Source organism: Phoenix dactylifera, chromosome 1, assembly GCF_051530095.1.
Source record: "Phoenix dactylifera cultivar Ajwa chromosome 1, Ajwa_hap1_PhDact_Kaust_v1.1, whole genome shotgun sequence".
Taxonomy (NCBI): Eukaryota; Viridiplantae; Streptophyta; class Magnoliopsida; order Arecales; family Arecaceae; genus Phoenix; species Phoenix dactylifera.
The window spans coordinates 48,641,915-48,713,416 of NC_143190.1; the positions used below are offsets into that span (position 1 = coordinate 48,641,915).

At 45.4% G+C, this 71,502-nt stretch overlaps 2 protein-coding genes, 1 long non-coding RNA gene and 1 pseudogene across 4 annotated transcripts; 3 read left to right on the forward strand and 1 right to left on the reverse strand.

Annotated features, from left to right (window-relative positions):
* The first annotated feature begins 6,451 nt into the window (after positions 1-6,451).
* On the forward strand, positions 6,452-13,159 carry LOC103715829 (cinnamoyl-CoA reductase-like SNL6). Its single transcript, XM_008803587.6, has 5 exons — positions 6,452-6,832; positions 7,635-7,810; positions 11,612-11,812; positions 12,248-12,401; positions 12,534-13,159. The coding sequence occupies exons 1-5, from the start codon at positions 6,571-6,573 to the stop codon at positions 12,842-12,844; spliced, it is 1,104 nt and encodes a 367-aa protein (XP_008801809.4). The 5' UTR covers positions 6,452-6,570; the 3' UTR covers positions 12,845-13,159.
* A 2,065-nt stretch (positions 13,160-15,224) lies between these two features.
* LOC103715828 (uncharacterized) lies at positions 15,225-18,679 on the reverse strand. Its single transcript, XM_026807998.4, has 2 exons — positions 18,501-18,679; positions 15,225-16,005 (listed from the first exon to the last, which is right to left on the reverse strand). The coding sequence occupies exon 2, from the start codon at positions 15,987-15,989 to the stop codon at positions 15,516-15,518; it is 474 nt and encodes a 157-aa protein (XP_026663799.3). The 5' UTR covers positions 15,990-16,005; positions 18,501-18,679; the 3' UTR covers positions 15,225-15,515.
* Positions 18,680-49,185: 30,506 nt separating this feature from the next.
* LOC103698647 (uncharacterized) lies at positions 49,186-51,387 on the forward strand. Of its 2 annotated transcripts, XR_602742.6 has the most exons (3): positions 49,790-50,353; positions 50,434-50,495; positions 50,982-51,387. It is a non-coding gene; the product is annotated as an uncharacterized LOC103698647 (long non-coding RNA). The 2 variants fall into 2 exon arrangements; XR_016396232.1 differs by lacking the exons at positions 49,790-50,353; positions 50,434-50,495 and adding an exon at positions 49,186-49,778.
* Positions 51,388-66,062: 14,675 nt separating this feature from the next.
* On the forward strand, positions 66,063-70,133 carry LOC149768714 (scopoletin glucosyltransferase-like; annotated as a pseudogene).
* The last annotated feature ends 1,369 nt before the right edge of the window (positions 70,134-71,502 follow it).

The window sequence follows — 71,502 nt, forward strand, 5'->3', positions numbered from 1 at the left end:
GTCACGTGCATTAATTGTTGAGTGAGCCGGAGATCCACATTTATTGTGGAGTAAGCCGGAGATCCGCATTTATTGTGGAGTAAGCCGGAGATCCGCATTCATTGTGGAGTAAGCCGGAGATCCATATTTATTGTGGAGTAAGCTGGAGATCCATATTTATTGTGGAGTGTGCCGGAGGATCACAGCGGTCATGCGCAATAAATGCCGGAGGGGCGTCATAGTACGGTCTCTGGCCGGACCTCGGAGACGTATAGCCGTAGTAGGTGGCTGACAAAAGTAGGCCTCGGGCATTGGGGTTTCTCTTAGGTCGGAGGTTCCGAGTTCGGGTGCCGACTTCGGCCTTCCAGGGTCGACGATTGTGCGGCTTCTTTGGGGCATTCGTGTCATTTGGGGGAAAAATCTTATTCCCCCAACATATCTCATCCTATCAACTTAAGTTTTTGGAATAAGTGGTGATTTCAACATAGGCCTTGAGTTCGAATCCTGTCTCCGTACTTTTTAACCCTATTTTTAAAAATTTCACATATTGGGCTCTTCTAAAAAAGTCCAGCCTACATATGGGAGAAAATATAAAAAAATATAAAATATATAAATAAATCTATCTCATTCTATCAGCTTCAGTTTTTGAGATAAGTGGTGAAAGTGGCATGTACTCCTACCCAGAGCCAGTTGCCACCTGATGCCGACTTCGGTGTTTAGCGCTCTGCTACGCTTGTGGTAATATTACGTCTGAGTTGGCGCCTAATATTATATAATAAGATTTGGGTTCTCTGAAGGGATATATCATAACATTTTCCCCTTGTTAAAGCGGTTGCTTTCGTGAAATGCGTTTATTAATTTTTAGCTGCATGATGGCTGACAATGAGTGGACCGTTTGTCGGTGAACACAACTAGGTCTTTGTCTCTGCTGAAGAGACCCACATACAATAATTTATTACAGAATGGGATGGATCTCCCCAGGATATCCTCAGCCTCTCAAACGCTCGAGTGGAGATGGAATAGGCTTCAGCGGCAGAAATATTGTCTCCAAGGCTGCCATTACCTTGGCAGCACTCAAGTTCCTGAATTTTCACATATTATTCAAGCACATATTTAACCATCCCAGCATGTTAAACTTATTCTTTTGACGCAAAGAGTACAGAAAATGCCTAAAAAAAACATTTTAGTTACTGGTTAAAAAAAGAAAACCTCAATTTTATATCATCGGAAGCTGCATCACGCCATTTAATATGAGAATGGATAAAGCACCAAACTCTAATTATTCCGATTGTTGTTTTAACGAATAAATGGGGCATTAGACAAGCTGGCAAACTTCTTTTCAGTTCAACAAGGTTAATTTAGTGGCTTAACAAGGTGTGTTGAAAGGAAATTGTTTCATCTCTCTCAAAAATTTGTGTGAAAGGAAATTGTTTCATCTCTCTCAAAAATTTGTGTGAAAGGAAATTGCTTCAAACCTTTCCCCTGTGCTCATGGAGGTAATCTTAGAAGGTAATTATTTAAGTTTATACATCACTTGTGATCAGAAGACTGGTTTTAGTTTATAATTTTCCACTCATTATTTTTTATCACAATGGCTAATCCTGTTGGCCAGGTCTCCAGTTGTATCCCGTGAACGATGGGAATCTAGACGGCCCTGATTCCAACCCAGCTTTCATTCTTGTGATCTAATCGGACGGCTGATTCTATGCCAAAGAAGGATCGATGGCTCATGTTCGGCGTGCCTTCCGAGAAGGATGGATCACACAAAAGCTGGAGCTTGGAGAAGGGGAAGCTTGGAAATAAAAGCTTGGAGCCAAGGCGGGTTGGCCGGAAGTGGCTAAAAATAGAGAGACGAGTCCAAACTACCTCAAACCGGGGGGCACGAGGGAATCCCCTACCAACCCACGGGAGTCCCAAGCCCCACGTTTCAACTTGGATAGGTAGGTAAGAGTCACCCCCGGTCATCCGTTGGACCCAGAGACAGCGTTGCGGCACGTAGAGAAGTCTGACCGGACGATTTTCTCTACCACCGCCGACGAGAAGCACCAGCTCGCGAAATATTAGATGGATCAGAAGGACTCGGCATTTGATCCGGAGAGGGGGAAAAAAAAACAGGTATTTGACATAAATATCCAAATGGAAACTGAGGAAGATGGAACCATAAATAGCATTATGGGGATGCCTCTGATAACACCAAACATCCCACTTTAATTTAGATATTTAGTCTTGGATTTAATCAATTTCGAGATGTTTAATTTAATTCTTCTTCACCTTTATTTATTTGACTATCTATCAGTCTATTTGTTACTTAAAGGGAGTCTCGTCAAAAAAGTTTTTAGTAGTATAAAGTTGCATTATAAGAGGTTGGGAAACTAAGAACGGATCCTTGATTTGGATGATGGAAAGACTTCGACACCTACAAACTCCAAGGACTACTGTTCGAAGTCTATGGATCGCAAATTCTAGGAAGCCAACTTCACATGAGATCCTCGTAGAAGAACGGTCAAGTCAGATCAGATATACCACTACCACATTTGAATCCAAGGCTGGATTTTGGGCCGTCAATGCGCGATTGCGTCCACGTATGGTAATGGTGGATGGTCTTCTTTTGCCACGTCGACCCTGGCCTTTTGGGGCTTCGAAAAGTAGCCAGGGATTTGATGCACGAAGGGAACAAACGCATGGTGCCTTAGTGGGTGGTGGGGTTTTATTTCCCTTAATTGAAGATGATGGAAGGACCAAAGAATGGGATCTTGGAGTCCCATTGGCTAGCTTTCCATGAGCCATCCCGGCAGCATTACGGTTTGGACCGCATGGCAAAAACAATGAGCCGAGAATGCCATGTAAACATCTCTTGGGTGTTCGAAGGTTAAAGGATTATATTATGTTATGGTTTTGTAATTTTTTTTATTATTATCATGAAAGTGACTCATAGCCACCTTGTCTTCTCTATTATTTATCTTCCAGATAATTTAATTCTTTAAAATTTAATTTTGTTTAGAGAAAGACAGGCAATACCCCTTAATAATGCTAAGAGATTTTGCCAACTAAACCAAAAAGGATACTCAAGATTTAAAAGCTGATCTTGTATTTCCAAATATCAGAAAAGTTTTTAACTCTTAGTTTCTTGTAACATTAACTAATTTTTTTTTAAAAAAAAATATTTGAATTATATACTTAGAAAATATTATAATAATATGCTTGTGTATCAGAGAAATCATGTCCACTTAATCCAGTGTTTTTTCTATACTTGTCTTTAATCGGTCTTATCATTTTCTAAGTTCTATCAATGTATCCATCGCACCTAGAGAAGCCAAAAGTTTGGGCCATGTTCCAACCCGTGGCTTTAGAAAAATGGGAATCTGACAACAGCTAAATAATTTGATATGGCAAAGGCGATGCATCATTATTTGACAAACAACGGGTGGGACAGAAGTCTCAGTCGATTGGATGTCTCATATCATTGTCCTCTCACGTAATTGTGATTTACAAAAGATTTTTTATCACTTCTTTCCAAAACACGTATCTGCGTGCCCTTTGTGAGTCAGTGTACAAAAAATGTTGCATATGTGGCTAATATAATTGTGGGGTCTATAGTTACATGGGCTAGCAATTGGAGCATAATTATTAATAACCCATGATATATATCTCCTCAAAATTCACAACATTTTTTTGCTATGTCCTTAATCCTTCTAGTGCCTTTGTTCTTTGGGCCATAGTCACAAGTCTACCAGTAAGGAACAGTTCAGGTAAAGTTAAAAAAATAAAAATGTAAATGTTTTATATATTTATAATGACTAGTTATAAAACGTGTTCTCAGATGCATGCAGCTGCTAAAAAAATTATATTTTATATAATTTAACTAAAATCTAAATAATAAAATAGTTGAAAATAATTCTATATCTTCATTCAGATATATTTCTTTCTTCTCTCTTGGGAATTCTTAAGTTCGAATATACTAAAATATCTTCTTTAGAATTTCTCGGGCGTCTCTATATTTTATAGAAGTCTAGCATGTCTTGAGCTTTTTAAAAGAACCCAAACCATTTCTAAGTGTTGTTAGTATGTTGCATATTACCTTATTTTATATGCATACATAAATTTCTTGGCATTGCACTTCATAAAAACTTAGTTATAAAAATTAAATTGGATTCATAATTGATAATGATATTTTAGTAGTTATTTATACTTTTTTAAATATTGTTTTTGTATAAATGAAAGTGGTATACATTCAAATAAATGAATCATTCTTAGTAAAATGATTGTTACATACACTCCTTAGATATTGTCTTAATATTTTTGGCATATCTCGAGATGTACCAACTAAATCGCTACAAAATTTGATTATGTTATACTCTACTCATATATCTATATGCTTGTGGTCTATTCACCCCTTCCCTCGGAGTCGCTAGCCCCTCCTAACTCTCGACATTTCGTAGTTAACTGTCCCATTAGCGATGTTTTGCTAACGTTTTAGATCTAAACTTTAGTAGGTGAAATAATAGCTGCAAATGGAGTAATTGCAACAAACAGCTTTTCAGAACAAGCTTTGGTATTTGGACTACATCTCTCAAACCGCATATAGAAAAAATCTAAAAAATATATGGCAAGTAGACAACTCATATATCTACTTTTCATCCTTTGTGGCCTTTGCAAAAAAATCATTTAAAGGGAGAAACAGAGGCTGCAAATAGAGCAATTATAGCAGATCGCTTTTCAGAACCAGCTTTGGTATTTGGACTACATCTCCCAAACTATATAGAGGAAAAATATGAAAAAAAAGATAGCAAGTAGACAACTCACAGATCTACATTGCATTTGTATCCTATGTAGAAAAAATCATTTGAAGGGAGAAACAGAGGCTGCAAATGGAGTAATTGTAGTAGATCGCTTTTCAGAACTAACTTTGGTATTTGGACTACATCTCCCAAACTACATCGAGGAAAAATCTGAAAAAAATATAGCAAGTAGACAACTCACAGAACTACATTTCATCCTACTATGTCCTATGCAAAAGAAATCATTTAAGGGGTGAATCAGAGGCTCCAATCTATCATATTAAATCAAAAGGTTAAAACTCAGAATTTTTAAATTTGAAATTCATATTTTGGAGCCCAATTCAAGAATATTTTGGTCTTTTCTCAACACCAACGACTATGAACTTTTGAAACCTATAAATAAGGGCATCTTCATCAATATTTGAAGAAGGATTGAAGAGAAATCAAGTGAGTATTGCTCTTACAAGTAAAAAATCTTTCTTATTGAGAAATTGAGTGTAATGCTTTCATTCTTGCTATTTTGATTAATAAGTATTGTAAGAGAGTTGTTGAGCTTTTGTTAGCGTGAGTGATAGAAAAAATTTCTTGGAAGGATCGTACTTTAGATAAATAAGAAAGTGTTTGAGGGAGTAGATTAACCAAGGGTTAGCTCGGTTTGTAAAGCTTTGGATAAGCATAGTGGATTAAATCTCGAAAAGGAGTCCCGAAAAGTGGATGTAGGCTTACAAGGAGACCGAACCACTATAAATCATTGTGTAACACTTTACTTTTCTTTACTCATTACTGTTCCATACTTAATTGTACGTTTGTGATTATTACTTGCTATACTTGTTATATCTAGTTTATTTCATTAGATTTAAAAACTTGAGAGGATTTGATTTTATTTTCATAAAATTTTATAAAATCCAATTCATCCCTTCTCTTGGGTTTGCCACTTTGGGTCAATATTGGCGTCTCTATATTTTATAGAAGTCTAGCATGTCTCGAGCTTTTTAAAAGAGAGGCAAAAAAATAAATGATAACAAAACCTAGAATGATTAATATAACATGATGACATCTTAAATTAGCTGCCAAAAAGTTACAATATTCATATATAATCTGTGAATGGTTGAGCAGTTTTAAAATAATTTATTAAGTCCGGTCGCAGAGCTAAAGTTGAATTTGTTTTAAAATAAATTTTATTAAGTCCGGTCGCAGAGCTATGGTTGAATTTGTTTCGCGTGCGATTGGTATATTGTGCTGACTCATCCATCCGAAGTTAAAAAGTATTCATTCAGTTTTAGTTAATCTTTTTAAATTTAAATCAAAATCAAATCAATTTTTTTATTCCAAAAGATTTTAAACTAAATACAAGAAAAAAATCGAACTAAACTGAACCAAAATAAAATAATCGGTATTACAGTTTGGTGGGTTTTATTGCACACTCGTGACCACGTGCACCTAAACACCAAATCGTCAAATTGATCTCGAAGACCCGCCTCGAAGCCCAAAACGGCTAAAACCTTTCCAAGTAGGTGCATGCCGCGCAACTTGGACTTCACGTTCTACCTAACCGCCAAAATTTTTCAGGCGTTCAAGCCGAGCCGACCCGAGCCGGCAGCCGGAGAAGAGGTCCCCTCTCTCGCCTTGTTTCCCAGGTAAAACGGCAAAAAAGAAACTCTATATTCTCAGCCGACAGTTTCACACTCCTGGGCGTGCACGCGTTTCTCGGGTGAGGATATTGTGACACCACCTTTATATACAGCAAGGAAGGGCTTTGGTTCTTATTCACCAGTCGTAATAAAATCCAGAGAGAGAGAGAGGGAAGGGGGGGATGGGGGTGTTGAGGAGTACGGAGAGTTTGGAGGCGGAGGTGGAGGAATTCCGTGAGATGCTGTTCAGGAGCAGCGGAGGTTTGGAGTTTGGGGCGTGGAAGAGGGGATCGGGGGCCGTCCGGAGGGTGACGGACGGTGAGGAGGGGGAGGGACACGGGAGGATCGTGTGCGTCACCAGCGCCGTCTCCTTTCTCGGATTCGCCATCGTCAATCGCCTCCTCTCCCTCGGCTACTGCGTCCGCCTCGCCCTCGAAACCCAAGGTCGGCCACTCCCCAAATCAGCCATCAAATAAATCCCAACAGAAAAAAAATTTATTAGCCTCTATTACTCTCAAACTCAATTTTTTTTTTTCCCGACCATCTCAACTTCAGAAAAGTAGAGGTTTTCGTCCATTATATTTTTGTACTTTTTAACTTTTTGAAAGGTGTTCTGTGATTTTTTTTTTTTTTTTGGGTAAATGGCTGTGTTGTGATCTTTACGGTGTTTGTTTTCTTTTTTTTGTGCTAGAAATCTTTTTAGTTGTCTTTTTGGTAAAAGAAATTGGGGAGGGATTCGCTTCGATATTCGTGCACGACGTGATTTTGAGGCCGGTAAATAGCCAAGGCGACGTCCTCATTCGTAGCACCGCCTTGGCTTGCGTCCTTCCGGTGACAGGAGGGCCATTGTGATTGGGGCGGTGCACCGCGCGCTGCACCTGGTGTAGGATAAAATTTCTCCACCGAGAGTGGTTCTTGGTGGTCCTGGTGGCTTAATTTAGCAGGGTGGGCCCACAATAATAATGGGTTGCCCGAATCTGGTGACGTCGGCATCTTGCTGGACTGCTGTACTTGGCCCGTTTCGTGGACTAATATGTGACCCTATTTTTAGGTAGGGGAATGCTATGGCTCAGGACTTTAAAAAGTAGCAAAAAATGGGAGTTGCAAGCTTAAGGAAACAAATGCTGGCTATTTTTTTAGCATGTGAATTTGTGATACCTGTATGTCACAACTTTATTGTTTTGGTTTTTACTATTTTATTAAATTATTGACGTAATTAATTACTACCATGCAATGGCTTTCTCAGAAGATCTAGACAAGCTGAGGGACATGGAGATGTTTGGTGAGATGGAGAGGGACGGCGTATGGGCGGTGATGGCCAGCGTGATGGACCTTGATAGCTTATGTTGGGCGTTTGATGGATGCACCGGGGTGTTCCACACCTCGGCCTTCGTGGATCCTGGGGGTGCATCCGGCTACTCAGTAAGTTCCATCCAAATGTTCTCTTTCAGCTACTTAGTTAATGTTTTTTTTTATCCATAAATATCTTTCTAAAAATTTAAATTTGCATAAGTATTCTTCCAAAATTAATATTTGCACATATATATATATATATATATATATTCTTAAAATATTTATTTTACTATTCTATCTTTTTTTTTCTTCTTATTTTTGTATATGTATCTATGCCATCTAACGCCGTTAAAAAATTAATGGTTTCAAATTAAAATAACTAAAATATACTTAATGGGTATGCAAAAAGAAACATGGCCATTATATTACAAGTATTTATGCAAAAACAGTGTTTTATGAGGTAAATAAATAAATATAAATTTTAAAAAAGTATTTATACAAATTTGAATTTTTAGAAGGATATTTATGTAAAAAATTTTATATATAAATATAAATGCTAGTTAGATGTGCACTTAAGGCTACGTGCCAACGTGGCCCCAGTTGATTGGTCCTGGCATAGCTAACCATGCCCTGCCGTGTAATCTTATGCGCAACGGCACTAGATCAAAATTATGATCACCCTGTTCTATTGAGCTTTGTGATCTTTATCTATTAAATAGGAACCTTTTATTTAAAAGAATGAAATAGAATATGTGGATGTATGAAGACTGCCAAGCAGCATAGGACGACTTTAGTGCAAAATGAAATATCTAGAAGGGTAGGATGGGAGAGTGAGTAATAAATTAACATTCCAATATTTCTCTATCGTGTTTGTTGTATGATTAAATATATATATTCTTTTGGAGGTCAACAACCAATTAAAGGTGGCCCTTCATTTTGTATTTTAGAATTAAAGTAGATGGTTTTATATAGAGTGGTGAGGACTGGTGCCGCGTTAACCAAGTGATAGAAGATACGAAGCCTCTTTGTTTTTGGGCTTACCTGCCCTTCTTTCTTCCGTATGAGGCTTTGACCTGCCCAAAAAATGGTGGTAGGTATATGAATTCTTGGTACACATGTGCTTTGTATCAACCTCCTTGTAGGCGTGACCGATAATTATTTTCAAATCCAGGCCAAAAATCTCTCTTGTAACATTGAAACATAAGTGGGTCACTTGATCTTATTAGCAAATCTTGTAAGGTCAGCTTAATGGATCCTTCTTTGGGAGTACCGATTCAACTTTTGAGCAGATCAATCGCAAATCTCGTTATTCTAAAACCCCAAGGTGGAAATAGGTACATGTATTTATTGATTTATTATCCAGGTCATTTAACTTGATTAAGAATTAATTATTAAAATAATATTATTGCAAAAACTGTTAATAATAAAACATAATCCTTTTTGAGGGATTTTTTGGCATGTATGAAATCCTGGGTTAATGCGTATTAGGTTGTTATGTAGGACATCCAAGTTTAGTGGTCACATATTTGGATCCTTTTGTGATGTTTTATTTGTTACTCCAATTCCCATGGACCTTCATTTTGTTGAGACTCAAATTTTTTTTAGCAAACTTTGATTTGGAAGTTCAAGAAGAGTAATATCCAGAGGTTGGTGGCTAGTCGATCTCTTTTGGTAGGTGATTAGATATATGGAGACATTTATAGTGCATTAGATTGTACAAATGAAAGCAAGTCAAAACATGATTACGAAGGTAACTTTTGACCTCACACGGCAGAACTCCTTTTCCTTGAAGTCACTGATGAAGTTAGGAGCTTTGGAAGGGAATTCAGGTGTTCTATATGCACACTAGATCGAACCAATTGATCTAGACCAAATCATAAGTTCTTATCTATCAAAAATATGGCAGCACCAATATTCTCTTACTTGGCTTGCATGTACCGGAGCCATTTGGTGTAGTGTGTCTGGCTAAAGGCGTTTGTCACCTTTAATAGCGACACCACAACCATACCAATTTCTATGATTCCTGTGTATGAGAAATTAAGAATGAGCCTGGGTTCTACCACCATCGATCCACTAAACTTGATTCCAAAGTTTTTTGTCTCGATGCCGGATCCCGTACTGATACCACACTAGCACGGAATCGGTACGGTACGGTACAGAGTCTTTTTGATATACGGAGTATCGGTATGCCTTTCGTATCGAGTACTGGTAACGAATTGGTATGGTATGATTTGTACCGTGTATTCGGACTAGTACAACGAACCATGCTTGACTTTTTATGTTTATCATGTACCTTTGCTTTTGGCTCCACTCTGGCCAGCCATCTTATCTCATTGAGCATTTAGGAGCCACCTCTTGTTGTCTTTATAAAATAGACTAGTTCACATGATGAGACTAATGAATGAAGGTTTAGATTGGATGCCACGTGTTATGTCCTTCATCCACCCCCTTAGGGGTGATAATCAGGTGTACCAGATCAGCTCGAAAGGCTAGTTGTTATTTGAGATGGGAGAGATACATACTGCTATAGTAACGCAGAAATGTCATACAAAAAAAGTCCACAGATGATGTGTAAATCTTTTCATTCTTCCTCTCATTAACAAACTGTATTGTGTCATTAATTGGTTGTCAAAGTACAATTTGCGTGAGTTTTTGGTTGCCAAAGAAATGCATCAGCTGAAGTTGCTCATCCAAATTTATTGGACGACCATGAGCATGGCTCGTAGGTGGCTTTCATAGTTATCTGTTGAGATGGTGGGTACTATTTAGTCAAGAAAATGGAGATCTCATGCCAAGTTTGGTGGGCGCTGTCAAGCTAATGTAACTCGAGGAGACATCTTCTTATTACTCTAATTTCCCCATCAAAAGAGAAGAGAAGAGATTCGATTAAGTTTCCAGGTTTACCTGTTGAGATAGTGTAACACGTTGGCGAAGTGTTGATTAATTAATTTTTCCAATTTACATTTCCGGTATGCATATATATAGAAGGACATGATCTTAACTGACATAAAGGAAGCTGTCTCGCATCTAATAGTGGTTGAGCAGCATATATCTGTTTTATTCTTAACCATTCATTCTTGGAGACATTTGTGTTCTTATAGGCACAGTTGTATGTCCATATCTTAACGCATTTACGTGTATACTGTGGGTCTTGCAAACAACCAACAGTCATACTTGACAACTTAGAATGCGAATTGGGTTCAATGGCTTTCCTGTTTGCAGTAGGCCTTCTATCATTAAATGGCATTAAATGGCTTTGTCGTATTTTAGTGGCTCACGTAATGTCTAGGAGAAAAAAAGGAGGAATGCTAAATCTACCCTTACAAGCACTCGCAAACTGTTCGCAATCTATGCACGCTAACACATTGGTGGTGCTCGGATGAGGTAAAAATCATGCGCTTTAAGTTTATAAAGCTTGTGCAGAGTCACCTTGATGTGCAACATGTCCCACCATGATTTTTCAAAGCACAGTTGCTCTTAAAATCTTCTCCTTTCAATTTCATAATTTAAAGTTTCATCTAACTTTTGCCTGCTACATGCCACCAAACATGTTAGAGGTCACAACTACAAACTTTATGAGCATTGTCATCTATTAGCACATAGATCCTTCATCTCTGACAAAATCATGGACACTTGGACATAAATTGACAATTTTCTGATACTTTCATCTTCTCCTTGTAAGGCTAACTAGTTTTGTTTTTCCTTCACACAATGAACTACTCCTTATACCATCTTCTAACTTCCTAACATCTAATTAGTAATGAAATCATATCATAATACTAGCTGCTACTCGAGTACATAATCAAATTCCATTCTTTCAACAATACAACTAAGTAAAAATGGAGATATTAGTTTTTTTTTTTGGTTTATCAGATAATTTTTTTTATTTTATTTAGTTCTTACCTTCCTCCTTGGTCGCAAACTCCACAGAAGCACATGGCGGATATGGAGGCTAGAGCAGCAGAGCGAGTGATCGAAGCCTGTGTGCGTACTCAATCTGTCAGAAAGTGCGTATTTACCTCCTCTCTTCTAGCCTGTGTTTGGCGGCAGAATTCCCCTCGCAATAACCGTCTCCCCACCGTTGTTGACGAGAACTGCTGGAGCGATGAAAGCCTCTGCCGGGATAAAAAGGTGAGGACTGCTCTTGACTCTTGAGGAGGAAGTCCGTAGATCCTGCAATCCCCATATCTTGCATGGATTCTGGTATTCACAAACATGGTATCATGGTTTAAGAAAAGAGACATGAAGAGCGAAAGAAAAATATGAAGCATTTTTCTTCAACAAATAAAAGGAAATGACGAATCCTGGGGGAGGCCATGGCAAGAAATCTCACACTCATAATATCATACACCCGGTAGAAGTTGAAGGGTTGCACAAATTAATATGCCATTATTTCCAATCCCTTGCCAAAGAATTCCCAACAAAAGATAATCTAAATTAGTTCTAGACACTTGTGAGAGCTAATTATATTATAGAAATTTTCTTTATATTTTTTTTACCTTTTCGAGTGGATCATTACAAACATAGTCCAGCTCTGAAAAATGACTTTGTTTCAAATGGTTGCAGCTATGGTTCGCACTGGGCAAGACGATGGCAGAGAAAGCAGCCTGGCGAGCGGCTCGAGGAAGGGACTTGAAGCTAGTCACGGTGTGCCCGGCTCTTGTCACCGGACCGGGATTTCGCCGCCGGAACTCCACAGGATCCATTGCGTACCTAAAAGGTGATTCACCATGGCTTTGCCTCCTCCTAAGTTGAATCGAACAGTATGAAGTCTTATACTCAGATATATCGCTATTCACCAGCAGCAGAGCTGCAACAATTATCCTGAAAGCTTCTCTTAAAACACATGCAGGAGCTCGTGATTTGTTCGCAGAGGGGTTGCTTGCAACGGTTGATGTTTGCAAGGTGGCCGAGGCTCACGTAAGTGTCTACGAGGCAATGGGTAGCACGGCTTGTGGGCGGTATATCTGCTACGATCATATCATCCAAAGAAAGGAAGAGGCTGCGGAATTAGAGCGGCAGCTCGGAATTCCCAACAGGATTTCCAGTGAGACCCCCACTGACCACCCAACCTGGTTCGAGCTTTGTAACAGGAAAATTTCCAGGATAATGTCATCAAGGAGGAGGTGCGCATACGATGTCTACTCAATAGTGTACAATTAGAAGCTCTGGTATTCAAGCACATCACCACAGACTCGGGAGAGTTCGGAGCTGTGGTTGCTGGCATTCACTGCTCACAGCGTGATGGAATCTTGCAAAGCTGTGTTGTTGGCATTGAGGAGCTTCTGAGTGAATGAAATTGAGAAACTGATGTCCACAATATTATGCAATCAGGTTGGAAAAGAGGATTGTTGGAGAGGAGTGGAGGAAAATCATTGTACAAAGTTTCCTGTGTTATCAGTCTTGAGTTGATAACATAGTGGGTATGGACGAAAGCTTCTGAAGCAATCAAATTTGTTCTGTCTTTATTTCTGCGAAGCAACTCTTTCTATCCTATAAGATGGCATTGGGAGTGAAAGGAGTGCATGGCGCAGACAGAATGATAGATTAAAAGACAATCACAGTTAGACAGCGGAGTCGAATTTAGAGGCGATCTAGAACAAATTATTTCTCACATTTTAGGATCCAGATAGATTTTAGTATTACATGATTTTGATTTTGGAGACAACCATCCTCGGCCTATTTAGCAGCTTATGGCCTTTTTTTTATTATTTTTTTTTATTTTGATGCAAAGGGAGGCAAAAGGAGCCACCAGGCTTATAGCCCTCTTTTAATCTGAGATAAAAGGGACTTTGCAGTCCAACCCAAAATCTAATGGTAAGCTGGAGGAAATAGCTAATTTTTAATGTGAGGATGAGAACTGACCCGCCGTCTAATGGAATGCCAGTTGGGTTCTTAGAGTAATGTGAATAGCCGATCCGTTAAAAAAAGCCAACAAGTATAGGGCCATATTGAACATGACGTAGTAAGAAAATATAAAATATATAAATAAATTTACCTCATCCTATAAGCTTAAGCTTGTGGGACAAATAGTGATTCTAATATGGTATCAGAGTAGAGGATTTTAACATGCGTACATTATATAGTCGTGCATGCCTCCAATCACATCCGCTTATTTTTGTGGATGTGCATCGAAATGAGTACTTGATAAATGAGGCTAATAGAAACGAGCAATTGTGATTGGTAGCACATACAACTACATGGTGCATACTATATAGAATATAATTTTTTCTGTCGATGGACCATGCTCTTCGGACCATGCTCTTCTAAAAGCGCCTTACAAGAAGAAATTATACCCCATACACCATGTACAGCACGTTAGTAGTGTTCTCTTACCCTTATAAGGAGAAACTATAAAAGGGTCTTACAATTTTTCCCTTGCAAGAGTGCAACCTGACGTGATTCTGTAGGGTAATTATAAGGTGTAGGGTAATCATAAGGTGTCGTCTTACCCTTTTATCTTTCTCCTCCTTGTATGAAGTTTATAAGCTTACCAAAGCTCTTAAATGTTCTAATGTCACCATGGCAGACTAGCACATGATGTTTCAGCTCAGGTTGGATTAGACTCCTTGCAAAAGCTTAGTTTTTTGGGTCTAGGCTTAAGCCTTAACCAGAAACCCCTTTTTCCCATGAAGTAGAATTCACTCATTTATGATTTTTATTTGCTCTTTTTTTTTTGTTTTATGGAACTATATTTCATGCAAAGCTTATGTTTTTCACTCAAAAACTTCGTGTCATGTAAACTAATTGGGCTTCCTCGTCATTCTTTAAATGTTTGCACTCCTGAAAATGCAGCTTCTGAGGTTTTGGATTTTCAAATCAAAATCATCAGCTATGAATAATACAAAAGTGAGGACTCGGTGCACAGGTTTTGCCAGCTTCCCATTTTCAGAATTCCTAGTGGGTGTTGCCTAATTAGTAATTTCCTTGGTGGGACCCCTTGTATTTTTAGAATCTGAGATACATAGCATTACTAAAGCAAAACATTTTGGGCTCGTTTGGTTCGCGGGAAAAGAAGGAGAGAAAGTGTGGTCAACGGGAAAGTAATGAAATGCCTCTTGTTTGGTTGGAGTTTTCAAAGGAGAGAGAAGGGAAAGTTGTATTCCCATGAGAATGTGATTCCCACATTTTATGGGAAAGTCTTTCCCATGAGAAACATGGGAAAGTTACTTTCCCATGAGGCGGGAATCACTCCATTTTTACTTTTTCCCAAAAAGTCCCATCAACATTAAAGAAGCATTAAAGAGGCATTAAAAACCTAATTTTTATTAGGGGCATAATAGGAATTATATATAACTTTCCTAGGAAAGTGGATGGCCAACCAAACATAAGCACCTTGGAAATTTGTCACTTTCCCATGGTCAACCAAACATGCCAAAAGTACTTTCCTAGGCATCCTCTTCCTAGGAATTTATTTCCCAGGAATCATATTCCTAGGAAGGAAAATGCTTCCCGCGAATCAAACGAGCCCTTTAGATATACTCAACCAAGGTATCATCAAAAGACAAGAATCAAGCAGAACCATCGTCACAACGTACAGTGATGAACATCCAGCTCCAGGGAATACATTTTTTAAAAAAATGATAGACAAGTCGCACAAGTTTCTGAATTGAAAAGGAACAAGACCCATGTGAAGGCATCTTTCGCCTCTCACAAATTCTGAAACTTTGAACAGAAGAGGCAACTAAACCCACAACCCAACACGCCGTTCACGCGCGCGTCCATTGTCAGCGACACTTTCCACGCCCATCATCCCCACGCTAATCGCCTTCCAAGTTTCAGCTACACCTAAAATGGCAGGGGCATTTTGAGCAGCATTTGCCATCTCTCTTCCCTAAATGCCCCTCCCACCCGGCAACCCCGAGAAGGACACCCTCCCAAACCCCCAATGCCCGACCTCATACAGCTCCGCCCACACCCTCTCGTATTCCTCAAACCCAAGATCCGAACTTCCAATATTCCTATCCTCTCCCAACCCTATTCCCATAATACCCATCTCGATACTCTTTCTTCTCATCCCTCCACACTGCTCTCCCCTTCCCTCATCTCTCACCCTTTTTTTCGTGAAACCCCTCCTCTTCTTCAATAATCTCAGGCACCTCCTCCCCACCACCCAAGGGACCTTGAACAAGGCCAAGGCTAACAAGTTCACCACCGCACACGGGCAGCAGCCCAACGCGATGCAGTCGGCGAGAAGGACCGCGGTGCATGACCGGCACGACCGACCGGAGCATTCGATGTCATCGCCGGCCTCGTCGGGTGCTGGAAACCGGTGTCTCGCCGTCGCGCCACCCTTCGATCCTCCCATTGATCGGCCGCAAGACCTGCAACAGAAAAGATTGTTGTTGGGCTGGAGGAAAGATGGTGGATGGCTGCAGCGAGATCCGAACGTACGGAGCCGGTGCTCTTAAACCGACGTCAGGAGGCGCATGCCTTTAAATATTAAGTGTGTTAAAATGAATACAAAATCCCTCTTTTGGGGGAGGGGAGGGGATCTTGACCGTGGTATTTCCTATGGAAGGGAACATAGCTTGTGGCTGAGAGATACATGCACCCAATTCGCCGAGGATCCGAAAGAAACTGCGTCATTGGAAACGTGGGGCCACATGAGGTGTGGACCATAAGTGTCGGTGGGTGGGTGTCGGCTCGGGTGCGCGCAGAGCCATTGAAGAATCTTTTAAGTTTCCGAGGTGGTGGAGCTATCGGTGGGCGTGCAAGAGTGAGATCACTGAGCTAAAAAATGGAGAGCTGTGACTGGGAGAAATATTTGAGCGTGTTCGATCTTTGGGCATTTGATTGCGACACCACACAAAGTCTCCACAACTGGGCAGTGCTCTGGCAGAAGGTGCAGAGACCTCCATCCACATTGTAATGACTCTATTTAGTGGCATTAGAGGGTAGTTCTTCTATAAGTCTTGTCCAATATTTTATAGAGCTTCCAATGAGCATGGTTTGTGTTAGGGTTAAATATATCAAAGTCCGTTCCCTTATATCAAGAAACAAGAAAATGTCTTTTCAAGTCATTCCTCAATAGTTCCCTTCAATCTAACTAAAATGACCCTTTGAATTCCAATGTTTATCTTCTATGGACTCATTGAATCTACTTAAACGGGATTAGAATGTTTTGTTAACACAAATGATCGCTACATCTACCACTCGTGAACCATCAAATCAAGTGTCAAAACCTAGCTACCATTCCAAAGGAAACATGATAAAAGTATGGTTCCCAACATGATTCATTTGTCTGGTTCCAAAGCCTGAAGACCCTCTCGCGCGCCCATCAAGCCTCTATGGACTTGGTATGTGTATGTAATAATTCCGGACCGTCACCCATTCCTTCGAGGGTTACAGATAAACTATATTTCCGCAATTGCCTTCAGAGGGAATAATAAAATTCACCGCAAGGCATCCACTGACCACTGTCACAGCTCACAAGTTTGTTATTTAATCATTCCGACAAGGTAACAGCTGACAACTTTTTAATTAAAAGTCTGGTAATTACATATCCGAAGAATTAAAACGTTTAATTAATGACGATCAACAGATTCTGTTGAAGCTCGAGAGCCATTTTGACCAGAACAAGGCTCCACCATTGGAGGATCGATGCTTTATAACTTCACGGAAGAATGGTTGAGATTGGAAGGATGAATGGCCACCATCGATGCTTTATAACTTCACGGACCCCACGACTCTCTCCAAATTATCAATCTCCTCCTGCCAAACGGTGTGTGTGTTTTTTTCCTCGGTACCATGATTGGGCCACGAGGCATTGCCTAAATCTATATTTGGTTGGGTTATGAGAGGAAGAATGGTTGAGATTGGAAGGATGAATGGCCACCATCAATCATTTGGTTCAAAAAAAATCTTAGAAAGTATAGATAAAAAGAAGGAATTGTCCATCCATCATTTGATTCAAAAAAAATCTTAAGAAGTATAGATGAACAGAAGAAATTGCCCATGCCCATCAATTCGTTTCCTGTTAATAGATGGAGCATGTGAGGAATGGGTTTCTACATTGACAAAATTATCTCTTACTATTTTTTCCGACAAAACTATAATACTTCTTCTATATTTTTATCTATATGTACTATTTTTCAGTTACCTATTTATATATAATTATTTAATATTTAAAATTAAATTATAAATTTATATAATTACTATATATAAATAAGTTAATTCATATATAAGCAAGTTAAAAAATTATTTATTAAAATTAAATTAAAATAAGTTACTATAGTTATAAATTATAAAGTTCATAAATTTATATGTTTTCCTACTTCTTTAGTATAAATAAATATTTTAAATTGATAATAATTTTACTTTTTTTTAATCAAAGAGTAGTTTAGTTAAAATGCCATATAAATATCATTTATCATGCATTTTATTTATCCGCCAAGTAGAGGAGGGATTCATTCCAATCTATTGTTCGATATTTCACCAAACATGGATGAAAAATTCATCTATTCTCTATCTGATCCACCTTTCTTCAATATTCATCCTCCTTCCTATATCCATTCTCCTTCAATCCATCCTTGTGGCCAAACAAATCATGGATCTTTAAGTATATATTTACCAAAATACCCTTAATATGCTCCACGGACTGGGAGTTACATCATGGGTACTTTGGTCGCTCTGAGAAAAAGATCTGTTTACACTGACCCGCAAGTCCGATCTAATCTCAGAAATGAAACCCGGAAAACACAGATCAGAAACCGTCCATCACAGATGCAATGCACGAGCACACAGTAACACTAGGACAGTCCGCAGGCGAACAGAAATTATTAGATAAATGACAACCCTTAATCCCGATTATACTGACCTGGGACGCAATGTCAGCGCTCGGAGCTCCAGCCGTCGGATTCGAATCGGACAGACACGGGTTGAGGGAGAATCCGGAGCCGGTCGCCGGAGCTCATCGCCAGGTTAAGGGAAGGAGGGGGAAATGGCTTCCCTTCCTTTCCCAGAAGTCGAGCTATTTCTGGCACAGCCTCCAGGGTGAAATCTTGGAAATATATAGGAGGGTAAGTGGGCGATGTGATCCTGCGGAGTCCCAGAACGCATCGCTGTCATTGGGATGCATGACGCATTAATAATTTTTTTACAGGAGAGAAATGGGATTAAAAAAAAGCGGAACTCGTTAACGGAGATCCAATTCCCGAGGACAGGGAATACCGGGTCGAGTTGTCTTAAGGAGGTGCGATCAACTGTGTAGTCCGTGACAGCAATGGCCTTTATAGCTGATAGTGAAAAAAAGTAACAGGAACGATATTGGCAGTCTAAGCTGTTTGCTGTATGTTGTTGTTGCTGATCCGTGCCACTTATGGAGTTCTTGGTGTTAAAACTAGGGACGGAGAAAAACGACAACATAGAGTGAGTAGGCGACGACGCGATGGGGTCTGTTGTGGTCGCGTCAAGGGGTAACAGGTACAGTCAAAACTAATTTAAAACAGGATAGGGTTATTAAATTAATGTGTGTGTATATAAGTAAGGTGTCGAGTCCAAGTATAACTTGGATCCAGGTTGCTGAAAGTGAAGGTCCAGTCAGACCTTCACTCGATTGGTTCAGTGCGTGTGAAAGCTGCGTGTAAATTTTGTACTCAACAAATGTTTTCTTGATTACAAACCAGATCATCATTCGGTCCCAAATGGCCGAATCGTAAAGCGATTGATTCCAGACGAATCAACCCTTAAAATATAAATTAATATTATAACTACTTCTTTTTTCCTTCTATACGATGCTGCTCCTGCTGCTGCTGTGTATACCAAACATTAGTCAACCACATTGGATGAACATGTTTCCGGAAGCATATTTGTCCTTCTTTTTTTAGGCTTTCTAAAATATTTAGTCCCACATTAGATATGCAATTAGTTAATCCTAGATACTTATACAAAAATTAAGAACCCAAATAATACATTATGAGTGAGATTATAGGTAGTGATAAATGGTATCAGAGTGGACCTAACCTATGGCCTAGTGACTAGAGAATACTACAATAAGAGCTTAGATTAGATTTGTATGAATTTGGACTTTTAGACTAACGAGAATGTTGGGGCTTAAATGAGAAAAGAATATGTAGATCTATGTAGGCGTATGTTTAGTCCTGTTGACCCTCTAATGGATTTTGATGAATACAAAACACTAGAGCATAATTCCCTTTATCTTAACAAGTTATTTGAGGATTTTAGTTGGTTAATTAAGAGTATTGTTAAGAAATGTCTAGGCAAGTTCCCATATTTTTCAAGAATTTATTGAAGAATTTTTGAGCTGAAGAAAACAGATCAGGGACAGCCGAGACGTCTCCGGGTTGTCTCAGAGACGTCTCTGGCACAAACAGGAAGAACTGGCACGTCCGGAGACGTCCCCTGAAAAAGCGGAGTCGACTCTCTCAGAGAATTCCAGAAGACTTGTTTTTCGGAGATATAACGGCGGAGTCGTCCCCGAAGCAGCGGAGTCGTCCCCATGCAAAAAGCGCAAACAAGCGGAGACGTCCCCGTAAAGCGCGGAGACGTCTCCGGAGCGCGGAGTCGTCCCCGAAGCAGCGGAGTCGTCCCCATGCAAAAAGCGCAAACAAGCGGAGACGTCCCCGTAAAGCGCGGAGACGTCCCCGGAGCGCCTGGGACGCGACTGACAACTTTTTCAGGTAGATTTGAATTTCAAACGGTCATATCTTTGTGTCTAACGGCTATATTTGCTTTTTGGGCTATAAAAGGGACCTCTTAAGTGCTTCTCAACAACTTCTTACCAACCCAACACAAGATCATTCAAGAGAGAAGAAAGAAAAAGAGGTTCAAGGGAGTTAGAGCTTTCAAGAGGAGAAATCAAGTGCATTCAAGCTTTCCCATCTGATTTCGAGCTCATCTACTCACTCCCACTTGGCAATCAAAGCTCGCATTCAAGCCAACGTGATCCACATCAGAAGAACCACCATCATCCACGCTTCCAACGGCAAAAAGGGTTCTTCCGATTTTATTGTTTCTCATTGTTATATTTGCTTCTTAAGAGCTTTCAAATCTTTTGTAAAACGTTTGAATATTGAGCTTGTTTCAGTCAAGGGACTTGGAACAAGGGATAGGCGTCCCAAGCCTAAGTTAAAATTGGGGGATTGTAGGGTTCGTTGTTAGCCCGGGGTAAAACAACGAGTTGGGTAGTTCACTCGAAAAACTACTGGATTGTAGGGTTCGTTGTTAGCCCGGGGTAAAACAACGAGTTGGGTAGTTCACTCGAAAAACTACCGGATTGTAGGGTTCGTTGTTAGCCCGGGGTAAAACAACGAGTTGGGTAGTTCACTCGAAAAACTACCGGATTGTAGGGTTCGTTGTTAGCCCGGTGTAAAACAACGAGTTGGGTAGTGCACTCGCAAAACTACCGGACTGTAATCTGGGGGATTATAGTGAAATTTCCAAGAGGTCTTGGGGAGTGGATGTAGGTGCTGGGGTGCACCGAACCACTATATGTTTGTTGTGTTTGTGATACTTTTTGTCATTGTCTAACTTGCTCACCTACTTACTTAGATAAATTGCTTGCTTAACTCTTATCCGTGCATCCTTTAGTTGCAAGCATATTTAATTTACTTAATCAAGTCTCATTCAATAAATCAAACTGTTGCTAAGTTTAAATTCCACTGTGCATCTATACAACTTAGCATAATTAATTGAAAAGTTTTAGAAGTAGTACAAAAGTTTTAAAAGACCCAATTCACCCCCCCTCTTGGGTTGTATCTACTGGGCAACAAGTGGTATCAGAGCAGGTGCTCTAAGATTAATTATTGATCTCACGATCAAGAGCCAAAGATCATGACAACTCAAATAGATAGTTTTCTAGGAGAAGGACAATTAATTGATACACCTCCACTATTTAATGGCATAAACTATACACATTGGAAAGCACGCATGCGCATTTTCATACAATCACTTGATTATAATTTATGGAGAATTATAGTCAATGGAACACACACAAACACTAGTCATAATGAGAAAATGGTACAACAAAACTCAAAAGCCATGAACCTATTATATTGTGCATTAGATAGGAATGAGTTTAATTGCATATCTTCTTGCATGACTGCTAAAGAAATATGGAATATGCTTGAAGACAAATATGAATGCACTAACAAATCTGAAACATCATGTGTAGAAGAAGAGCAGTATCATATTGCAAATCCATGCTTCGTGGCACAAGAGGTTCATGCTGAAACTGAAAGCAATTTTACATTTGATGAACTCTATGACGCTTTTTCTGATTTGTATTTAGAATATAAGGAACTTATTTGTAAGAACAAGAACTTGAAGAATGAAAATCAAATTCTAATAGATGAAAAACTGAAACTAACTAGTAAAACTGAAATCTTAATTAAAGAGAATCAAGAACTAAATCAAAGAGATCAACTTCTCACTGAAAGTCATGATAAACTTAAGAAAAACAATGAATTACTTTTAGAAGATAACAGAAGATTAACTAAAGAAGTTGACAAATTAAAACCTATTGTTGAAAGATTTACCTTCAGCTCTGAAAAATTGAACCTAATGATAAATAATCAAAGAGCTGAATTTGATAAAGTTGGAGTAGGATATCAACCTTGGTACACCCAAAAATCTTTTAAGAATATGTTTGTTAAAACAGTTTTTAATTATTCTAAAACAGATTCTTATAATACTAATAAACAAAAGCTAAGTAAAATCTCGTCTGTTGTTCCTAAATCTATACATTACAAATTTGATGAACCTAAAAGGCAAAAACAGAAAACTGAAAGTTTATCTACTACTCATATTCGATCTAAGTTTGTTAAATTCAACAAGAGGATACAGAAATACATCCCTTGTAATCCTAAAATCTGTAAATTCATGGACAAAATAGCCACTAAGAAAATATGGGTTACAAAAGGAACAATTATAGCTAACCTACAAGGATCCAAAAGAGCTTGGGTTCCTAAGTTGAAAATATGATTATTTTTCAGCAAGTATGTCTAGCTATCCAAGGTTTTAATGAAAGATGTTATCTAAACAATGGGTGCTCTAGACATGTGCTAAGGAATTGAATTTAAAATGTAATTAAGAAGAATGAGTTAAGTGAAAGAAATAATGATATAAGTTATTATTGCATCCTCTCATATTGAAATTACTTTATTAGTTGATTAAAACATAACTTGCAAGTATTAATCATTTTTGTGATATAAGTGATATTTTTGGTATGAAAAGAAAATATATCCAAATCACTCCATCTTTCTATGTTATACTTTACCTATTGTTGGATAAGTTGCTAAATGATTAATCAATTTATTAAGAATAACTCTATGAATTCTCTATATGCTCGATTGAGAGTTTTTATCCATGGCATTTTTTTTTATCATAGACATAATAATGTGTACTTGGTATGCTTTTGAATATATGCACTGTTGCTGGTGGTCCAAACCGAGAACGATTGGCACAGCGGTGTGAACGGGATTCCGTCTGAGCTGCCCTGGTTGATGTTGATTGTGCTCCACCTTCCACCGGGAAACCTGCAAGCAAGCCTCGCACCACCACTGGGGTAGTGGGGGCCCTCCGACGATCAAGTCAGAGGAGATTGGAGGAGAAGGAGAGATAATTGCAGGTAGTAGGGGAATGCTCTGGAAGTTCTTGCTTACCCCCCCTTCTCTCCCCAGCCGCATATATACCTGGCTGGGGGGTCTCTCAGGGGGGTTTGTCATCGTGGGGCGCGATGGAGTGGCCACTGACATGGCCGTTACAGGGCGTCGTGGAGCAGCGCTGGGTACGGCCATGACAGGGCGTAGTGGAGTTCCGCTTTGTACGGCTGATACAGGAGATCGTGGAACAGCATCGGATACAGCCGTTGCAGGGAGTAGTGGAGCAGGAGGCCTCGGCGTGCCTCTGGGAAGCAGCCTGTCGTTATCAAGAGATCTCCGACTCGGGGTCGGAGTGCTGGATCAGGGGGCAGCCGACTCGGGGTCGGGCTGCGGTGCTGAGGATATCCGACTTGGGGTCGGATTGCTAGATTAAGGGGCAGCCGACTCGGGGTCGGGCTGCGAAGCCGAAGATGTCCGACTCGGGGCCGGACTGCTGGATCGAAGGGCAGCCGACTCGAGGTCGGGCTGTGGAGCCGAAGATGTCCGACTCGGGGTCGGATTGCTGGATCAAAGGACAGCCGTAGTCTTCATGGGCGCGCGTGCCGGTCACGTGGAGCATGGCGGCTTAGTTCCCCCGTAACAGTAGCCCCCCATTTCCGAGCCTGGAACCAGAAGGGGAACGGGTGAAGGGAGTGATGCTTCAAGATTGCCGCCATCCCTCGGAGAGGCGCGCGCGCTTCGAGCTTCCCGCCTTCTTTATGGCGTATGGCGGTTGTTGCTGACCTGGCAGTCTGAGGATTTCGGCGGACATCCTTCCTTAATGGTGTCGATTCGCCTTTGGGGCGCGAGCGACCCTTCGGCGGCCAGACGTTCTCTGGCGTCATCGAGGCATCACCCGCCTTTCCGCCTATTTAACCGGGGGCCCTCCCCCGTCCGTCTTCCTCTTTACAGACATTTTCGAGTTTCCCCTTTGCGCTGCCGTTGTTGCCGTCGGACTGTTCGCTTGCTTCTCCTTTGACGCTCTCGGAGCCGTTCTTCCTTCTCCTCCGGTGAGTTACCCCATTCTTCTACTTAGGGCTCTCCATACTTTCTCCTTTTGTACTAGTGTACCCCAGTCGTCCCGGCCTTTCCCCCCTTCTTGTCCCCGTCCTGACCGTAGGTTTATTGGCCATTAGGAATGGGCGAAGTGAGAGCAGACCACATTAAGTCGGAGCTGGTCGCCGAAGACTTAGACAAACTCGTGGCTCGGTACCACCTTCCCGAGGCCTGCAACGTTACGCTCCCGGGGCCTGAGGAGAGGATGTCCCATCCTCCTCCAGAGAAGATCGTCATCAATGAGGGCATTCTCCAGGCCGGGTTCCGCTTTCCCCCTTCGGACTTAGTCGTGCAGGTACTCCGGGGTTTAAGAGTTGCGCCGACGCAGCTGGTGCCGAACTCGTGGCGTGCCCTGACGGTCTTCCAGGTTCTCTGCCGCATGCACGAGATTCCCGCCACTCTGAATGTTTTTTGGGAGTTCTACAGCCTGAGTGGCCACCCCCAGGACAAAGGGTGGTGGTGCTTTGCGGCGCGGCGAGGGTGCGGCCTCGTCAAAGAGGCTCCTTCCTCCATTCACGGCTGGAAGGAGCGTTTCTTCTTCATCGATGTAGATCCCTCTTGGGAAATCAGGGCGACCTGGGAGACGCCGATGAAGTCCCCGATCGGCCTATCGAGACTGTCGAGGGAGGAATCCGATGGCTTGGCCGCCTTGAAGGGGTTGGTTGCCGAGGGCCAGCTCCCCCCGGTGGCCCGCCTTATTTTCGAGGATACCTTGGTGAATGTCGGTCTGAGCTCGGTCCCCACCGACCGTGAGCCCGCCACCATTTCTTTTTTGACTCTTTTCTCCTCTTCCGTCTCGTTCTTTCCTTCGGTTTCTCAGCCCTCGACCATCTCGTTCTTGTTGCAGAGATTGACGACGTCATGCGGTCGGACAAGGGACCGGCTGTTGGTAGGTCGTCCCTACTGGAAGCGGTCCGGAGGAGGAAACGAGCTCCTCCGAGCGGGGCCCCGCCAGCGAAGAAGTCCCGTAAGGAGGTGCCTCCGACGCCGACCGACGAGTCCGGGCCCACCGATCAGGGAGATGCCGTGGGCACGGACCGGCAGCTGACGCTGTATCAGCCCTCCGGTGGTGAGACTGCCGCTATTCCGGAGGTATCATCCAAGTCCGCTCGAGACGGACGGGTCGGACGTGATCGGTCCCCGGCCCGGCCTTCGACTCAGCCGGCTCCTGATGATTCGAGGAGGGACGCGCCGAGGCCCCGGCCGAGCGGGGCCCTATCAATTCCTGGAGTGACCCCCGCCCCGAGCACAATCAGCAGGACTCTTCCCCAGGCGATGGATAAGGGTAAGGCTGCAGAACCACCATCCGGCTCCGGGGAGAAATCGGGGTCGGCCTTCACTACCGATGGCGCCCGAAACCTCATCGAAACAGTGCTGCTGGAGAAGGACCGTCGGCGGGTCCGGGAGTTGGGGGTCTCTGACGTCGGGGCTGCCAGCTGCGTCTGTCTCATGTCGGTGAGTGTTCTTCTGGCCGCTTTTCACCATTTATTAGCTCTGTTGTTCTCCGCCTGACGCCCTCACTTTTCCTATCTCTTAGCTCGCCCAGTACATGATCCGTCTAGAGGAGTGCTACAAGGAACAGGCGGGGCTTCTGGCGAAGGCCGAGGACCGACTGAAAGCAGTGGAAGAGGGAGGCCAGGCTGTGGCGGGCAGGACGACCGGGGACCTCGAGGCGAGGCTCCGGGAGGCCGAAGAGCGGGCACTCGGCTTCGCCGCCCTCGAGAAGCAACTGTTGGAAGCTCGGGAGCAACTCAAAGTCGCCTCGGGCCTCGAAAGCAGGGTTAAGAAGGCGGAGGAACGAGTTGAAAAGCAGTCCCGGAAGGTCGCGGACTATCGAGAGAGGTGGGAGAAGGCTCAGCGGTCTGCCGACAGCGCCCGCAACCGAACCCGGTCTCTTGAAGCCAAACTGGGCGAATTGGAGTCAGCCTTGGAGAGGTCCCGCGCGAACGACCAAGAGCTCCGTTCGCGCCTGGAGGAAGCTGAGGCCGCTCGCACTGCTGCCGAGGCGAAGCATAAGGAGGCTCAGGCTAATCTGCTGAGGGTCTCCTCCGAGGCTGAAGACCGGATTGTGGCGAAGGTCTTGGAGGCTAAGGCTCAGATTACGGAGCGAGCAGAGGCGGCGCTGGCCGAGAAGAGTGCGGAGATCGGGCGCCAGGCGGTACAGGCTTATCGTCAGTCCGCCGAGTTCACCCGTGATATGTCGGAGGCGGTACGGGCCTATCGTCAGTCTGACGAGTTCGTCCGTGACGCGTCGGACGCGGGGTCCGAATCCTTCATCTTAGGCTTCGAGGAGGGCCTGGCAAGGGTGTCGGCTAAGTACCCCGAAGTTGACCTGAGTGGGATTTCCCTTCTCGACTCCTCTCCGGCGCCATCGCCTGCTGATTCTCCTACCGCCTCCCTACCCCCTGCGGACGAGCCCGACGCTCCCGACCCGGGGGTTCCTCCAAGCTGACCTCTTGTACCTTTCGTTGTCCTTTTTTTTTTTTGTATGTCGGCGTTTTGCCAAATTGTATGGGCCTTGGCCCTGAAACAATGAAAATTAATACAAGTCGAATGTTTCTTCATCTCGCTTTCGTCCTCCTCTTTTTTTTTCTTTTTAACTCTTGGCAGCGTCTTGCCGACTCCTAACTCTCGAAGTTCTTCCGGCGCTAAGCCAGGCATCCGAGGGTTAGGCCTCAGGAAATTCTTCCGGCGCTAAGCCAGGCATCCGAGGGTTAGGCCTCAGGAAATTCTTCCGGCGCTAAGCCAGGCATCCGAGGGTTAGGCGTCAGGAAATTCTTCCGGCGCTAAGCCAGGCATCCGAGGGTTAGGCCTCAGGAAATTCTTCCGGCGCTAAGCCAGGCATCCGAGGGTTAGGCCTCAGGAAATTCTTCCGGCGCTAAGCCAGGCATCCGAGGGTTAGGCCTCAGAAAATTCTTCCGGCGCTAAGCCAGGCATCCGAGGTTTAGGCCTCAGGAAATTCTTCCGGCGCTAAGCCAGGCATCCGAGGGTTAGGCCTCAGAAAATTCTTCCGGCGCTAAGCCAGGCATCCGAGGGTTAGGCTTCAGGAAATTCTTCCGGCGCTAAGCCAGGCATCCGAGGGTTAGGCCTCAGGAAATTCTTCCGGCGCTAAGCCAGGCATCCGAGGGTTAGGCCTCAGGAAATTCTTCCGGCGCTAAGCCAGGCACCCGAGGGTTAGGCCTCAGGAAATTCTTCCGGCGCTAAGCCAGGCATCCGAGGGTTAGGCCTCAGGAAATTCTTCCGGCGCTAAGCCAGGCATCCGAGGGTTAGGCCTCAGGAAATTCTTCCGGCGCTAAGCCAGGCATCCGAGGGTTAGGCCTCAGAAAATTCTTCCGGCGCTAAGCCAGGCATCCGAGGGTTAGGCCTTCACGAAATTCCGCTCGTTGGTCGGCCGAGGCTGGCGCAAGCCGAGGCGACCGGTCGTGGCTTCAGGCTAGTCTGCTCCCGGGATGATCATCGGGTTAGCCTGGCATCCAAGGGCCGAGCCTCGGGAAATTCCGCTCGTTGGTCGGCCAAGGCTGGCGCAAGCCGAGGCGACCGGTCGGGGCTTCAGGCTAGTCTGCTCCCGGGATGATCATCGGGTTAGCCTGGCATCCAAGGGCCGAGCCTCGGGAAATTCCGCTCGTTGGTCGGCCAAGGCTGGCGCAAGCCGAGGCGACCGGTCGGGCTTCAGGCTAGTCTGCTCTCGGGATGATCATCGGGTTAGCCTGGCATCCGAGGGCCGAGCCTCGGGAGATTCCGCTCGTTGGTCGGCCAAGGCTGGCGCAAGCCAAGGCGACCGGTCGGGGCTTCAGGCTAGTCTGCTCCCGGAATGATCATCGGGTTAGCCTGGCATCCAAGGGCCGAGCCTCGGGAAATTCCGCTCGTTGGTCGGCCAAGGCTGGCGCAAGCCGAGGCGACCGGTCGGGGCTTCAGGCTAGTCTGCTCCCGGGATGATCATCGGGTTAGCCTGGCATCCAAGGGCCGAGCCTCGGAAAATTCCGCTCGTTGGTCGGCCAAGGCTGGCGCAAGCCGAGGCGACCGGTCGGGGCTTCAGGCTAGTCTGCTCCCGGGATGATCATCGGGTTAGCCTGGCATCCGAGGGCCGAGCCTCGGGAGATTCCGCTCGTTGGTCGGCCAAGGCTGGCGCAAGCCAAGGCGACCGGTCGGGGCTTCAGGCTAGTCTGCTCCCGGGATGATCATCGGGTTAGCCTGGCATCCGAGGGCCGAGCCTCGGGAAATTCCGCTCGTTGGTCGGCCAAGGCTGGCGCAAGCCGAGGCGACCGGTCGGGGCTTCAGGCTAGTCTGCTCCCGGGATGATCATCGGGTTAGCCTGGCATCCAAGGGCCGAGCCTCGGAAAATTCCGCTCGTTGGTCGGCCAAGGCTGGCGCAAGCCGAGGCGACCGGTCGGGGCTTCAGGCTAGTCTGCTCCCGGGATGATCATCGGGTTAGCCTGGTATCCGAGGGCCGTGCCTCGGAAAATTCCGCTCGTTGGCCATGCGCCTGTCGCTTGCAGCCCGACGGGGTTTCTCCGTGGCCAGCTGCGATCGTGTTTCTCCTCTTCTCCAAGCGTTGCCTGGGGAACACCAGAAGGGCATTAAACGCTAATTGATGCGTTACCTGGGAAATCGGATCGCCAGTTGCTGCTTGCGAGGAGTGTCAGTTAAGCGGCCGCGATGCGCGCGTTCTTCGAGGCGGATGCGGCCTGGGCGCGAGCGGAGATATGTGGACCTAGGGGTACGTGCCACCCGGAGTGTCCTGCACAAAGAATGCGATTAAGGAGAATGACGCTTAGGAAATCGCGGGAAGATACGCCTCGAGAGTCAGAACGGCTCCGGATTCAATGCGTCCGCATTTATGGGAGCCACCCGCATCGGAACGACCGGGGGGCTGCAGTTTGGCTATAAATACAGGTGCAGGTGCGATGGAGTTTGCCAAGCCGGAGCTGTTCAAGTTGCCATGGATCGTGGACCTTCTCTCTGGCGCATGGCTGAGAGACTCCTGCCGAAGGAACGGGAGGCGCGCCCCTCGCGACTTTAGCCAACTAGCCGTTTCATCTGGGATCAGCAAGGAGGGTCTCCCCGGCGGAACTCCGCTCTAGGCGTTTCATCCGGGATCACATCTCCCCTCCTTGAAGTTCAGCCTCCCGATTGAGCTCTGCACCAGACGCTCGATCCGGGACCGCGCCTCCATATGCTCTTCTCCCTCGTATTCCTTCTCTCCTCTGACACTGGGGAGGATCGGAATATCCTTTGGAGGCGGCGTTCCCCTGGGGGCAGCGGCGGCTTCTCCAGCGGTGGTTCCTCGTCTTCTTCGTGAGGCGTCGCTGGTGCCTCCGGTTAGAAGCACCCACTTCCGGCGGGGTTGCAGCTGTTTCGGATGGAGGGTTTGAGATCCCGGATCTTCAGTTCCACGGAGTCTCCACCTCTTCTTTACTTTCTTTACTCCCTAACTCCCCTCTGGGAATTTCTTGTAATCACACGAGTACGCCATTGTAACCAGAAATTATTGAAATGAAAAGTGTTATACATTCTCGAACTGTCTTTCTGGCTTTGTCGTTCTACTGGTAATACATCCGCAGGTTAGCGGAATTCCAGCTCCTTGAAATTTCTCGGCCATCTAGGGCTTCCAACTGGTAGGAGCCAGGTCGGTTTACCCAGCGAACCCTATATGGGCCTTCCCAATTTGGCGCTAGCTTCCCACCTTCCGTGGGTTGAGATGCTTTAGCTCGCCTTAGCACCAGATCTCCGATTCTGAAAAGCTTCGGTCGGACTTTGGAGTTGTAATATCGGGCCACCCTCCGCTGATACACCGCCATCCGAACCTGCGCCATTTCCCTTGCTTCTTCCAAGAGATCCAGGTTCCCTCGGAGTTGCTCCGTGTTGGCCTCGGGTCGGTGTGCGGCCACCCGAGGTGAGGGAAGTCCGTGCTCTACGGGGACAACGGCTTCCGTGCCATAGGTTAGGCTGAAAGGTGTCTCCCCGGTAGGGGTCCGATGCGTGGTCCGATACGCCCAGAGGACATTCTCGAGTTCCTCGACCCAAGCTTGCCTCGTCCGACCGATTCGCGCTTTGATACCTTGGAGGATTGTCCGATTTGTGACCTCGGCCTCGCCGTTGGTTTGGGGATGCGACACAGATGTGAACCGATGCTCGATCCCGAACTCCTTGCAGAAGTCACGGAAATGCTTGTTGTCGAACTGTCGGCCATTATCCGAGACGAGGACCCGAGGTACCCCAAATCGGACAATGATGTTCTTCTTCACGAACTTCCGGACTTGTGCCTCCGTGATAGTGGCCAGTGGCTCCGCCTCCACCCACTTGGTGAAGTAGTCGATTGCAACGATCAAAAATTTCCGCTGAGCTGAAGCAACGGGGAATGGTCCAAGGATATCCATTCCCCACTGGGCGAAGGGCCAGGGTGCCGTGATTGGTGCCAAGGGGACAGAAGGGACTCTCTGGACGTTGGCGTGGCGCTGGCAGGCGTCGCATTTCCGCACATGATCCTTTGAGTCCTCCAACAAGGTAGGCCAATAATAGCCTTGCCTCATGATCTTATGCGCCAAGGACCTAGCCCCCAGGTGCGATCCGCAGATGCCTTCGTGGACTTCGCTGAGGGCGTAGGCCGCTTCCGAGGGGCGGAGGCACCTTAAGAGGGGGGCGGTGAACGAGGTCCGATACAGCCTCCCTTCATAGAGTACGTAGTGGGCGGACTTCATGACGAGTCGCCGAGCTTGATCTTCGTCCTCTGGGAGGATCCCTTCGGCGAGGTAGGCGACGAGCGGGTCCATCCAAGATGGCTCCGGATCAATCGCCATCACCGCTCCGGCCTCGCCGATGCTCGGGGCATCCAGGGTCTCCAGGTAGATCGCCTTCGACAAGTTGTGCGCGTCTGCGCCCACCAAGCGGGACAGCCTGTCGGCCCTGGCATTTTCGCTTCTTGGGACCTGCTGAATGTCAACACTGCCGAGGTCGGGAATGAGTGCTTGCACCTTCCAGACATAGCTCTGCATGGTCGGGCTCCGAGCCTCGAACTCCCCTCGGACCTGCCCGACCACCAGCTGGGAGTCGGTGAAGACCTTCAAACGCCGGATGCCGAGCTCCTTGGTGAGTTTGAGTCCTGTGACTAGGGCCTCGTATTCCGCCTCGTTGTTGGTCACTGGAAATCCGAACCTCAAGGCATACTCGGCTATCACTCCATCGGGACTGGTAAGGACCAGCCCGGCCCCTCCACCTTCGGGGTTCGACGACCCATCAATGTGAAGCGTCCAGATTGGGAGGTCGAGGCTGGGTGTTTCCGGCGGCCTAGGTTCCGCCTCCTGCACAGTGCACTCAGCGAGGAAGTCCGCGAGCACCTGGGCCTTGATGGCGGGTCGGGGCTGGTAGCGGATGTCGAACTCACCAAGTTCTACTGCCCACTTCACCAGCCGTCCCGCATTCTCAGGATTGCTGAGGATCTGCCGCAGTGGTTGATCGGTCAAGAGGGTGACAGGATGAGCCTGGAAATAGGGGCGAAGCCTCCTGGCCGCGGTGAGCAGCGCGAAGGCGATCTTTTCCGCCTTCGTATACCGCGTCTCGGCATCCCGTAGGACCCGGCTGATATAGTACACAGGCTTCTGGAGCTTTGCCTCTTCCCGAACCAGTACTGCGCTGACTGCGGTTGGGGAGACCGCCAGATAGAGGTAGAGCATCTCCCCCTCTTGCGGCTTGGACAGCAGGGGAGGAGACGCCAAGTACTCCTTGAGTTGGTCGAATGCCACTTGACATTCGGCCGTCCAACGGAAGTCTTTCGGGCGCTTCAACACCTTGAAGAACGGTTGGCAGCGTTCGGCCGATTTTGCCACAAATCGTCCGAGCGCGGCGACCCTTCCAGCGAGCTCCTGAACCTCCTTCACTTTGGTCGGAGGGGACATATCTTGGATGGCCTTGATTTTGTCCGGGTTGGCCTCGATCCCCCGCTGGTTGACAATGAAACCGAGGAACCTCCCGGCCGAAGCACCAAAGGCGCACTTCGCCGGGTTCAGCTTCACGCGAAACTTCCGCAAGGTGGCGAAAGTCTCCTCCAGATCCGCAATGTGCTGGTCTGCATGGCGACTCTTCACCAGCATATCGTCCACGTACACCTCCATGTTCCGGCCAATCTGCTCCTTGAAGATTTTATTGACGAGGCGCTGGTAAGTGGCACCAGCAGTCTTCAGACCAAAGGGCATTACCTTGTAACAGTACAGCCCCCGGTCTGTTATAAAGGCAGTTTTCTCCTCGTCCTGTGGAGCCATCATTATTTGGTTGTAGCCGGAGAAGGCGTCCATGAAAGACAGCAGCTGATATCCGGAAGTCGCGTCGACCAGTTGGTCTATCCGTGGAAGCGGAAAGCTATCCTTGGGGCACGCCTTGTTCAGGTCGGTGTAGTCGACGCACATCCTCCACTTTCCGCTCGCCTTTCGGACAAGTACGACGTTTGCCAGCCACTCGGGGTAGCTCACCTCCCTTATGAAGCCTGCATCCAAGAGTTTGTCTACCTCCTGGTCGACCACCCGGATCCGATCCGGGGCACAGTGTCTCTTCTTCTGCTTTACTGGTCGGTGGGTCGGGTCGACGTTGAGGGCGTGAGAAATGACCTCCGGGTCGATCCCAGGTACATCGGCCGCCGACCAGGCAAATACATCAGCATTGGCTCGGAGGAATTCCACTAACCTGAGCCGAGCTTCCGAGTCGAGGTTGGCACCGACCCGGACCGTACGGTCCGGGCGACCCTCTTCAAGGGGAACTTCGATCACACCCTCGGCCGGCTCCCCGTGCCGCAAAGCCACCTCGTCTCTGGCGTCAAGGGACTCGACGCTTAGGGCCTCCACGGGCTTCTTCCCTTTGAGAGTTGCTAGGAAACATTGCCGTGCGGTCGGTTGGTCACCTCGGACCTCTCCAATCCCGGCCGCCGTGGGGAACCGCATTAGCAAATGGTATGTAGAGACTACCGCGCGAAGGGCGTTCAGTCCGGGTCGTCCGAGGATAGCGTTGTAGGCCGAGGGAACACGGACGACCAAGAACCCGAGCCGCACCGTGGCTTCTGCGGGTGCAACGCCCGCAGTCACAGGCAGCTCAATGACACCTTCGGCCGAGATAGCGTCTCCAGTGAATCCTATGAGGGGGGTGGATGTTTTGTGCAACACTTGTCGGGACAAGCTCATCTTTTGGAAGGCCTCGTAAAACAAAATATCAGCTGAGCTTCCACTATCCACAAGAACACGCCTTACATCATAGTTCGCCATAGTGAGGGAGATCACCATGGCATCATCATGGGGGGTCTGAACCCCCTTTACATCCTCATCACAAAAAGTGATTACATTTCCGACCCGCTGCCTCTTCGCGACGGCCACCCCTGATGCTTCCACCGAGCCCCCTGCGTTCCTCACGGGCCGAGAGCAGCCCCCAGTGATGGTGTGGATTACGCCCGCGACGGGTCGATTCTGCTCCCGAGGCTCCTGAGGGGCCGGGTCGGCCGGACGCGGGTCTGCGGGGGGACGTCGGTCGTTTACATATCGACCGAGACGCCCTTGGCAGATGAGAGCCTCGATCTCGTCCCGAAGCTGGAAGCAGTCTTCGGTGTCGTGGCCGTGGTCTCGGTGGTACTCACAGTACGCCCGAGAGGGCCTCCTCCCAGGGATTTTCTTCATCTGCCTCGGGACCGGGAGGTTCTCCCGCCCCTTGACCTCCATAAGGATCTGGGCCCGGGGGGCCAGGAGTGGGGTGTACCGGTTGAAGCGTCGGTGCGGAGAACGAGGGCGTGGGGCGCCGTGGTTCCTCGCCGGTGACGGACTTCTGCGCCGATGTTGAGGCGTCGGGCTCCTCCTCTGGGGTGCCTCTTTTCGCCTTTTCTTTCCGAGCTTTAGAGGGGCCTCGGCGGCCTCCTTGTTCCGGTGGGCGGCTGCCTCCTCGGCGTCTGCATACTGGTTCGCCCGAGACAACAGCTCCGGGAAGCTCCGCGGCAGGCATTTGTCCAGGGAGAAGGTGAGTCTGCCCTTCCGGAAGCCACGCTTCAGGGCTGAGAGAGCCACCTCCTGGCTCAGGTTCCGGACCTCCAATGTAGCCTTGTTGAAGCGGGTAAGGTAATCCCGCAGGCTTTCTCCCTCGTTTTGCCGGACATCAAAGAGGGAGTCGGAAACCAATCGCTGCCGGCTACTGACGGCGAAATGGCTGATGAAGAGGCGAGTGAACTGGTCAAAGGACTGGATAGAGTCAGCCTCCAGGCCGGCGAACCACGCCCTGGCTGGGCCACGGAGGGTCGCCGGGAAGGCCTTGCAGAGGAGGGGATCTGATGCTTCATGGAGGAGCATAAGAGTCCTGAAACTCTCCACGTGATCCCGCGGGTCCGCCGCCCCGTCATAGGGCTCGATCGCCGGCATTTTGAATCCCGGCGGATTTGGGGTGCGCAGGATCCTCGAGGCAAGTGCCGGTTGGGAGGAGATCTCCAAGTCGGCGAAGAGATCTTTGGAGTGGCCCTTCAGGACTTGGAGTTGTCTGTGGAGATCGTCCACCCGCCGGTCCAGGGAGCGCGACCGGTGGGTGGGAGACAAGGAGCGGCGCGAGGGGGACCGACTGGAGTGCGGGCCCCTCGAGGACTGGGGGGTCGGAGAACGCGCCCGGGTCCGCCTCTCGTACCCCGCGCAGCTTCGATGAGAAGGTCCTGGCAGAATGGACCGTGCTCGAGAACCTTCCTCGCGCCGGTGCTCCTCCCCATGGGAGAGGAAGGAGCGCGGGTTGAGGAAGACAGGTGAGCGCTCGGGGGGCAGCGGCTCCTGGGCCCGCTGTGGCGCTCGAGACATCACACCCTGCAGGTTCTGCACTGCCTCCGCGAGGGTGCGAACCTGCTGGGCTAACTGGTCGAACTGAGCGGCTTCGACCATCTGAATGGGGGGTGGAATGGTGGAGTGTTGCTGAGAATGTGTTGGAGACGCAGCGGCCTCCCAGCCGGAGGCGCGAGAGGCCCCGCGACCGGAGGCATTGGAAGCTCCACGACCACCTCGCCGTGCCATTACGATCGCTCTGAGATCAGTCCCTTCCTCTAGCGCCAACTGTTGCTGGTGGTCCAAACCGAGAACGATTGGCACAGCGGTGTGAACGGGATTCCGTCTGAGCTGCCCTGGTTGATGTTGATTGTGCTCCACCTTCCACCGGGAAACCTGCAAGTAAGCCTCGCACCACCACTGGGGTAGTGGGGGCCCTCCGACGATCAAGTCAGAGGAGATTGGAGGAGAAGGAGAGATAATTGCAGGTAGTAGGAGAATGCTCTGGAAGTTCTTGCTTACCCCCCCCTCTCCCCCCAGCCGCATATATACCTGGCTGGGGGGTCTCTCAGGGGGGTTTGTCATCGTGGGGCGCGATGGAGTGGCCACTGACATGGCCGTTACAGGGCGTCGTGGAGCAGCGCTGGGTACGGCCATGACAGGGCGTAGTGGAGTTCCGCTTTGTACGGCTAATACAGGAGATCGTGGAACAGCATCGGATACAGCCGTTGCAGGGAGTAGTGGAGCAGGAGGCCTCGGCGTGCCTCTGGGAAGCAGCCTGTCGTTATCAAGAGATCTCCGACTCGGGGTCGGAGTGCTGGATCAGGGGGCAGCCGACTCGGGGTCGGGCTGCGGTGCTGAGGATATCCGACTTGGGGTCGGATTGCTAGATTAAGGGGCAGCCGACTCGGGGTCGGGCTGCGAAGCCGAAGATGTCCGACTCGGGGCCGGACTGCTGGATCGAAGGGCAGCCAACTCGAGGTCGGGCTGTGGAGCCGAAGATGTCCGACTCGGGGTCGGATTGCTGGATCAAAGGACAGCCGTAGTCTTCATGGGCGCGCGTGCCGGTCACGTGGAGCATGGCGGCTTAGTTCCCCCGTAACATGCACTATGAATACCAAGATTAAAACCATCTTTGGCCTATAAAATCAACTCATGCTAGTATGTACTTAATCTCAAAAGATCTTGCCATTGGCTTACTTAGATTATCTTCTGAAAGGTCAAAGTTTGCTATGCATGTTAACTAAGGAAACAAACAAGAATCAATTTCTAAATCTAAGGATGTTGTTTCCATCACTAAGTTTTTCAAAAGCTTACATTGGATTTGTTCTTGGCAAATAAAATTGAAGTATTCTCTGTATTTGCTAAATCTTGTAAAAGTGTTTCAAATAAAAAAGTTTCCAAACCGTAAAGATAAAGAGTCATGGCACAATGTTGAAAACCAAAATCCTGATAAAGTTTATACAGAAAATAATATTAAATTTAATTATTTCAGCACCAAGGACACCTTAAGTAAAATATGTTAATGGAATCCTTGAAGAAATGATGAAGGCAATGTTGTATAATAGTCATCTACTTAAATGATTTTTTTTTAAAAAGCTATCATCATTGCTTGTCATACATATAATTTCTATTAGATTTATTTTTGATGAAAACTCCATTTGATCTTCTGAAAAATAGAAAATGATCTATTGCATATCTTTCATATTTTTCAGTAGTATATGTTATGATATGGTCTTTTGAAAATAATGCCAAATCTGATAAAGATATTTCTATCTTTGGATATCATTCATCAAGCAATGCATATAGAACATTCAATGAAAAGATTCGAATTGTAGAAATATCAATTCATTTTATTCCTTATGAGACTAATGATTTATTATGAAGATACTAAAATTAAATTATATATGTATATGGTTAATCTTTTACATATAACAATCTGAAAACTTGTTAATAACTATAACCAAATTGAGTTTTTCAGAAATGCACTTAATGAAGAAAAATTGATGACTACTAAAAGACTAAATCAAGAAAAGATGAAATAGATCTTGATTCTTGCATGATTAAAAGTAAAGATCACCATTATCATTTGCTTGCCTCATGAGCTTTATATTCTGTCAAATGAATGTGTAGAATTCACTCCTATGTGGTTATTTCATTAGAAAAGATCTATGTAAAATAACCACCTTATTTAAAAACACTCATTATATATATGATAAAGCAATATGTGATTTGTAACAAGCATCAAAAGCATGATATATAAAAGCTTGAGCAACTTTTTGATAAAAAGTAATAATGATAAATCTATACATTAAAGAGATGAATCTGTGATATCTTGCTTGCTCAAAGCACACATTGATGGCATCATTTTTGTTCTACTGATGAAAATTTATATGGAGATTTTACTAAGCTCATGCAAAGTGAGTTTGAAATATGTATAATGAATGAATTAACATTTTCTTTCTCAAACTCCAAATTAAGACAAACAAGAAAGGGAATCTTCATTGACCAAAGTTAGTTCACAAGAAAACTCTTATAGAAGATTGGTATGAAGAAGGTATGTCTATGACCCCATCTTGTAGAATTTGAAAAGGATGAGCAAAGTAGATCTATTATTTTAAAGCTGTATTGAAGCATGATAGAATAATTATTTTATTATACAACTAGTAGACCAGATTGTATGCTCATTATGTGCCCTTGTGCAAGACTTCAATCTAACTCTAATGATTCATAATATGAATGTAGATAGAAACAACTGTTTAAGATAAATTGATTAAAACTTAGCTAACATGTCTTATTGATAATTATCTTAAGCAAATAGAATCTAAGCTAAATTGATTCTGAAAATAAAAAAATTGATTTGACCTTGATAAATCTTCCTATTGCTTCACACGCTTGTCCTTGAACCTTCTTGGTTAATGAAACTATCTCTTAAGTTCAAGTGACATGTGTTTGCTTATATTTAGGCAATCTCTTGAGTAAAGTGACTCAACATTCAATTGTTGTCATATCTTATGATTGAGTCACCCAGTTAAGAAATATGCTATATGAATGTTTTGTATCTTGAAGAAACTAATGACTTTCCTTCAAGAAAGAAAAGAATTTTGTTAATAATGCAGGATCCTTGAGCAAAGAATGAGAGATTTCAACTTGAAGGATATCTCCATGTAAGATATAATAAACATTCACATGCAAACAAGAGAGAGGACCTTCTTCAGCCAAAAGTTCATACATAAGAAATCTAGTAGGTATTTGACTTAAAGAATGCAGAATGAATCGGTAATTTTAGATACCTCTCTCATAAATTAGCTAAGCAAAGTCAATAACTTAAATCTTATTGTGGCATGATTAAAATCTTTAAATATTAATTTCTAGACATCATGTCTATATATGCATTAATTGACTTATGCTTTTAGACAATTGTTTCATGGTTTGCTCAAACTAAAATATTTCATTGCCTATATCATAACCATGAAATACACAAGTAAATGCTTAAAATTTTGATTTAAAATAACTTGTGAGAAGTTATGAATCCTTGAGCACAATGAAAATATTGTTTGCATGATATACATCTATATGATACATAAGATTATTTCCTTATTCTGCTCTTTCATGCAAATTACTTGAGAATAACAAAAAGAGAGAGAGATAAAGAAAAGAAAATGGATATTATTCAAGAGAAGTAAAATCTAAGTAAAGGCAATTACTCCAATCTTAAGGAAAAGCAAAACAAGCATAATATATTCGGCACATTTGTGAGACTTGTGTGAGCATTCTTTTGGAAGGGATAAAATTCGAAATTAATTACACCTAAACAGGAAGAGTTTGAAGTAAATATTTTAACATTTCTATATTGCTCATCATAGGGATGGTGCCAATGGGGAGGCTAGTGGTAGTACCCGGCACTATTTGACCCAACTATTCGGTGTAGGGCATATTAGGGACGGCACAAGAGGGAGGCTAGTGGTAGTACCTCGTGCCCCTTCCCAACTCCACCGGATAGGGAGCAAATAGAGTATAGAGCATAAGAAAGTTAAAAATGAAAGACAAAGTAAATGAAAGTATATAAGAAGAATCAAGTCAAATTTTTAATCACTTGAAAACATACTTTAAGGATGAAATCAGTGCAAAATTATATAGGGGGAGTTTATTTGAAAAGAATTGATCCTTGACATTCTTTTTCTTAATATTTTAATGCATGACTTAACACATAATATATTATGCATGTGGCATGATGTTTTGAATTATGGGTTCTCAATATTTTGTAATGCTTCATGGTTGGATAATTTGATTGAATGTTTGAAATACTGCATAAATTTTTTTTTGGTATTATTGAAAAGAAATTTCAGATTTGTCGGTCACAATCATCTTTAAAATCTGAAAGTTGAATAAATCTGTAAAAAGAAGAAGAGAAAGATATCTCTATTTAGGCAAAATGAATTGATCTTGATCTATCTCTCAACTTGCCTAACTTTGATATATAATATCCTAATACTTGTTAAAATATCCTCCATTTTGTATCGAAACTCAATATTAAATACAAAGACTCTGAAAGTGATCTAATGTTATTGAAATATTTGTTTTCAATCTTGATAATTTAAGATGAACTACAATGTAGAAGATACATGTCTCAAATTATAATTTTGAGATCCTTCTTGGAAATTCTTATGAAAATTCAGAATCTGATTTTGTATAAAAGCTTAAACTTAACTTAAAAATGCTTATATCGTTACATCTTTGTAACCTTAGTCATATGCTTCAATGATCGTGTCATTTAGGAGAATAACTCAATATGACTTCTAAATGAAAACTTTAACATAAGAAAAACAGAATTAATTTTGATGCCTTGGTTGATTGCTCCGATACGCATCCGAAACATATCATTTCTTATCTTTAAAATGTACTAAAACTGGTTTAAGTGATGTATTTTTCAACGATCTTGATTGCGAACAAATGTTTCTAAATATATGATTTTATTTAGATATTAAAAAGATTTATTGTGTTTCATGTATACATTGCTGAAAAACTATGATTAAGAAATTGAGTTCTATAAATATATATACCTCAATGATCATCTATATGTTTTTCTCTCCTACATTCTTAAAGACTTCCATCAGAATTTATATATAGAGTGAATGATCTTAAAGCTAGAAATATTTTAGCTCACTCAAATGATTCTTAAAAGAAAGAAAATGTAAATGCTTTTGAAAGAAACTGAGCTTCAAATGAATCATTTTCTGATTAATATTTCTATACATTTTTTCTAAGATTAAGAGAAAGCATAACTTGTTCTTGAAGGATTAGAAAGAGTAATTGCTACAAATTTTGAATAATGCTAGATTACTCTACATTCTCGATATCATAGAATTTCAGTTTTATTCACGTTTATCATTAAAATCTGAAATTCAACAATAGAAAAGAATGATTAAAGAAGAATGCATCTTTTGAGGGGGAGCTTTAGATATTCAGTATCCTATCCTAAAGTTACTTTAATTTGAAGCATACCTTGATTTTTGTGGATTGATTTTGATGAACCTCCTTATATTGCAAGACTTGCTTTAATTATATAATAAGTTTATACCTTGAGATGAGTTCTATAAAGGTTGTCTTATCTCAAACCTTGAGTCTTATGAAAATAAGCTGAAACTTATAGAAAATATATTTTTGAGATTGACAATTTTATTGAACATTATCTTCAAATTCTAAACTCTTAAATGGAATGATCAATTGAGGGGGAGAAAGAAAATTTCAGAAGGAGAGATCTTATGGAACTTAATCGCATAAATCTATAACTAAAGGAGAGAGAAAGAATACTAAATGAGAAGTGATCCTAATACTCTCCAATATGTATCATTTGAAATTTAAATCTGAAAATCTTTATGATACACCTTGAGGCTTGTTATTTGGTTAGTATATCTTATGCATCAATCATGAACCAAATTACAATTCAAACAGTTGATCTTAAGAGCCTCTAGTTCAATGAAATAGGGGAAGAATAATGTGTTGAATTTTCTTGAGTGTCTCTCAGAAAATCTATTTTGGAATTCACTAATGAGTCCTAATTGGCTTGCTCTTTAGAACTTCAATTTAGTGCCAATTCATATTCTTATATATCAAATTGTGCTTATTTTTTAAGGAATAAATGAAAGTCTTTAAAAGAACTCTAAAAGAACTTTCAAAGCCTTGCATTTTATGAATGCTCTAAGATATATCATAAATTTCATGAATTCATATTTTGATATGTATGCCACAATATTTTTGTTCTTATATTCTGAAAATTAGTTCAATTGCTCTCATGTTGCTAAAGTACTTAATATATTGGGCAAAAGATCTTAAATGAACAAGCTTTCATACTTATTATTGAAGAAAAGTTAAATTTCCATTCGTGCTTTCCTTGAATATCATTCTTGGTACTTCTTGAATTAACTTGAGAAAGATTCCACCTACACTTGATTTGAAAACTATCTTTGGAACCACATTCGATGTGTTCTCATTATAATTGGCTCTGATCTATGCTCATTAATCTTTTTCTAATATTATTGCCTTGAGTTATATGATTCATATTCTTGCAATAATTTGACATGCAAATCAGAGTACAAAAAGAAAAAGAAATATTTGAGTATTCTTATCTTTGTGCTTAATGTTTCATTATCTTGCAACCTTTTTGATGTTGTCAAAAAGGGGGAGAAATATCTAAGTATATGCTCATAATGCTGTATGTTTTGAATTGAATACAAATCAGCTTAAATTGAAATATGTTGATTGTGTTAATTGAAATATGTTGATTGTGTTAAGCTGGTTAAATCGAAAGCATTATCATGAAGTATGTTTTAAATATATATGTTTTCTAATTCATGCAACTTAGCTATGCATTAGTCCTAGAACACAATATATTTTATATTGCACATACTCCAAGTTTTGTCATCATCAAAAAGGGGGAGATTGTTGACCCTCTAATGGATTTTGATGAATACAAAACACTAGAGCATAATTCCCTTTATCTTAACAAGTTATTTGAGGATTTTAGTTGGTTAATTAAGAGTATTGTTAAGAAATGTCTAGGCAAGTTTCCATATTTTTCAAGAATTTATTGAAGAATTTTTGAGCTGAAGAAAACTGATCAGGGACAGCCGAGACGTCTCCGGGTTGTCTCAGAGACGTCTCTGGCACAAACAGGAAGAACTGGCACGTCCGGAGACGTCCCCTGAAAAAGCGGAGTCGACTCTCTCAGAGAATTCCAGAAGACTTGTTTTTCGGAGATATAACGGCGGAGTCGTCCCCGAAGCAGCGGAGTCGTCCCAATGCAAAAAGCGCAAACAAGCGGAGACGTCCCCGTAAAGCGCGGAGACGTCCCCGGAGCGCGGAGTCGTCCCCGAAGCAGCGGAGTCGTCCCCATGCAAAAAGCGCAAACAAGCGGAGACGTCCCCGTAAAGCGCGGAGACGTCCCCGGAGCGCCTGGGACGCGACTGACAACTTTTTCAGGTAGATTTGAATTTCAAACGGTCATATCTTTGTGTCTAACGGCTATATTTGCTTTTTGGGCTATAAAAGGGACCTCTTAAGTGCTTCTCAACAACTTCTTACCAACCCAACACAAGATCATTCAAGAGAGAAGAAAGAAAAAGAGGTTCAAGGGAGTTAGAGCTTTCAAGAGGAGAAATCAAGTGCATTCAAGCTTTCCCATCTGATTTCGAGCTCATCTACTCACTCCCACTTGGCAATCAAAGCTCGCATTCAAGCCAACGTGATCCACATCAGAAGAACCACCATCATCCACGCTTCCAACGGCAAAAAGGGTTCTTCCGATTTTATTGTTTCTCATTGTTATATTTGCTTCTTAAGAGCTTTCAAATCTTTTGTAAAACGTTTGAATATTGAGCTTGTTTCAGTCAAGGGACTTGGAACAAGGGATAGGCGTCCCAAACCTAAGTTAAAATTGGGGGATTGTAGGGTTCGTTGTTAGCCCGGGGTAAAACAACGAGTTGGGTAGTTCACTCGAAAAACTACTGGATTGTAGGGTTCGTTGTTAGCCCGGGGTAAAACAACGAGTTGGGTAGTTCACTCGAAAAACTACCGGATTGTAGGGTTCGTTGTTAGCCCGGGGTAAAACAACGAGTTGGGTAGTTCACTCGAAAAACTACCGGATTGTAGGGTTCGTTGTTAGCCCGGTGTAAAACAACGAGTTGGGTAGTGCACTCGCAAAACTACCGGAGTGTAATCTGGAGGATTATAGTGAAATTCCCAAGAGGTCTTGGGGAGTGGATGTAGGTGCTGGGGTGCACCGAACCACTATATATTTGTTGTGTTTGTGATGCTTTTTGTCATTGTCTAACTTGCTCACCTACTTACTTAGATAAATTGCTTGCTTAACTCTTATCCGTGCATCCTTTAGTTGCAAGCATATTTAATTTACTTAATCAAGTCTCATTCAATAAATCAAACTGTTGCTAAGTTTAAATTCCACTGTGCATCTATACAACTTAGCATAATTAATTGAAAAGTTTTAGAAGTAGTACAAAAGTTTTAAAAGACCCAATTCACCCCCCCTCTTGGGTTGTATCTACTGGGCAACAAGTCCCATATTAGCTATTCAATGGGTAGATCATAGGTACTTATACAAGACCTAGAAGCCTAAGTATTACCTTCTGGCTAATTTTTTTGGATGAGGTACAAGTTGGGATAATCTAGCGATTTTTAAGAATCCATTATCTGAAAAAATGATTGTCGAGGAAAATAAATTTCACTACATTTGTTTTGTGAAAAAATTACTCGAAAAAAATGTCATCGAAAAATTATTATGTTTGTTTAGAGATAATCTTATATAGAATTATTGACAAATTTCCAACAATATGCTTGAATAAACAAATAATAACATTTTTTTTCTCGGTTTATTTGTTGGCTATTTATAGCTCATCGTCAATATTTTCTATTTTAAATATTGAAATATATGTACATATGTTAACAAATATTTTTAAATTAATTAATGTATTGAAAAATATATTTCTTATTATAAATAAATTTTGGTATATGAATAAATATATTAATTATTGATAAATCATATGCTAGATTTATTGATTATTAGTAAATATTTATTAATTATATATTAATAATTAATATAATATTAATATAAGTGAGGGTATTTTTATAAAAAATGATATTTTCAAATCACCACCACTTGATAATCCAACTTAAGAAAATAAATACTACGTCCTCTGTTAGGAAAATAGATGTGAGACCCACTATTAATTTTATCATCTCTTTTATCCACTTCTCATACCTAAAATGACAATTTTATATCGGATTTATTTTTCTATGCCAAATTACCCTCAATTAATCAGGCCCTAGGAGGCTTCTTTTGTTGTTGTTTTGCTATTGATGTAATAAAGTTTGAAGCATCTGATTTTAATTATCAAAAAAAAGCATCTGTTTTTGAACTATCAAATTTGATTTTTTTTCCCTACATATCCCAATTTCGCATCAGGTATCAATAACTTAAAGATATTCCTTAAGAGTAAGAAATAGAACCATAAAAACCATGCATGTAAAAACATAAAAGTTTTAAAAAGAAATAGCAGAGAGAGAACACTGTGCAGCGAGACTTTACCCTACTCATCCTGAAATTACCAAATATATAGATTAAATCTACCTAACTCAAGTTGTTGGTTTGAAATTGAGTTCTGAATTGGAAATAAGTTTTGTTTCTTCTGCTTTGAAATTTTTTTAACAAAGTTTAAACGGGTAATTTTAATCTGACAGCCCCGCATGTATCCCACATTTCTCACATGAAGTGGGAGTTACCGCGATACTCCGTTACTCGATTGGTTGCAGTCCGAACCCGAGCTATTTCCTTGTGCTTGTCCAGCTACGGAATTGCTAAGGCAATGGATGGTAATGGCGTTAGAAGACTTCTCTTTAATGGCATATGTATTCTTTGCCTTTACTTTTGACAATACTTCTGCTTATTTGCCTAACCTCAATAGCCAAAATCTTTCCTCTTCCAGGAAAAGAATAGCTCAACAGCAATTAATATGATTTTTTTTTTTGAAAAAAAAACCTCAAAAGGACTCGATGTGATTTTTAAGCATTTGCAGAAGAACAGAGCCAGTGTTGAAGAAGCAACCAAATCCAGTCTTACTTTTGATGAAAGAAAAAAAACCTGACCTCGGTATATAATTTGAACCTTTGTTCTTCTCCTCCAGTTTCAAAGAAATCCACCAAGGAGAAAAATGAAAAAATGAAAAAAGAGGATTTTTTCCATAAAAAAAATAGCTACGAGTGAAAGAATTAAGACGAGATTAAAGGTTTGGCCTTGAATAACGAAACGCTATTGTATTGATGTCATTAAATAGCGTTACGATACAACAGAAAGGCATCGAGAACAAAACAGATTGAGGTTACAATTGAAACAATAAAACAACATTTCAAATTCTAAACTAATCCTAAGTATTTCAAATTCTAAACTAATCCTTCGAGTTTTTAGGTTGGCTAACACCCCCCCACAAACTGATAGAGGGTGGAACATCCATCAGTTTGTCCCTTTGAAGCTTGAAACAAACAGAAGAGAGACTCTTCGTAAAGACATCTGCAATCCGATCTTAAGTGTTCAAATACTTGGGCTCGTTTGGTTCGCGGGAAGCATTTTCCCTTCTACGAATACGATTTCTGCGAAACAAATTTTCAGGAAGAGGATGCCTAGGAAAATATTTTTGGCATGTTTGATTGACCATGGAAAAGTGACAAATTTCCAAAGTGCTTATTTTTGGTTGGCCATACACTTTCCTGGAAAAGTTATGTATAATTTCTATTATGCCCTTAATAAAAATTAGGTCTTTAATACCTCTTTAATGCTTCTTTAATGCTGAAAGGTCTTTTTGGAAAAAAGTAAAAATAGAGTGATTCCTGTCTCATGGGAAAGTAACTTTCTCATGAAATGTGGGAATCATATTCCCATGAGAATACAACTTTCCTGTCTCTCTCCTTTGAAAACTCGAACCAAATAAGAGACATCTCATTATTTTTCCGTTGACCACACTTTCCCTCCTTCTTTTCCCACGAACCAAACAAGCCCTTAACAACAACATCACCATTGAGTACTTTCTCTCGAATGAAATGAAAATCAACTTCAACATGCTTTGTTCTTGTATGAAACACAAGATTCGAAGCAAGATATATGACACTAACATTATCACACCATAAAGTAGGTAGATCTGGGAGGGAAATTTGAAGTTCTTTAAATAGCATTCTTAACCAGTAGACTTCAGCTATAAGAAGAGCCAATGATTTGTATTTCACCTCCGTGCTAGAGCGGGATACAACTGATTGCTTTTTCGCAGACCAGGAAATCAATGAAGAGCCAAGAAATACACCATACCCGGATGTTGAGCGTCTGTCATCAGGACTACCTGCCCAGTCCGAGTCACAAAATCCCTGTAATAAAAGATCGCTTATAGAGAACCACAAACCATGATCAATAGTACCCTTCAAGTAGTGAAGGACCCCTTTGGCTGCAGTCCAATGAACTAATGAAGGTTGATGCATGTGCTGACAAAGCTGGCTTGCTGAATAACTTATATCCGAACAGGTGAGTGTGCAATATTGGAGCGCACCAACTATTTGACGATATTGAGTAGCATCATCATCCGAGAGAAGGTCACCATCAAATGTAGATCATTTGGACCCAACAGCAGAAGGAGAGGCAATAGGTTTGATTCCAACAAGACGAGACCGATCAAGGACATCTCCAATGTACTTGGACTGTCGCAGGTGAATACCAGTAGAGTCATGAAAAACTTGAATGCCAAAAGAATAATTCAACTGGCTAAGGTCCTTCAGGCGATATTCTTGTTGAAGAGAAGTGATCACCGATGCAATAGCTGAAGCATCAGTCCCTGTAACTAAAATGTCATCGACATATATTAAGATAAAAATCTGAACAGCATCTTGATGAAGAATAAATAGGGATGAATCAACGGAAGAGAAAACAAAGCCAAGCTCAAGCAGAGAATCACGCAGCCTCGTGAACCACGCACGAGGTGCTTGCTTAAGACCATAAAGGCCCTTATGTAACTTGCAGACATGTAGAAACTGGGGATCAACAAATCCCTGAGGTTGCTCCATGTACACATCCTTCGTAAGAACACCATAAAGGAAGGCATTAGAGACATCGAGTTAATAAATCAGCCAGTCAAACTGCATAGCTAAAACCAGCAACACATGAATAGATTAAGGTTTAATAACAGGACTAAACATCTCTGTAAAGTCAACCCCACTCCTCTGATCAAAGCCCTTTGCTACAAGACGGGCTTTGTAGCGATCGAAGGAACCATGTTGCTTCTGTTTCAGATGATAAACCTACTTGTTGCCAACAACATTGTGGCCTGTTGGTCGAGGAACAAGCGACCAAGTGCCATTAGCAATAAGAGCATCGAACTCTTCTACCATGGTAGCTCTCCACTGGGGTGACTTCACAGCTTTAGAAAAGCAGGTTGGTTCACATGGAAGGAGGACAGTCTGAAGAGCACGAGGGGGACGTTTGGTTGGGTAATAAACGTGGTAATCAGGAAAGGGTTTTGGTTGTGGATGACTGGTTTGGGATCTAGTGACTACACAGCTAGTACTAGGCTCACTAGTTGAGATAGAGTCAACAGCCGAGGGTGATCATATAAAGAGGATAAAGTAATTGAGTCAGTCAAAGAGGTGGAAGGTTGATGAATTTGGGAAGAGATATGTAACGGTGTACCAGGATTAGGATTAGGTGGAGAAAAAATAGGAGAGGATGTGGTAGGAAAAGGATTCGGTATTTGAATACATAAAGGAGTGTGAGTAGGATTAGCTTATGTGGACGATGCCAAAGGGTGCATGGACGTAGGAATGGTAGGTAAAATTGGAGAAAAATTAGAAGTCTCACCTAATGTTTCCGGAAGTGATGCTGTTGAAGGAGAGTTAGGAGTCTCACCTTTTGCCGCAGGAAACAGCTCCTCATCAAAGATCACATTTTTGAATATATATATTTTTTGAGATATAGGGTCAAAACAATGATATTCTTTGTGACAAGAGCTATACCCGATAAATTTACACTATTTACTTCGAAACATTAGCTTTTCAGAATTATAAGGATGAAGCAGAGGATAACAGGCACAACCAAAATTGCGTAAGAAGGAGCAATTGGGAGATTTGGAGAAAAGCTTGTAATAAGAAGAGAGATTATCAAGAACTAGTGTTGGTAGCCTATTGATCAAGAAAGTGGATATTAAGAGCTCATCTAGCCAAAAATCCATTGAAAGTTCAGATTCAGCTAGAAGCGAGAGCCCCATATCCATGATATATCTATGTTTGCGCTTAGTTAAGCCATTCTGTTGAGCTGTATATGAACAGCTTAATCGTTGACAAATTTCATTTTGCACTAAGATTTTTTTAAATTGTGTGGATGTGTATTTGCCACCATTATCAGGCCGTAAGTATTTGATTTTATGAGAAAAACTAATTTTCAACCATGCTTTTAAAGTTTTGGAAGCACAAATACACATCGGCTTTAGACTTTAAGGGATAGATCCACGTGAATCGGGAAAAGTCATCAATGAACAAAACATATGCATAACATCCATTAATTGATCGAGTAGAGCAAGTCCAAACATCAGTATCTCGAAAGGGGAAGTAGTGACACAATTGGATTCAGAGAAGGGCTATTGTTTGTGCTTGCCAAGTTGACAAGGAAGACAAACGACAAGTTTATTAAGAGAGCCACTAATTGGCAAAGAAAAATCATGCACTAACTTAGACACAACTAAATGGGCAGGATGTCCCAATCTTGAGTGCTAGACAGAGATAGGAGTCCTAACACCTAAAAGGGCAGCTAACTTAGGCGAAGAAGCAGGAGCTATCTTGTGCAGGCAAATTAGATAGAGACCTCTTCACTTTGGCCTTGGAGCAGCATCTTTCCCGTATGAACATCCAGAACAAAGTAATGAAACCCCGTGGGAATACAAAAACAGTTATTTTCCATACAATATTGATTGATGGAAAGTAGACACTACAGAAAAAGTAGGTTTTACCGACGCTTTTTTGCCGACGCTTTTCACAAGCGTCGGCAATTTTTGGTCTAGCGTCAAACTTTGCCGACGCTTGTAAAAAGCGTCGGCCAAAGACGACGCTAATAAGCGTCGGTGTAGTCTCCAGCCTAAGCCGACGCTAAAAAGCGTCGTCAGAAGCCAACATTTCCCCACCATCCTAAATCCCAACAAGCCCTCTCTCTCTTTCCGTTTTTCCGGCCACCGCCCTCCACCCTCAACCCATTCCAGAGATCGAAGAGAAAACGGAACCCATTCGTACCGCTGCTCCTCCTTCCCTCCTTCCCCCTTTCCCCCTTTCCCTTCCTCCCCGGAGACGCCCATGGCGGTAAAATCGCCGCTCTCCTCCGCTTCTTTGCTTCAAATTCACCGTCACTCCGTCCCCCGATCCCTACGCTCCCGATCTCTTCTCTCTCCGAGGTCTTTGAAACTCGGGATCTCGAGCGATGCGCCGAGGCCTCTTGCTGTCCGCGCTTGCGCCGCTAGCTCGAGCTCCGACGGGGCTGCTTCGAACGGCTCGGTGGAGATGGCGGACGGAGCTGCTGCGTTGTCGATCTCGTCTTCTTCTGCTTCCTCCGCCATCGATTTTCTCACGCTGTGTCATCGCCTCAAGGTTGAGAACCGATCGATCAGTTTCTTTGCGGAATGATTTTTTAATTTTGTCGCTTTGTGGATCCAGAAGTTTATTTTTAGATTGCTTATGTTAGTGGTTATTTCTTTTGTGGTTTGCGTTTGGTTGCAAAATTAGACTCATTTGGGGACTATTCCGGTTAAAAATGGATTTGCAAGCTGATCTTATTGGTATTTTGATCGATTGGATTCAAGCAGATTAGACGTGTTAGAGGTTCCTTGCAAGGGCTTAAATTTGACATTCGAAAGGAGGAACCTCTTGGGCGGTTTTGGTCTTGATTACTTTCAAATGCTCAAGGTTTGAATTAGGAAACATCACAAAAGAAGAGACAATTCGGCAAACTAATGATGTGCATTTTAAAATGATAAGAATAGAGGACAATCTGTTTGCCAATATTCAACATTTAAGGGAAAAAAATGCTTTGTAGAAATAATGATGAACCATGTCCGTGATAAACAATAATTAAACCGAGATGGTTCGTATTTGGTCTTTCATTCGTATTAAACGGAACCCTCAACCTTTCTTCTTGGTTGGGGAAACTTGGCCTGCATGTACTGGTAGGTTGTCTTTGTTTAATAGCTTTGAAAGAATGCGACTGATTGATTACTAACTCTATATTTTTGATCCATCATTCCAGTTTCAATAGTATCAGCAGGGAATTTTTCTTCTCAGCAACGCTTGGCTTGTTTATATGGCTAGGTTTCTTTCTCTACTCCTAACCTCATTATGCTTTCATGGTATCTATTAACACATTTTTAGTTCATTATCCCCAAACTCAATTTAGTGTATCGCGCATGACCATTAGTTATGTTGTTTTAAGTCTTGCTGATTCATGAAAACAGAGATTTGGTGAAATGTTGCTTTGGTGTAGCTTTTCTCTGAAGGCTGCTTAACCTTCACTTCAAAATTTGAACGATTGAGAGGAGTATGTCAACTTGTAGCATCCCTTGAATAGAATGCTGTGACACCCCTTCTTGTTGGTTTTCCACCCTGAAACATCACTGACAAATGTGATCGATAATTAACAAAACTGGGTCCGTGCTGCTGTGATATGTATTACTCTTGTTAGAACTTGGAAGCGCTTTGATCGCAGGACAACTGATTATGGCTAAAACATCATGTAATTCTTTTCTATTATTGGTTGTGCTGTGCATTATTTGATTTGAGTCTACCATTTTCAATCAGGAATGGCTCTCTGGAGGGATACGGTAGCCTACGGTTACAATTCGCCAATGACTGCCTTAAAGGAATTAGTATTTGGACCATGATACAGGTACTGCCCATGGCGTATTACTGCAACATTACATGGATTATTGTTTGTAGGCCATTATTTTTGCCAGATTGTGGTCCAGTACTTCAGGTTGACATTGGGAACATGCTATTCCATTCTGGCCTTATAGTTGCTTTGTGGAAAGCTGCATGGAGCCAAAGATGTTGGAGACCCTATGTCGAGTGAGTTTGCTTCTGTGGCAGTTATTTACCAATGTAACTGGTTGCCTTCAGCATGAATATTGTGAACAACTGATATAAAATTTTGTAATATAGTAATTTAATAATTTGCTATGACTTTATGAATGGTTATTTTCGAACAGTGCACTCTTCATGGAGCTGGTATTGTCCCTGGTTGGTTTTGTTTTTTGTACGTATTATGATTTTTTTGACCATCTATTAGCCATTCTAGTGGTTATTGTTGAATTTGATTTCTATTTGGAGAGCTCATCAACAAGCCGAAGAACCCTCATTGCCAATCCTGTAGTTTCTGATTCGTATGCGGTGTCACACCTCTTGGGTAAGGTGGATATGCTGATACTTTCACTGCATAGCTTTTGAGGCTTTCTTTGTGGGTGATGATGAGCCACTCCCATTTAGGATTTCTTTGGTTCGCGGCAAGAATTTTTTCTTATTGGAATATTTTTTCTGCGAAGATGATTCTTAGGAATATGATGTCTGAGAAAATGGTTTTGACATGTTTGGTTGATCATGAGAAAGTGACACATTGTATAGTAGCTTATGTTTGGTTGAGCATCTACTTTTCTAGGAATGTTGTAGTTTAAGCTCATGCAGGCAGGACAAAATTCCCCTGGTCTTGGACAGGGTTTCAATGGAAAGGAAAGGAAAATATTATAAAGGGGGTACGTTATGTTTGCTGAACAAATTGCTATGTATTAGACAAAGGGTTGTATCCTTTGGTGGTCTTGGATAAACACAAAAGCATATTTTATAAGCTTTTCAACAAAGTAGATTTTGAGGGACGGAATATAGAATATTTAGTAAGGCTGTTTTGACATATGTTGAATAAGAGAAATAGAGAGAATATATATATGTTTTAATTTCTTCTTCGGTTTAAATTTCATAAACAATTTATTTTGAAGTTTTGTGATTTAGTAATAATTTGGATTGCAGGTTTACTGGTTCAGCTTGGGCAACCTTTCTTCGATAATTTACATTCGTATTTTTTTTAAAAAAAAAATAGCAATCCCGACGCTTTAAAGCGTCGGCCAAAATACATTTGCCGACGCTTTAAAGCGTCGGCGAAAACGAAAACTGGATTGGGCTTTATCGACGTTTTAAAGCGTCGGTAAAGCTGTTTTTGCCGACGCTTTAAAGCGTCGGCGAAAACGCAAAACTCGATTGGGCTTCATCGACGCTTTAAAGCGTCGGTAAAGCCGTTTTTGCCGACGCTTTCATTAGCGTCGGCAAATCCCCGTTTTTGCCGACGCTTTCTCTTAGCGTCGGCAAAAATCCGACCCACGCCCACCTGCCCGACGTCTGACCCACGCTTTGCGGTGCGTGGGCTGGGAATTCGCCGACGCTTAAAAGCGTTGGTAGAGACCTCAAAAAGCGTCGGGATATATCCTTTCTTTTGTAGTGAGATTAGCAAAGGCTTGCGGGCAATGAAGAACATGAGACATTTGATGATTAAAGAGGGAAGAGGTAAAAAGAATTGAACTAGTATTAGCAATATCCAATCTAGTGCCGTTACCAACAACTATGTTGTCACCACCAGCATAGGGTTGTGCATTGGAGAGTTGCACGAGATTAGCAGTAATGTGCTGATTAGCACTGCTATCAGCATACCAGGTAGTGTTGCTCAAGGAGGGTGCAGTCCGAGCAAGGAAAGCAGCATTCAGTTAAGCAACCATGGTAGCTAATGTTTGAGGAGGATGACGTCCTTGAAATGCAAAATTGAAGCGGTGAAAATAGTCTAGAGCACCATGATTAAATCTGGCAAGCTTGTTTAGTCGGATGAGAATACTGCGAAGGAGGACCTTGCTATGGTGTAGGAAGAACACCAAGACCACCAGGAGGAAGAGGAGCCTTACCCTTGGATTTGTTGTTGTTGGGAGGAGGAAAGGGCTGATTACATTGGCGAGCAGCCAAAGCATAAGAAGCAGCCGAAGCAAGTGGCTGAGGCTGTGATGAATTGTGAACAACAAAGGCATATGAGCCCTCCGAAGCAGCAACTCAGTTGTGAGATTCCAAGGTATGCTCAAATGCGAGTAATTTAACTTGGAAGTCTTCAAACGACAGAATAGAACTGCGGATTAGAATATTGATAGAATTCTGAAACAGAAGAAACTGAACACTTAAGCCACTGAGCAGTGTGGAGATGAGATCATCATCGTCAACAACCATTCCAGCAAGGGCAAGCTGATCAACTAGACCCTTAGCAAGGGCCAGGTACTCCGAGCAGGAACGATTGTCAATGCGAAGACTGCGCAGTTGGCATTGAAGAAGATTAATCCTAGAACTGGACTGAGAAGTAAAGCAATTAGATAAAGAAGTCCAAACTTGCCCAGCAGTAGTGAGGCCATACATTGTAGAGAGAACTTTAGGGTGTAGCGTAGCATTGATCCAGGATAAGACAAATTGGTCCTTTTTGGTCTAGAGAAGAAAGGTAGGATTAACATCACCATCAGGTTTGTGAGCCGTAGGAGGGAGAGTTTTATTGGGGCACGGCTCAGATCCATCCACAAAATCCCAAAGCTCATTAGATTTGAGTACGGGGATAAACTGAGAAATCAATTGCAGATAATTCTCACCATCCAACTTGACCGATATTAATTGGCCAATGTTGGAAGCAAAGAAGGAGGGTGTGGAAGCATAGAAGAGGATAGAAAGGAAAGATCAAAAACATGTGCTTTTAATTGGCTCTAATTCCATGAAAGAATTAAGATGAGGATTAAAGGTCTAGCTTTGAATAACTAAATGTTATTGTATTGATGTCATTAAATAGTGTTACAATACAACAAAAAGGCAGCTGGAACATAACAGACTAAGGTTACAATCAAAACAATAAAACAACATTTCAAATTCAAAACTAATCCTCAGTATTTCAAATTCGAAACTAATCCTCCGAGTCTTTAGGTTAGCTAACAACGAGCTTTTCAAAATTTATTAATTTTCTAGTGAAACAAACAAATGGATTACTAAATTTTGCTAGAGAAATAAAATTTTCAAATTTTTTTTCTGCAATTAAACAAACTCTATACCCTAGTCTGGAATTAGCATAAGCAATTCAATTGTAACCTTTTAATCCCCAATAGGTGCAGCCAGTTTCTGAAAATAGCAGCGTAGGTAAGGATAACACAAAATTTGCATTTGGAATAAATATTTTTATCCTGATTTAATCATTGCCTAGTACCATAATCTACTTGATATTTGCTAGTTATTTTGGTAAAAAGATAATTATGCCCTTGTCCTTTTTTTTTATAAAATAAATGTGCCCTTGCTTGTTGTTTATTCTTTTGCTATTAAAAGGGTTTTCTTTGTACCAAAAAGAGGGTTTTCTGATATTCTGACTAATTAGGTGGTGGTGTGAGGATATCGAAATCGTAGGGATCTAAGGGTGGCAATTTGCAAGGTGATTTAGGATGACTTCAGCCTAGATTGCTTGATCCAAATCTGATCTAATTCGCCAGCAAGTCAGAAATGCCTGACCCAAATCCGATGCCAACCAACAACGACCCTACTGACCTATCTAACATAGGCCCAAAACAAAGGCCCACTAACCAAAACAAATATGGCTACTAAAGTTCCAGTGGCTTGTTATTTAACTATTTTCTACATTTGCATACGTTGGCGATTTTCCTATTACCCTTCAACATCCCATGTAGATGCAATATTTTTTTTGCTAAACTGTAGATGCAATATTAGGTTGAATAGTTTTGTACTAAAAAAAGTTGGAATAGTTGATAGCTAATCCAAGACCACCTGCTTGTAAAACTTAAACAAAGATGCTTTCATTTTTCTAGAGCCTAGAGCATTTATACATCTTACCCAATAAAATAAAATAAAAGGGCCAGGAAGGTTACGAGATTTTTATTTTTAATCTTATGAAGGAATATGACCTACCTCTTCTTTTTTTTTCTTTTCTTTTTTAACGGGTGCTTCATATAGTGCGTGTACGAATACACCCAATAAAGTCAAAATACAATAGCTCGCGGAGTGCCAGTGGCATTCCTCCTCCCCTGACCAAAGAGTGTACCCTAAATGGTGGGCCGCGTAGGCAGCTATCCAATCGGCCGCCCCATTGGCTTCTCTGAACATGCTTGGCCTGGAAGGCCCCTCCATCTCTCATCATCATCCCTATGTCGCGGATTAAGGAGTGGTCCATGCTCTTACCCCTCGACCCCCCCTGAACCCATCTGATAACTGTGGCCGAGTCGCCCTCCAGAATGATCGAATTGGCCTGCAGCACCACCCGTGCATGTCGAAGACCCACCCAGGTAGCTCGCAGCTCTGCCTCCGGAACCGATATGTTAAACAGCTGGCAGCCACCTACTGCTACCACCTTGGAGTGCGGGCCTCGTATAACAAAGCCTGCACCGCCCCGTGTACCGCTATCCAGCACCGAGCCATCGAAGTTGACCTTGAGGAAGCTTGGAGGTGGGAGCTCCCAGGTGAAAAACACCATCCGAGGAGTTGCCGGAGCAGAGAGGGAACCTCAAGTGTTCCGAGTTGTCAAAGGTTATCTGAAGAGGGGGTGGGCCTGATCTCTGTGGCCTGTGCTCGAGCAAACTCTGCAACAAACCTCAGTGACACCCTGCGTTCGCCGAAAATACGAGCGTTCCTTGCTAGCCAGATCTGATGTGCTGTGCAAGTCGCTCTGATGTCCTCCTAACAAGTCTGCGAACTGGCCAGCCACTATCGTATCACCAGGAGAAACTGTAATCTCTCACTCCAAGCCTCCTGCAGGATCCCTGTCCACTGCCATGTCGACCTCGCCCATGTACACTGGAAAAGCACATGGTCCACCGACTCCTCAGCTCCATATGTCCCACACTGTGAGGATCTCCCAGCCAAGCTTGCTCAGCACTGCTCTCGTCGGAAGGCGATCCCAAATCACCTTCCATAAGAAGAGGGCTGCCCTCGGGTGGAGCCCGGACCTCCAGATTCAAGTGCAATCTGGCCCCGGCTCATGCTTCGGCTGAATAACATGGGAGAAGTCTCCCAGTCTAACACTGGCCTGACTTGAGGTACCCCAAACCTTGACATCTGGCCCCGCACATCCTAGTACCGGAAGGAACCGGATCCTCTCAGCTTGGTGTACCCCGAATAGCCGTCGAAGTCTGGCCTCATCCCACTCTGCCCCTCCTGGTGCTAGGATGTCGCACACCCGCAGCCCCTCCACTGCCTCTATATCAACCATGGTCGGCCAGCACCTCCGGAGAAGGGTGTCCTCCCATGGATCACTGGTCACATCAATACTCCGTCCATCGCCTATCAACCACCTGGTGTTTGCCGACACAGTCGGCATGTACCTTCCGATCTCGCACCACATGAAGGAGACTTGACGACCCCTCCGTGCCACCTTTGAACCCCCTCGACCATATTTGGCTGCCATCATCTGACTCCAGAGGCCGTGTGGCTCTAGCATAAACCGAACCGCATGCCGAGCAATGAAAGCCTCACGCCTCTCCAGGAGGGACTGCACCTCTAGACCACCCTCATTAGTAGGAAGGCAGACCTGCTCCCAGGCCACCAGATGCACTTCGTGGTCTCCACTGTGTGACCCCCACAAGAAGCCCCGAAGAAGACGCTCGATCCTCAACAGAGTCATCTTCGGTACCACAGTGTTGGCCATGAGATATACCAGCATTGATCCCAACATCGATCTGACCAGTGTCAATCTCTCTATCATGGATAGGGAGGATGCCCTCCATCCCTCCAACCTACTCTAGACCCGCTGCACCAGGCCTGAACATTCTGCCATCCGTGGCCTTCGGCCAGTGATGGGGACTCCTAGGTAGGTCAGCGTCCCCTCCTATTCCGATATCTGCAATATCCTCCAGATCTTCTGTCTGACTCTGGTCTCTGTGTTGGGGCTGAAAAAAATGGCTGGCTTCAGGAAGGTCACTCTCTGGCCGGACGCTGCGCAGTAATCCGCCAATGGTCTCCGTGTTGGAGCTGAAAAAAATGGCTGGCTTCAGGAAGGTCACTCTCTGGCCGGACGCTGCGCAGTAATCCGCCAACACCCTGCAAAGGACCCTGCCTTAGAAATTCGTGCCCTAGTCAGGAGAAGACAATCATCAGCAAAATGTAAGTAGAAAATAGGTCTGGCGCCCAATGCTGGAATATAGACCTCCAGCTCCCGACTGGTGCACACTTTCTACAAAGCATGGGATAAAATGTCAGCACATATAATAAATAAGTATGAGGATAAGAGACATCCCTGACGCAACCCCATGGTGGACTCGAAAAAAGATGACGGTGTATTGTTGACCAAGATAGAAAATTTTGGCCCCTAGATACACCCCATGACCCATCCAATCCACCGCCTGTGGAAACCGTACGCATCCAGTGCCCGCTGAAGGATACTCCACCTAATCCTGTCAAAAGCCCTCTCCATATCCAGCTTGACTGCCATCATGTTTTGCCGCTTCGGTGCTCACTGAAGATCCCACATCATTTTTTGGGCCAACATGACATTGTGGGAGATGTTTCTGCTGGCTACAAAAGCCCCCTGCTCTTGGCTGATGATACCAGGCAATAGGGGCTTCATCCTGCCCACAATTATTCTCGCCACAACCTTGTATAAGGTTGTGCACAAACTAATGGGCCTGAAGTGACAAAGCTCAGCCGCATCCTGACGCTTTGGTATAAGCATGATTAATGTGGCTTTCCAATCCTCAGGCATCACTGCCTGGGTAAAGAAGCACTGAATAGCCTCCACCACAGCTCCTCGAATGATACCCCAATACTGCCGAAAGAAGAAAGGAGGGAAACCATCAGGTCCCAGGGCCTTGTTCGTTACCAAGGCCCAGACTGCCTCCTGCACCTCCTATGCCGACACCGGCTGGATCCGGGATGCATTCTCAACGTCATCAATACCCACATCCACCCTCAGAAGGTGGTCTCCATCACTAGCATCCTCATCCTCCGTCCATTTGGCGCGGAAAAAGTCAAGCAAGACCTGTCGGACGGCAAGCTCGCCTTCCACCCGATGGCCAGACCCATCTCGTAGAGAGTGGATCATGCTCTGCTGTCTTCGAATAACCGTCATCCAATGAAAGAACCTAGATTACGATCGCCCTGACTTACGCACTGCACATGAGATTTCTGTCGCCAGAAGATCTCATGCTGCCATAGCAGCGAGTGGTGAGTCGCTAGTAGCCCCGAAGATCGGCCATATTGTCCTTCGGAAGCATGCCTCCTAGGTCTTCCTTCCTTTGCAACTCAGCGATCGAAGTCTCTACCCCCTCTAATTCCCGAAAAATGTTGCCCACAACCTCGCGGTTCCAACGGCGAAGACGCTTCTTGGTCAACTCTAGTTTGCGCGAGACTCGTTGCATTGCATCCCCACGCATCGGGACACGCCACACGTCGCAGACAATATCTCAAGACTAGGGGTACGATAGCCAGACCTTCTCAAAGTGGAAGGGGTTGTGATGACTAGGTCCCGATGAGGTGGAAAGTAGCAGAGGACAGTGGTTTGAGGCAATCTGAGGTAAATGATTGACCCGATAGGTAGGAATCGAATGATCCAATTTGGGGACGCAAAGGTCCTATCTAATCGCTCCCAAACCTTAGTACTGCCAGAATGATGATTGCACCACGTAAACTGTGGTCCGGAAAAACCTAAGTTTACTAGGCCGTTCCGCGACACAAAATCAAGAAACTCCCTCCTATCCCCTCTATCCGTGAAGGCTGCTCCTCCCCGCTTCTCACTCGCACTCTGGATACAATTAAAGTCACCAACACCACCGTGGGGATACCTTAGGCGGCCAGGTTGGTGATCTCCTACCAGAGGACTCTCCTAACCCTGTGATCCATGCTTGTGTATACACTACACAGCACCCACGGAGCAGCGTCAGGTTCCGACACGATCATGACTACCTGTTGGAGCAGTTGTGGAAAACATCAACTGTCGCCACTTCTCGCCTCCACAGGACTAAAATGTCTCCCGATAGCCCTCGGGAATCAACTACATAGGTCTTCCAGTCCCTCTCCAGGCGTCGCCTCAGACGTCTAAGCCCCTCCCTAGATAATTGTGTCTCACAGAGGAAACAGATCTCCGGACAATGGACCTGCATTAACCGCTTAAAAGAAGACATGAAGGACGGCTTAGCCGCCCCCTATAATTCCAAGCCAGGATCATCATGGATCACAGTCCACATAGTCGGCCTCAATCTCATTCTCCCCTAAGGTCGCAGGGGCAGCCTCAGGCTCACAACCAGGCTACCCCGCTCCTCCTCCTCATCGCATGCAGTGGATACGACACGCATGACTGCCGCCCTGACACGTTACACAACAGTTGGGTGGTCTGTACCCCCTCCTAGCGATAGTGGCTCGGTCGTACTCCCCTCCAAGTGGGGGACAGGGTGGCCCCATCCTCGTACCTACCTGAGGCAGCCTCCTCCAGCACACCCGAGGTCGGGGGCGGAGGGCCAAACTGAAAGACCCCATATGGGCCACTCCCAAGGCCCTCATGAGTATCCAACGGCACGATTCGCTCGACATGCCCAACATGGGGAGGGCCTGGCCAATGGGCAGGGGGGTCCCAATCCTGACTCCAACTCCTGACAGGGTGGGCTGTACTGGAAAGGCCTTGCTGGTGCCTTAGGGGGCTTAATCAGGGTCTGCTCGCCCTAGACTTGCAGGTCCGGCTTAGTCTAAACCCCCAGGCCCAGGGCTGACTGGGCCAGTGGGCCTACCACAACCTGGGCCCGTAGGCCCCACATGTCCTGGGCCTGTGGCCCTGTTGCGAGACGGGCCCGCGGGCCCTGCGTATCAAAAGGCCGCACGCCTCGATCGCGGGGCGCGACCACAGCGCAGGCCAGCACAGGGCATGCCTTGGGCCACACCCGCCGGCCCACGAACCCGGCACCCGGCCCTCTGGGCCGGCATCTTGTTGGCCCTCTGGGTTGCTTGCACCACCGGTCCTGGGCCCCCTAGCAGGCCTAGACCCGTTGGGGGCTTGGGCCTTTTTTGGGATGGGGCCCGGGCCACGACCGCGCCACTGGTCCCTAGGTCGGCCCGCAGAGGGGCCGAGTCGACCCGCCTGCTCGGCCTCGGGTCCTCCAAATCAGCGGAGCCATCTCCTGGTTCGTCGGCTAGGTCGACTCGAAGATCGCCGAATGGGGGTTTCGGGTACATCCCGTCCCCCTTACTGGCCAGCGGCGACTGGCGGCGTGCGACCTTCGTTGGATTTTGCCAACCGTCGATGTCCGCCGGGGATGCCGGCGAGGTCTGGCAAGCCGCCGGGAATGGCGGCCGGGTCAAGGACGACCTAGGCCCCGGATCAGGCCCGGTCGTCTCCCCCGGCCGCGGCGGACGGCTCTCCCGCGGGATTCTCCTCCGCGTCACCACCATCCAAGGGCCGTAGACTGGCCCTTGGTTCTCCTCCCCGACGGCCGGGGGCGACTGATCCGACCCGCCCCTCGGGTCTACCGCCCCCGAGGGCGAGCCCTCCTCGGCTCGGGCAGTCGCCGGAAGTCGGCAGGCTGCCTCCGCATGTCCCATCCGCCCACAACGGGGGCAGAGCGCCGGCATGTTTTCGAAGACGAAGGGCTGCCAGTGCACCTTCGTCTTCCCTTGGATCAAAACCTTCGGTAACAGGGGTTCGGTGGCGTCGACCGCCACCTTCACCCGGGCAAAGCCCATCGCCCCCTGTTGTTCGGTGACCCCGTCCACCGCTATCGGCCGGCCTGCAATGTGGAGGATGGTCGATGTCGACCAGTACTCTGGTGGTAGGCGGGGCAGGTGGAGCCACAACAGAGCCATTTTCATGGTGTCCTCCTCAGGCTCGAAGTTCGGGACCCCACAGGCTCATGGCGAGGAGCTGCCCTGCCACCACCCACGGGCCCTCGCTGAGGGCCCGGTCCCTGCCCTTCGTCAACTGGAACCTCAGGGCGAGGTAGTCGTCTGCGAGCGGGACGGCCGCCACGTCCTTCAGCTTGGCACGGGCATGAAGGAAAAATTTCCCGAGTTGTCCGATAAAATCGAACGCCAGGCATGAAAAATCAGTTTTAAAATTTTTTTTATTTTATTTATAACAATTATAAATATTAAATTTAACTTTTATGTAAAATTACCTCAAGCCCGCAGCGGAAGTTGGTCGAGGTAATCTGGATCTGGATCCGGATCTAGATCCCTGAAAGTAGCTCTGCGAGGCCTGGATCTGCAAGCCCTCTACTTCGCACGCACGTCAAACTTCGCAAGAAGGTTGGATGATGTCTTTACTCGTGCAAAACAATCTTTTGCAAAAAGAACCCTTGGAAGAAAAGAAATCCAAAAAAAGGACCTTCCCTTTTCTCTTTCTTTCTTTCTTCTCTTTCTTTCTTTCTTCGGTTTCTTTTCTCCCGTTTCTTCACAGCACGCCTAAGCCAGAGACGCCCGTCTCTTAATCCACAGAGGGAATAGAAGGGAGGAGAGGACACCGGATCTGGGCCGAACTCCAAACCACCAGAGAGAAAGGACTCCTTCCTCTCTCTTCTTCTTCTTCTCCACAGAATCAAATCTCCTTCTCTGTCTGACAATTTCTTCTCAAGAAAATTCTCTTCCTCTTCATCTTCAAGAGGATACGGTGGCCTACAAATAGGCCAACACTGAGAGGAGTTAAGAGGCGTTATTGGCCAAGCATTAAAGAATTCATTCATGATGAATTTCATAACGTTTGTTTTAAAACAAACGGTTGAAAAAAAACTAGTGAATCCATGAAAATGTGCCTGATTTCGAAAATCTAAATGAACCGGAATGTAGCCGGTTCAAAACCGAACATTCCGGTCCAGACGGCAAGCCGAACGGAGGCTAGACGGTGGCGCGGTGTGGAGACGAAGCTGGGAGGAAGAAGGCTCTGTTTTCTCCTCCCAGCATTTCTCCATCGCGGCTCACAAAGAAAAGTGTTAAGGGTCCATGAGGGAAAGTGGTCCACGGGTCCATGGGATTTCAAAACCAAGTCAGCCGTTAACCATTGAAATGGTTTTAGTCAAATAGGAAATGGGTTAGCCCATTTTGTAATAAAGCAAGCCTATTTGGTTCTAATCCAAATTGACAGCCGATTTAAATGATTTTTGACTCGGAAAAAATTCCACATGAGTCCGACTCATGGGGAATTCAATTGGGTCCAGTTTCGGCTCGATCCAAGTCCGACTTAGATCAGAACAAATACGAAATTAAATCCTACTTAAATCATGATCGAGCCCAATTACACTAATTTAGACCCAATCAAATCCAATCTCAACAATTGAGTCCTGATCAAGTTCAATTTCATTAATTGAAACTTGATTGACCCGAAATACAGACTTAATTAGTTGTTCATCCATGAAATTTAGCATGTACCTCATGTTCAGTGCTAGCTGAACATAGACAGAACCAAATTCCAAATGACCCATAATTTAATTCTTAATTAAATTGGATCAAGACCTTCCTACTTAGCTTGACTAATGTGCGTGACTCCGATAGGTTCGAACACTAAGCCGATAGTACATGGACTACTCCATGCACTAATCGAGGTGACCATCTAGCAATGATATCCGACGTCCAGATAGGTCGAATATGCAAAGCAACATTCAAGAACCTAGACGTATGGTTGTTGCATAATTCATCCCTATGACCATCGATGCTCAAGATGACCTCAGAGTGGACTGTCGAACTCTGGGTCCGGTCATCCATAGTATATTTCAATTAATCAAATCAAGTGACCATCACTTGGTTTACCCTAGCCAAGGTTTTACTGAATTGAAATACAGCGAGACATCAACTCCTATAATCTGGAGCGGTCAATCCCATCTTGACTCGTACACAGACTTCGCGAGTACTTGACTGCACCCAGCATCCTTCCGATCCCTGAATTAGAAATTCAGGTCATCCAGTGCCTAAGTACAGTGAGTTGCTTGCAAGTCACCGTGACAGTCTCAGGTCTAAGGGGTACTTATGCCCATACGCTTTGCGAGCTAACTCCCGACAGTGGAGTGCTACGCAGGTGAGTCACTGTTCAGTGATGATGTACTCCTACATCTCACCTGTATGCCATACAGTGTCTCCACACTTCTTGGTTTAAGAGGACAACCAACTAAATGACACACAACGACCTATACTTGACATAGCTATTGTCCAATTGACAGCTCATCATTTGGTCGCGAACTGGTTTAAGGACTAAATGATAAAACCTCTTTTATCCACTAAATTAGTCCTAAGGACTTCATCACAATACACAGGAGTTCAATTTGAAGATGTAACACTTGTGATGAATAGAAAATTGCCAGAATAAATTTTTATTTATTTTAATAAAATATATACATAATCCAATTTCTTACAATTAAAAATTGGCTTTGGGACACAATTCCCAACAGGGCAGCCACGTCCTTGGCCACCCATTCCGCTGGAACACGGCGGCCAAAGTTGCGAGTAACCACCGCCCGCCCTTCCCACTCCAACCGGGCAGCCGCAATCGGTTCCTCCGGAAAGTCTGAGGACGTCTGGGAAGCGACGACTCAGCTGCTCCACCTCTGCGGCCGTGGGCCACTGAGTAACGCACGGCCCTGGCCTCGACTAGGTGCCAGAGCTCTCCCCACGTCCATGCCCATGTGCCTTACCGTGGCCTCTTGCCGCTCCCTCTGTCGCCTTCCCTGCCGGCTGCTTTCCCTTCGATCCATGGAGACGGAAAGAAAGAAAGTTAGCCGAAAAAAACGGAGTGGAGCAAGTTACCCCGCCGGCAAGGGCTAGCCGCTGGGATCTCTCTCGCTTTTGGAAGCACACCGAACGGACCGCAGGCTGCCTGAAGCCCGACCACCTCGCCCCCCGATTCAAGACGATCACCTTCGGAAGAGTTCCCTCTTCGGAGGCTCCTTCCTTTGCTGGGAGCGATGGCCCTAGCGGACAGATCGAAGAGTCCTGCTGCCGCCCCTTGCTACCTCCCCAAGCCCTCCGATCTGGACGCCAGAGGAGCCGAGGACTCTTGCAGAAAGTTTATCCGAGCTTTCCCATTGCCCCGACCGCCGTGAGTACCATGCCGATTGACCGAAGCACTAGCTTTCCGGCCGGATGCCGCTTGGACACCGCCGCACTACTAGCCGTTGGCTTTCTCTTACTCTGCTGGAGCTTCTCACTCTAAAACTAGCCTACCAAGTTATGACCTATCTTTCGAGGTGTCCTGAAAACCGCACCGGCTTGCGGACGTCGAAGAAGGCAAATGAGGCCACCAAGGTGGTAGCCTAGTGGTACTGGGCAGCAATTCTAATCACAAGGTCCCAAGTTCGAATCGCTGCGGCGACGATTAAAATTGTGGACCGGAACTCACTACTTTGGCCACTGCTTGGACTTGTGGTGTAGGACCGCTCTTGAACCGCTAGTAGCCAGGATGGTGCCGGGTGTGACGTACTCACACGTGGGACTTGAGCCAGAGCTCAGAGGAGTAGCTGAGTCGGGCCCACGGGTGGGGAGGGTATGAGTAAAACCGGTCGGGGTGCCTAACACACGGCCATTTCTGCCCGCATCGAACATTCTCCTGGCGGGGCGGGGGCCCAGTGGGGGCTGCTACGCGGGGGTGGGCTTGTACAATCCCAATCAAAAATTTTTTAACATAAAAAACCCTTCTATATAAAAGGAAAAAAATTATTGGACCTAGCCCAATCAAAAATTTCCACTATTTAGAATAATAAAATTATAATAGATCTTCTATACATTAATTAGAGATTGTACAAATATCAACAAGATGTAATGTTAGCCGCAAAATAGATAATAGATCTTACAAAGTATTGATGCTTAAAATAATCAATAGATAATATTTTTCAGAGATCCAAACTGTTCAATCTGTAGCTCTCAATATTATAAAAAAAACTAAAATTTCAGCCAAATATGAATAAAATCAACTATCCGAACATCCAACAAAACATCACCATTTCCTTTTCTTTTTCTTTTACTAAAACGGAAGTATCATACATAACGTGTACGAATACAACCAAGAAAATCAAAAAGCAGCACATCACGGAGAGCCGTAGGCAGGTCCGTCTCATCCTCCAATAGGTGGTCTCCCGAATGGTTAGCAACAAAAGATGCTACCCAGTCCGCTGCCCCATTGGCCTCTTGAAACACGTGATTCGTCTGGAGCACCAATCCATCATGAATCATAGCCCGGATATTTCTCAAAAGCGGGTGGTAGTTGCTGACTCCACCCGAAACCTGCAGGATCCACCCAATCACTGTCGTCGAGTCACTCTCCAGGAGGACGTCTCTCCCCTGCAAGGCACGCCGAACATAATACAGGCCAGACCAAGCCGCTCTCATCTCTACCCCTGGCACCGATATATCAGACAAGTGGCAGCTCCCGCCGCAATCACCCTGGAATCGGGGCCCCTAACCATAAAGCCTGCCCCGCTCCAACTACCGTCATGCAGGACGCATCCGTCGAAGTTGATCTCGAGGAAACTTGAAGGTGGGGGCTTCTAGGTGAAAAACACCAACCGAAGCGCTTCACGAGCAGATGTGGAGCCCCCAGCTGTCCCGTGCTATCAAAAATCTATCCGACCGGATCGTCTCAGTAGCCTCCGTCACCGATATCCGTGTCCTCTCTCTTTCTTCTTTTTTTTTTTTCTTTTTTTTTTTTTTTTTTTTGACCTTAGAGCCGAAAACTCCCGATTATATCCTCACCCAAGCCGCAGTTTTATTCTTATTTTTTTAAAATTAAAATAAAATGAGTCCCACTTGAAAAGGATGGGAAGCATCCCAAGCACACCCTTCCGTAAGCAATGACGAAAGAACTTCTGCAAGCATCATTAAACCGTCATAAACTCCAGAGCCAAAGACCTCTTCCATCGATTCTACTGGAAATTAGGAACCTCTGCCCATTTTACCTGATCTCTGGAACAGGGCAAAAAAAATTTCCCCTTCCTCAGTGGTATTTGCCGTCTCTCGGAGCTTCACCATGACCTCAACCAGTCAAGACCTCCATATCCTTTTCTTCCCCTTCTTGGCCCCAGGCCACATCATCCCCACCGTCGACTTGGCCAAGCTCTTCCCCTGCCGCGGCGTCAAAGCCACCATCCTCACCACCCCCGGGAACGCCCCCTCTATCCAGCCCTCATCGACCAAGCGAATGACGACTCCGCCCTGCGCCACCCCATCGCCCTCTCCCTCCTCCCCTTCCCTGCCGCCGAGGCCGGCCTCCCCGCTGGCTGCGAGAACCTGAACGCCATCAACTTCACCAACCTCGACACGCTGCCCAAATTCATCAAGGCAATCGAGCTCCTTTGTCAGTCGTTCGCCCGAGTCCTAAGAGAGTTACTCCCCGACGCCGTCGTCACCGACAACATCCTTCCCTGGACCCAAGACGTCGCCGCCGAGCTTGACGTGCCGCGCCTGGTGTTCCACGGCACCAGCCTCTTCTCCCTCTGCGCCTCCCACAGCATAGACCGCTTCAAAGTCCTCGAGTCCATCCCGCCCGGCAGCGCCCAGTCCTTTGTCCTTCCCTGCCTCCCCCACCGGATCGTGATGCAGAGATCCCAAATCTGGGACGTAAGCGAGATTCCCGGAATGACGCTGCTTGTCGACCGGATCAAGATTTTCGAGGAGCGGAGCTATGGCGTCGTGGCCAATAGTTACTACGAGCTAGAGCCGGATTACGCCGAACATTATGGGCTCGTTTGGTTCGCGGGAAAAGAAGGGGGGAAAGTGTGGTCAACGGAAAAGTAATGAGATGCCTCTTGTTTGGTTGGAGTTTTCAAAGGAGAGAGAAGAGAAAGTTGTATTCCCATGGGAATGTGATTCCCACATTTCATGGGAAAGTCTTTCCCATGAGAAACATGGGAAAGTTACTTTCCCATGAGGCGGGAATCACTCCATTTTTACTTTTTCCCAAAAAGTCCCTTCAGCATTAAAGAAGCATTAAAGAGGCATTAAAAACCTAATTTTTATTAAGGGCATAATAGGAATTATATATAACTTTCCTAGGAAAGTGGATGGCCAACCAAACATAAGCACCTTGGAAATTTGTCACTTTCCCATGGTCAACCAAACATGCCAAAAGTACTTTCCTAGGCATCCTCTTCCTAGGAATTTGTTTCCCAGGAATCATATTCCTAGGAAGGAAAATGCTTCCCGCGAACCAAACGAGCCCTATAGAAAGGTGGTGGGTAGAAGGGTGTGGAACGTCGGCCCGGTGTCACTCTGCAACAGAAATGAGATCGAGAAGTCTCGGAGGGGAGATGAGACTTCCATCGATTGCAGCCAGTGTTTGAGCTGGTTGAACACCAAGAAGCCGGGCTCGGTGGTCTACATTTGTTTTGGGAGCATGTACAAATTACCCATAGCACAAATCAGAGAGATTGCTTTGGGTCTCGAGGCCTCGGACGCACCGTTTATTTTGGTGGTGAGAGATGTCCGCGGAAATGACTCGGACTGGCTGCCAGAAGGGTTCGAGGGGGAAGTGGTGGGAAGGGGGAAGGGACTGATAATAAGAGGATGGGCGCCGCAGATACTTATATTGAATCATGAGGCTGTGGGGGGATTTGTGACGCACTGCGGCTGGAATTCTTGCTTGGAGGGTGTGAGCGCCGGGGTGCCGATGATCACTTGGCCGATGTTCGCCGAGCAGTTTCTTAACGAGAGGTTGATAGTGGATGTGTTGAAGGTTGGGGTTGGGGTCGGGGTGAAGGAGTACGTAGATATTGGTGCGGAAAGGAGGGTGGTGGCGGGGGAGGAGATAAGGAGGGCGGTGGGGAGTGTTATGGACGGGGGAGAAGAGGCGGAGGAGATGAGGAGGAGAGCGAGGGAGCTCGCGGAGATGGGAAGGAGGGTAGTGGAGGAGGGTGGATCGTCTTATGCCGACGTGGGGGAGCTTATCCAGGAGTTGATTGGGAGGAGGAAGGCAACTGGGACAGAATAGATGGGTTCTGAAGAACAAGTGGGAGGGAATTGTTCTTGGATATTGTTGCTGGAAATTGGACCCGGGGGCGATCTTCGGTCGAAGAGTGGGAGCAGCAGGTCCTCATAGGGGAGCGGCGATCCGTCGGCGGGCGGCGTCCTCCGTCCGGGTGCCTGCAGACAAACCGGTGGCCGGGTTTTCCGGCGCCGGCCCTCCGACGCTCAAGTCAAAAGGGGGGGCAAAATGTATGAGAAGGAGAAGAACAGTGTTTGTAGAGTGCGGAATCTCCCCCCTAGGAGCAAGGGTTCCCTTTTATAGGGGGGTCGGTTTACCTGAGATGTGATGGGGCGAGGTATTGTACGGCTCGGCATGTTGCTCAGATCGGCGCACGATCAGGTGAATCATTGCATTGATGTCGGAGGTGAGGCCGTCGTACGACCCGAGGTAGCACGTGATCGGGCGAATCATCGCATTGATGTCGGAGGTAAGGCCGTCGTACGACCCGAGGTAGCACGCGATCGGGCGAATCATCGCATTGATGTCGGAGGTATGGCCGAGATCAGAGACTTATCATCGTTGATTGGACTCTGCTGGGCTGACTTGCCATGGAGAGTTGCGGGTCCGTAGATAACAGGAGCCACGCGTATTAATGGTGGAGTAAGCCGGAGATCCGCATTAATTATGGAGTAAGCCGGAGATCCGCATTAATTGTTGAGTGAACTGGGGGTTTGCAGGGGTCATGCGCAATAAATGCCGGAGCAGTGGCAGGGTATGGCTCTCGGTCGGACCTCGGAGGGGTACGGCCGTAGTAGGTGGTTGACAAGAATAGACCTCGGGTGTCAGAAATTTTCCGGGTCGGACGTTCTGAGGTCGGACGTTCTGAGGTCGGACGCCGACTTCGGCTGTCCAAGGTCGGCGGTTGTGCGACTTCTTAGGAGTACTTGTGTCACTGGGGGAAAAAACCTTATTTCCCCAACACTACCCCCCGACTTCCGAGTTCGAGCGGCTTGCAGGCTCGGACGCGGGAAGTAGAGACTATTATCAAAATTGGAGGGAATCACGTCCGCACCCTTACGCTTTTCGGAGCCTTTATAACGGAACCTGCGTCCTTTGGCGCTTCGAGGTCGCTTTATTCGGCGAGCTTATGATGGGGCTTATATCCTTACGTTTTCCGAAGCAGCTGTAACGGGGGTGGCGTCTCTTGGATTTCCGAGATCGCTTTGTGCGGCGAACCCATGATGAGGGCCTCTGGGCCCGACGAGGCGGTGCCTCGATCTCGTGGTCGAGGCCCCGCTCATCAATGAGTATGCCGTTTCGTGCTTCAAAATGAACACGCGACGTGATCTGAGGTCGGACGTTTCCGATCTCGTATTAGCGGATCATTGATCTGGAGAGGTGGAGGCTACATCGGTGCTCCACGTGTCCCGGAGCCTTATTAAATGAGGGGAGCGGGGGTGACGTCCGCTCGTTCTTCAAGGTGATCCGATTCTGCGGACCCACGATGAGGTCCCGAGATCCGATGGGACAACGTTTCGATTTCGTACCCGATTTATTGATCCGAAGTGAATGTGGTGTCTCGGCTTCTGAGGCCGACACGTGGCGCAATCCGGCCGGGGGATGGGAACCGATCCTGTCGATCTGGGCCGTCAGGGGGGTCTATATAAACCCCACGAGTCTGTCCTAAGAGTTCTATTTGGTTGCCTTGTTTTTTTGCCGTCTCCTTCCTTGCTCTACCCTTCGACCAAATTTTGCCGACGGTGCCCGGAGCGATTTCCGGCGATGTCCCGTAGGTTCCCACCCTATACTAGCTAGGGTTCCTTTTCCTCCTCCCTCCTTTATCTTTAGTTTCATTTCATTTTTCTGTAAAAATGGGTCTCGGTCCTGAGGAAGTTGGGTCGAGTCTGTCGGGGGAGGAGTTGGAGTTAATCCGCTCCCGGTTCTTCTTCCAGCCCGGGTTTCGTCTTGAAACGGCGGGACCGGAAGATAGGGCGACACGGCCGCCCCCAGGTCGGATCGCGGTTCACCGCGAGACGCTCTGGGCCGGCTTGCGGTTTCCTGTTCACGAGTTCGTGAACAACTTGCTGGTCGAGTACCAGCTCGTCCCGACACAGTTGGCTCCGAACTCGTAGAGGACCATAATTGGGTTCCTGTCCCTGTGTCTCGGTCATGGGATCCCGATCTCCGTGAGCGTCTTCCGCCGGTGTTTTCTATTAAAGAAAAATCCGGCGGACGCAGGGTGGCTATACTTCGCCTTTCGGGGCGGTATGTCACTCTTCCAGGGTGCCCCTTCCTCTATTCATGAGTGGAAGGGGAAGTTTTTCTTCCTTGCGTCCGAGGCGCCGTGGGGGTTCAACCCGAGGTGGGGGAACCCTCGGTTGAAGACTCTCAACAGGCTCTCCGAGCCCTCGGGGAGGGAGCTGAGGGTCCTGGACTCTTTACGGGCCCTCGGAAAGGGGTACGACCTGACCGAGCTCCTACGGGAGGACGCCCTGGCGAGCGTGGGTCTGAGTTCGGCGCGCCCTGAGGGTAAGAGCAGTTGCATTACCTTCTTTTCTTGTCTGTTCTTTCTTTTACTTACATTGGTCTGACACTTGGGAGAATTTTTGATTTCAGATATCACTCATATGCCGACCAGCAACGTATCCCTCTTTTCCCGCCTGAAGAGGCGGGAGGCCGAGGCCGGGGGGGCTGTTCCCCAGCCTCGGAAGAAGGCAAGGTCGGCCGGTGCTTCCACATCGGCCGGGACGAGTGGCCCAGAGGCGGGGGCCTCCACAGTCGACCTGGGGCGGACGCGGGCCGCCAGCGACGCGGGCCCAGCGCCCCCCCTTGTCCTGCCCCCATCGCCCAGCGGGAGGGGCCGACCGTGATCCGACTGCGGCGCCCGGGGCCCGAGCCGACCCGAGGCCCTGAAGCGAGCGGCCCCGCAATCTCAAGCTCGGGTGTGCCGGGCTCTTTCTGGGCTTTCCGAGAGGAGTCGGCCGTGCCGGACTCCCCTATTCTCGAGGGGAGCTCGGCTATTCACGATGCCGAAGTCGCACGTGCCGTATTTCGTCGTGCGATGCTTCCAGCGGACCGGGCCGAGTTCCGGAACTTGCCGCTGGAAGAGGTCGTTGACGGTACTTACCGCAACACCGCCCGGGTAAGTCCTCTTCTTGATTTCCTTGAAGTTATTAGCGAACCTATATGTTTTTCAACTCACGATCATTTTGTTCCTTTCTTTGCAGCACATTCATGAACTTGACACTCTGGTATTCATTGCTCGGGGGTGTCAAGAGGAGGCTCGGCAGCTCGGCCGGCAATTGGAGCCGGCTAAGAGAAGAATTGCCGAGCTGGAGGCGGCTCTGGCCGAGGCCGAGGCACGGAGGGAGGCCACTGAGGCCGGGCGACTAGCTATGGTCGAGG

What these genes read in the sequence shown, in the direction of transcription:
- LOC103715828 (XM_026807998.4), bottom strand. Translation starts at nt 15,989, where the DNA reads ATGGGAGGATCGAAGGGTGGCGCGACGGCGAGACACCGGTTTCCAGCA.
- LOC103715829 (XM_008803587.6), top strand. Translation starts at nt 6,571, where the DNA reads ATGGGGGTGTTGAGGAGTACGGAGAGTTTGGAGGCGGAGGTGGAGGAA. An exon ending in GCCTCTGCCGGGATAAAAAG is followed by an intron (nt 11,813 to 12,247) that starts GTGAGGACTGCT and finishes AAATGGTTGCAG; the next exon opens with CTATGGTTCGCACTGGGCAA. An exon ending in ATCCATTGCGTACCTAAAAG is followed by an intron (nt 12,402 to 12,533) that starts GTGATTCACCAT and finishes AAACACATGCAG; the next exon opens with GAGCTCGTGATTTGTTCGCA.